Consider the following 72,089-nt stretch of genomic DNA (forward strand, 5'->3'; position numbering starts at 1 on the left):
TATCTGGTTCACATAATTTTGGTGGGGCTGGGTATCATTTTTTTATCGGTATTAGCTTATATGGATTTTTTGGGATGGGTTGAGCTAGTTTGGAGATCTCACTTCTCCTCTTCAATGTAATCGGTCATATTATTTTCCCAATGGGGTTTTTTATGAGCAAGGCCGAATATTTTCTTTGCTTGGTTCTTTCCTACTGGTGCTCTTTGAACCAGGATTGTATAAATTTATAATTATTAAAATTAGTGGTTCTCCACTTTTATTGAAAAAGAAAATTAAAAAATGAGAGATTTATTTTTAACTCCCTTTATTTTTTATTCGTTTGTTTGATTGAGTAGGTAATAAATATATATTTATATTATACCTTTTTCTAACTTTGCAAAGGTAAGTAATGTAGGTCCCAGAGACAACTGAGAGTGGGGGGGAGGGGGGTGAATTAGTTGTCAAATAAATTCAAACCAAAATCTTATTAACCAACTTAATGCTTAATATCGGTAAGACAGTTAAGTATGTCGGTAAACAGTGTTAACAGAAAATTGCTATACTAGTAAGAATTAATACATGAAACATAAGCACAAAGTCATCCACAACACATGACACCAATATTTGTACGTGGAAACCTTGTAAGGGGAAAAACCATGGTGGGAAACCTTACCCACAATTAGATGATACTACTGCAGATAGTAAGTGTACAAAGAGGGGCCTGCACATGCAGAAAGGCCAACAGCCTAGAGCTCACTTCTCAATCACAGATGGGAGTCACATTGACTATAGATGGATGGTTAAATCCAATAAGAATGTATTGCACAAAATAGCATCTTCATATGCTAGATTCAATACCGGTGTAATGCTGATATGCTTCTACAAAAACCTAACTTCACCTACAAATGATGTCTTTGTGTATATCCCTACTTGATCTCGCATATACCCTTCCTTAAATCTTTTCCGCCTTCCACACTTGATCTTACAAATAAGATCTTACATTTATACCATACCCTAAGACCAATTTTAGTAGGTCAACTCTACAAGATATAACAATAAATTTTTTTTACAAATAACACAATATCCGATGCAATAACCATTTGAACATGTCGGCTTAATGCATTTACAACAATAATAAACCATCTCCATAGCGTGCCATGCTGATCTGGAAAAGATAAACCTGCTGGTGTAACCCTAGATAACCTAGACCTATTTGCCGATAAAAGCAAATATGCAAATGAGAATATACCAATGATTATTACTTCAAAGTAAAGTGTCCACATGATGTCTTCGACATTACCAAGTGTCTTCCATGTCATTGCAGGTACTGGTGAACATTATATCCTGTCGGTTAACCATATACCGGTAACTATTTCCGGTGAAAGTTGTTGGATCTCCAAAGTGGGTGTATTTAGCAGGTGTTGACATCAATGACAAAACCATACCAAAATACCAACAATCTCCCCCTTTGGCATTGATGGCAACACAAGATGGAAAAACCATCAAAGTGCCAAAACAAAAATGCCAAGTACAAAAACCAACAATCTCCATTTCTCCCCCTAGGAGTAATATGTGTTTATACCAAACACTCATACCAATCTCTCCTAAAAAAGATAATGCATTTTTCATACATCTCTCCCTAATGTTTTTTCCATATATCTCTCCCCCTTTGACATCAAATGCCAAAGTCACAAAAAGTCAAGTTCATACAAAATACCAATCAATTCAATATACCAACTACTCCCCCTAGGAGGTAGCTTCCTCATCAAATACCGGAATAAAAGATTTGTCCATTTAATTCTGTCGGTTGATGACAATCATCAACTGTCTAAGTCTCTACTGGTGGAGGTAAGACTTCGAGCTGATCTCTGAGATACTCAAAAGTTTCCTTAGGCAAAGGTTTTGTGAAAATATCTGCAAGTTGTTCTTTAGTATTCACATAAACCAGTTTTATCTCCTTTTCTTCAACTTTTTCCCTTAGAAAATTCAGTTTGATAGAAACATGTTTTGTTTTAGAATGTAATACTGGATTCTTAGATATATCAATTGCTGTAGTGTTATCACAATATATAGTGATAGGTTCCTTGCATTTTACCTTTATGTCTTTCAACATTTGCTTAAGCCAAAGTACGTGTGTACAGTTTGTTGTTGCTGCAACATATTCTGATTCTACTGTTGATAAGGATGTACAACTCTATTTCTTACTTAACTAAGAAACTAATCTCTTCCCAAGAAAGAATGCTCCTCCAGTGGTGCTTTTTCTATCATCCACATCTCCTGCCCAATTTGCATTTGTGTATGCATATAAATCAAAATTTTCATCTTTAGGATACCATAATGCAAGATTTGTTGTGCCTTGTAAGTACCAGAAAATCCTTTTTACTGCTCATTCATGATTTTTCCTAGGATTACTCTAAAATCTAGAAACTATACATACTACATTCATAATATCAGGTCTGGTTTGTGTCAAATATAGTAAACCTCCTATCATAGATTTGTATCTAGTTGGATTGACAGGTGTAGATTCATCCCTTTGAGATAATTTGTCATTTGTAGTCATAGGTGTGCTTACCGGTTTAGAGTTTTCCATCCCAATTTTCTTAAGTAGTTCTTTCAAGTACTTAGATTGACTCAAAAATATGCCTTTATCAGTCTGTAAAATCTGCAATCCTAAAAGGAATTTTATTTCTCCAATCATAGACATTTCAAATTCATGCTGCATTTCAAGAGAAAATTCTTTGCATAATCCATCTTCTCCTCCAAAGATTATATCATCAACAAATACTTCCATAATCAAGATGTCATCATTAGTTACTCTGTAATATAAATTGCTATCTACATTTCCTTTAGTAAAACCAATTTTTAAAATATACTTATCCAATCTTGCATACCAGGCTCTTGGAGCTTGTTTTAATCCATACAGAGCTTTTCTTAATCTGCAAACCATATCATTGTCATCTATCAAAGAAAATCCATCAGGTTGTTCAATATAGACTTCCTCTTCAAGATCTCCATTCAAAAATGCACATTTAATATCCATTTGATAAACTTTGTAATCCTTGTGAGCTACAAAGGCCAAGAATAATCTAACTGCCTCAATTCTGGCTATCGGTGCAAAGGTTTCATTGTAATCAAGTCCTTCTTTCTGAGAATATCCCTTACATACTAATCTTGCTTTATTTTTGACAACCTTACCATCTTCATTGAGTTTGTTTCTAAATACCCATTTGGTTCCAATTACATTTTTATTTTTAGGCCGGGGAACTAATGTCCAAGTATTATTTTTCTCAATTTGTCCTAATTCTTCTTCGATAGCTTTAATCCGGAATTTATCTTCACATGCCTCATTGATAGATAATGGTTCAATTTGAGAAATAAGACATACCTCTTCATTTGCCAATCTTCCTCTTGTCAAGACTCCTTTAAATTTGCTTCCAATTATCTGATCTTCAGAATAATTCAGTCTTACATACTGGGGTGTCTTAGTCTGTTGTTGTTCTTCAATTACTGTGGAATCCTCTGATGATACCAGAGTAACTGGATCATCATTCTGTACCAGTGAAAGTTACTGGATCTCCAAAGTGGGTGTATTTAGCAGGTGTTGACATCAATGACCAAACCATACCAAAATACCAACAAGTAAGACATATGGTTTTTTGGAATTTTTCTATTGGTTGAGAAAACCATAGTCTTCAATTTCATTTTTCCTATATATTTTGGCTTGTTGGACTGTGCATGGGTTAATCATCTAGTAGATCATTGCAAGAGAATTTTCAAATTGGATTTGGATTTGGGAAGGCTTGACAATATCAAATTTCTTCTTCAATTTTGGTTTTGCGATTTGCAGGTTGGTGGCTCTACTTTTGCATTTCATTTCTAGAAAATATTTTCTTCTTTGTGTCTACAAGTTTGAATTTTTATTTCTCTCAGGAGATTGATTTATCGTGGGAGGATTTGCCTTGCTGGAGTTTAGTTTTTTGTACAAGTTTGGAAATGGACAATGCAGATTTGTCTCTATGTCTTTGTTGTGTACTATGTAATCTATCTGTGAATACACTATTGGAGTGTGGAATCTTCCTTCCACTTGTTTTTGTTGCATTTAGACTCTACCCATCTTGTTTGAACCTCCTTTGGTTGATTGATACTTTTCTTTCTCTCTCTATCTCTCTCTATTGTGGTTTTGGCTCCTCTCTCTCAGTTTATATTGAGTGGGAGAGGGACTTTCTTCTACAACTTTTTGCCAGTGGCTATGCAGTGAGTATGTTGGTTGTCCTTTATTTTTTCTGGATGTTCCAGACTACCTCTGTGTAGTATGTGGGTTGTTTCATACCCCTAAGTCTTCTGGAGACCCCTCCTAAGCCTTATGCCTTAGTATTGATTTGTTCATTGCACACTTACCAAAAATGCTATGCAATCACCCAGGAACACTATAGGATGCACCAAAAATGCCACCCAACATGCCAAGAATGCCACTGTTCATACCATATGCTCTGATAAACTTACCATGATAGTTGAGGTCCTGATTTGCAGATTCAAGCAAAATGGCCAGAAACACCACTCTAGAGACCAAAAACGCTATCATACTGACTATAAATGCTATCATACATGCAAAAAAGGCCACCATACCTACCAAGAAATCCATCCTAGGTTTCAGGAGCACTGAGTTGTCCCGAGGGTCTCTGAAAGTCAGTTTTTAGCTTGTTTGAATGCATCTTTGGTCCGTGTGAGTACTCCAGAGGCGCTTGCATTATGTATTGGGATTTCCAAATGTGGTTATGATGTATTTTGATCTCGTATGATGCTTCATGTTCTTTGGTAAGAGGGTTGATGCCTTATTCTTGAGGTGTTCCTATGTAATTTGACGCTTTGGTGAGAGGGAGAATGCCTTGCTGATGAGGGATTGTTTAGGTGACTCTAGTGGGATGTGTTATACCTCATTATTGAGGATATGATGCTATTTAGATCTCTTTTTTGGTTTTATTTCCTGATTGGCTTATCTTTTATGTTGCATTTGTGAAGGCCTCCTTCTTTGAGTTTAATTCATGAGCCCTCTTTGCTCAGTTTTCTTAGATTGTTATCATACCTATTGGCATTATGGATGGATTGATTATGTGTTGCATTGATGTTTTGTCATTAATGTCAACACTTGCTGATATGGTTGGTTACTGGCACTGACAGATAGGTTTTGGTTACTAGTAGAAGATCTAGTGTTACTGGTAGATGAGACTATTTGTTGGACACTTCTGGCATGTTTGGATCTATGGAGTATATTTTATTTCATGTCATACGTGCTTCTGGAGCATGTCTTTTTTAGTTGGTATGGACATTGAGCTTAACCAGGACTATAATCAGGCATGGTAGATGCTATCTCTAGTAGTTCACTCTATTGGATTGTTGTCTATTCTTCCTGAGGTGGTTTTAACCTCTATAGTCAATGGGACTCTTTTGTAATGAGCAGTATACTCTAAGTAGTGTGCCTTCTTGCATGTGCAAGCCCCTCATTATAGCACATACTTTTTGTAGAAGTATCATCTGACCATGGGTAGGCTTCCTACTATGGTTTTTCATTTTCCGGGTTTTCCATGTACAAACCATGTTGTTATCAAGTATGGTTGTTCTGCATTGATTATTTGTTTATTTGTTAAGTTGCATTGTTTACCGGTATCTGTTTCTACTATACCGGTACTCAATCTAGTTAAAGGTTATTCAATGGAATAAATGTTATAATCTATTAACAACTGATTCACCCCCTGCTCTCAGTTGTTCACCGATTTTCCTAACAATTGGTATTAGAGCCTTGGTCCTGTTTTGTAGAAGCTTAACTGCTTGAGGTAGATCCTATGACATCTAACACTTCTAGTCCACTAGCAACTATTTTCAGAAGATAAATTCCTAAGCTTGATGGAACAAACTATGGAATATGGAAGATCAAGATGGAGACTCATCTTAGATGTCTTGGAAAGGATATTTGGGAGATCACCAATAAAGGATCTATACCTTTTGATCTGGCATCTGGCAATCCTGCTCCTGCAGACTTGGATAAGAATATTGACAATGATTGCAAAGCTAGAGAAGCCCTCTTGTGTGCACTTACTAATCAACAGATTATGGGATTGATTGAAAAATCATTAGCAAAGGTTATGTGGGATAAATTGCAGACTCTGAATGAAGGTGACCCTACTGTAAAAATTGCTAAACTTGATGGTTACCGGGTAAGGTATGAAAACTTGAAGATGGAAGATAATGAAATAATTGTTGTGTTTATGGAAAGAGTAAATGAGATTGTTATGGGAATTCAATGTTGTGGAGGATCTTTGAGTGAAGATGAAATAGTTTCCAAAGTCTTGAGATCCCTTCCACCAGCTTACAAGATGAAGGCAACTGCAATTAATGAGTTGAGAACAATGACAAACTCTTAAGTTAACAAAGATATTCTGATTGGGAAATTATCTGCTTTTGAACTTGAAGAATTTGGATCTTCTGTAGTTGTAAAGTCTAAACCTTCTTTTCATGCATCATCATCATCATCTATAGGCAAACGTGATTCGAAAGTCCTATATGCAAAATAATAGGAAGACATGAGGAAAGAAGCTGAAGAATTTTAGCAACTTGAAGCCTTATTTTCTAGAAGAGTACCTAAAGGTCCGACAAGAAGTAAGTATGAAGGGAAAGCACCTTTTAAATGTTTTTCATGCAATAAGATTGGTCATTTTTCTTCTAGATGTCCTGAAAGGAATGCAAGATTTGAGGAAAGAGTTAAGAAATCTTTTAAGCCTAACCAGAACAGATATAAATTCAAGAAATATAAACAATGCTACATAGCGGATGAGGAAGGAGTAAGTGATAACTCTGGAGATGAACTTGTAGAAGACTCTGCTAGTGCATCTGGAAATGGAAAGGAATGGGTGTTCTATGCTTTAAAGGAATATGAACTGCTACCGACTATCAAAAATGAAAAAAAGGCTCTGGCAACAAAAGTTGAAGATAAGGATGAATGGGTAATTGATAGTGGATGCTCACACCATATGACTAGAGATAAAAGTAAATTTATGTCACTATAAGAATACAATGGAGGTCAAGTCAGATTTGGAGATGACAAAGCATGTATGATCAGATGTAGAGGCATTTTTTCTTTGGATGGGAACTGTAAAACTGATAATGTCTATTATGTATAAGGTTTAAAGCATAATCTTTTGAGTGTTGGTCAACTGGTTGACAAGAGTTTCCAACTTCAATTTAAAGATAGAAAATGCAAAATCATTAACAAGACTAGTTTGGAGATTGCAACTGGTATTTAGAGCGGGGGTAATATCTTTCAGTTGAACACTGGTAATAAGACATGTTTGATTGCACATATTGATGAGAGTTGGTTATGGCATAAGAGGTTGTGTCATGTCAATTTTGATTGTAAATTTAAGATCAGTTCAACTAAGGCAGTTAGAGATATGCCTAGGATTGTGAAGCCTCATACTTTGATATGTAAAGAATGTCAATTGGGAAAGGGTGAACTCACAATACTGGTTCTCACTTGTTGACCAACTTTGACACTTATATGAATATTTTGAAAAAAAACTTCACTTCCTGACACCTATAACTTTTAAACCGTTAAGAATTTGAAGATGATATAAAATAGTCATTTTTAACATCTTGTTTGCAGATTCTAAATATATTTTTTTCAAATTTGTTTGAATGAAATTTTATTGATTTTTCCATCTCCCTCAAGAAGTAGTTTTTTACAACAAACAACATTTTTTAAGAGTGGGGCAAGTGCAAGGTAATGAGTCACAAATTTGCATAAGTCCACGCGTTGGAAAATGTGCTCTTACAAACGGGGGCCCGTTTTCAAAAAACGGGGGCCCGTTTGTGCTTCGGGCTCCCGAGCTGAAAGGTAATGGGGGTCCGAAGCAAAACAAAACGGGCCCCCGTTTTGTTCTAAAACGGGGGCCCGCTTTTACACAAAATGTGGGCCCGTTTTTTAGAAACGGGGGCCCGTTTTTAAAAACGGGGGCCCGTTTCTAAAAAACGGGCTCCCGTTTTGTTTAAAAGCGGGCCCCCATTTCTAAATGACATTTTTCCTTTTTTTTCCACAAGCCGCCCTTATTTGAAAACGGGGGGCCATTTTGTGGAAGTTGATTCCACAACCCACCACTTGGCTCGGGATTAGGCCCGGGATAGGCCTGGGATGGCCACACCTGAGACATGCACCTACAAATTCAAATCTCCATGAATGAAAGCACAAATATGAACTTCAGAAATAGTTTACGCGCCTCTAATCAGAGAATTTTTATACGAAATTAAAACCCATTTCAGATTATACTGTCTAGATTCTAAATATAAATTTATTTAAAAATTGATTATTTTAACTATTTTTCAGTTAATTTATACTAAATCGGGTCCATAAATTTGAAATATTAACTAATTTTGTTAATTTAATAACTTTTTTATTTTAAAGAATTTTGGAAAAAAAATTATATGTCATCAATCTACACAAAATTCTTTTGTATTTAAAAAAAAATAAAATAAAAAAATGTTAAGTTTACATCAAATTATGTGGGTCGTACACGTCAAATTCTTAAAACGATAATTACAGCCATTAAAAAATTAATTTAAAAAAAAATATTAGAAAAAAAAATACAGAAAAATATGCTCATCAATCTTCAGTGTGTTACAAACCATTTCCCAAAACGGTTTGAGAAAATAATTTTAATTGTGTCAAAAAGTGTGGGTTGTACACATGCATGGTATGGTCCTGAAACAGGCATTTTTAAAACATAGTTTTCAGAACTCCATTTAAAAAGTTATTTTTTATTATGTGGGTATTAAAATAAATTATATATTTGGAAAGTACACTCAGAGGGCTATCTTTTATATTACTGACTTTTTCCAAGATTCAATCTCTAAGTGTTTCAAAATTTAAGCTCAAATGAGACAAAATCTAAAAATTAGGGAAAACACTTCCACTTTTTGGCCAAAAAGTGGACTCATCTTCTTGCACTGACCGAGTGATGTGTATCCCGAAACGCATAATTTTTTTTTTCTATAAATGATAAAAACTTAATTCTTTTGAATTTTGGTTTGTAACATCAATACCCTGGGCATGCAGTTGGTTTGATAGTGATATGTTGAATATTTTTCATTATATTAAGTTTTGAAGTTCGACTAATTATAATTTAGATATAGGTGTATGTTTGAACATATAACTTGTTCTATATATATCAAAGTTCAATTTTCTTTTTTTTGTTAGAAAGAAAACATCAGTACCTAGTGCATAGATATTTTTCAGAATATTTTTGAATTAGTTTACTATTATTTCCAATGCATTGAACAAAGAAGTTTATGTTCGGTGAAAACCCTACATTCATAAGAAATAAAATAAAAATATATTAATGAAATTAAATATATTAAAAGTTATACTATTTGGAAATCTTATAATAAGGACTAAATACTTTAAAAAAAACACTTTTAAATGAATAAATTTGACCCCCCAAAAGCTAATGTAAAATTGGTTTTTTATCAACATTTGATAGATGCAAAGGAGACTCCATTGCAAGTATGATTTAGAAGTAGAGAGGTTCTATCCAGGAAATTTTGATCTAAGAGCCTTTTATTTAACTCTCTTCAATTAATTACTTAAAATGGGACCTCTTAAAGCTTAAATCATTATATTTTTTTAAAAATGTATGATTTCAGGAAAAATCAGGATGTACCAAAAAGTGGGAACCAACTTTGTGAGTTCACCCGAAAGCAAGTTAGAAGTTTTTTTAAGGGCATACATGATAAATCTAATGATGTACTTGATTCGATTCACACTAACTTATGTGCTGCAGCAAGGACTGGTAGTTTTCAAGGTGATAAGTATTTCATGTTGATTATTGATGACTATTATAGAATGATGTGGGTGACTTTTCCTAGGGAAAAGTCTAAAGCCTTTGAGAAATTCAAGATCTTTAAGGCGAAGATTGAAACAAAAACTGGATTGAAAATCAAATGTCTAAGATCAGATCATGACGGTGAATTCACTTCTCATGAGTTTAACAATTACTATAAGACAAATGGCATAAGGAGACTGTTATTTGCACCCTAGACTCCTTAGTAGAATGGAGTAGTGGAAAGAAAGAACAAAACTATTTTGGATACAAAAAGATCTATGATGATGGAAGCTAAATTGCCTCATATCTACTGGAGAGAAGCAGTGAGTACAATAGTCTATACATTTAACAGAGTTCATATCAAAGGTGAAACTAGTAAGACCCCTTATGAATTATGGTTTGGACATAAATCTACTATTAAATATTTTAGAATTTTTGGAATTAAATGTTATATTGAAAAAGATGATTCTATTGGGAAGTTTGATCCTAGATGTGCTGAAGGGATATTTCTTGGTTATTCAATTCAAAGAAAAGCATATAGATGTTATAACAAAAGATTACAAAAAAATGAGGAGAGGTAGTTTCTGGGAGAGATATATTTAGAACCTTACAGAGATATCATTCACTGGGGGAGAGTTACTCAGGAGATTGATGGTTATCTTCCATAGGGGGAGACTTGTTTGGCATTTCATGGTACTTAGATGTTTTTCACATCTAGTGTTGCCATCAATGCCAAAGGGGGAGATTGTTGGCATTATGGATGAATTGATTGTGTGTTTCATTGATGTTTTGTCATTAATGTCAACACTAGTTGATATGGTTGGTTACGGGCACCGACAGACAGGTTTTGGTTACTGGTAGAAGATCTAGTGTTACCGATAGATGAGACTATCTGTTGGACACTTCCAAAATATTTGGATCTATGGAGTATGTTTGATTTCATGTGGTATGTGCTTCTGTAGCATGTCTTGGTCAGTTTGTATGGACTTGGTAATTAGATGCTATCATACACTCTAGTAAACCCACCCTTGCATTGGTTCAACGCTTTACCGGCAAAGCTTTTCCTAAGCAATCTTGATAGTATGCATAAGTGGCATTGGTGTGGCTTTTAGATGAATTTTAGGATGTTGAAGATGTTCTTTGATCATGCATCAACTGCTTGAAGACATTGCTTTGGCATGGTGGACTCAGAATAGGTCTAGTACCTATCTAGGTTAAGGACCGATATCATGCTAACGTGTTCTCTACACGTTATAAGACCTTTTTGGGATGTTCTATGGATTTGCTATTATTTTTTTGGTCTTAATCTGACATGGCATATCATTGTAATATGGATTTGTATTGTAATATTTTTTAGGTGGCTGACCTAGTTGCATTGTTTACCGATATTTGTTTCTTCTTTACCAGTACTTAATCTGGTTAAAGGTTATTCAATGGATTAAATGTTATAATTTGTTAACAACTAATTCACCCCCCGCTCTCAGATGTTCATCGGTTATCCTAAAAGTACCTTCATTGGCCTTCATGATTATTTTAGATGTGTATTTTATATGTATTTCCACCCTATGGTCATGGTTCATGCTAGGGAGAGTGGGCCCTTGCATGTGTGGACCATGGTCTTGAGCATTAGGCCTCTAGGAGGGGGTCTAGACTTATTAGAACCACATGAAGTGCTTGATGTAATTGCAATTGATAACTTAAATAATTGATTAGTGGGTTTTGGGTATTAGGAATTCACTAAAAAGGATAATAATTGATTGGGGGCCCCACCTCATAGCCCTAAAAGCGTGCATGCTCGGGATGAGCTTTGGAAGACTATTGTAGTAGTAAACCAATCTCCCTTGAATGGCTCCAAGGTTGAGATGGTTTCACATGCCTATTAGGGTGAGGCTTGGCCCCTTTTATTGTGAGGATAGCATGTGATTACACTCCTTCCCTACATGAGTCCATTATCCATATGCTTTACTTTATTGGTTTTGCCTCTAGAGCGTCTCTTGATGATTCCAGCCTTGTGTTGCAACTTTGTGTTGTGATCTCTTGATTAGAGTCTTGTTGTGTCTTGATGTATCCTTTGGTTGATAGGTGTCATGTTATGTCTTGAGCATGTGTTGAAAGCTTTATCATATCCTAGCACGGGGGGTGGCTCCTTGATTGGTTCCACATGGTCGGGTGGTTGATTGCCTTCGTCCATTGGGATATTCTCCTTAGTGTTGTGTGTATGGATTGAAGATTGCACTTTGGAATTGGTTTCCTATGTTTTTGAAAACAAGACATTGTATTGTAATGAAACTTGTATGTAAAGAAATGTTGTATTCTTATATTGTACTATCATGTATTAAGAAGAAAGTTGTAATAGGACTAGATTTTAGAATTAGGTACAGATCTATGCTTATTTCATGATGTAGTAGATGCTTGTATGAGTATAAAGTAATCATGTGAATGGATTAGTTTATTTGTACTTAAAATGTATTAAATTAATGTGAGGGATAGTATTATGTTATGCTATAGAATGAATGATAGATAGATGAAATGGATAGCATTGAACTATAATTGAGTAACTAGGTGATCATGGATACTAAAGGTTAAATGATTTGTACAATGCTATGTGTTTGGGACTTTGCATAAGATGATTTAACTATGTAAGGGATTATGCATCTTTGTGTTAGGTATCTATATATAAATGTGGAAAGGACATGATGTAGAGGTTAGGAAGAATGCTTTGATGATTCCTTAATGTATAGAATGTTCAATATGTAAAATGTGTTTATGGATTTTATGTGATTGTGAAATGGAATAGAAATATGGTTACGGGTTTTATTTATATTTATGCATTGAGATTGAGTTATGTTATACCTTAGGACGATTGATGGAAATAATATAATAGTTTCATTTAAGATTTACTTGAGTGGTTAGGAATTTATGAGTATTGAATAGTTAAATATAATCTATGTTGCTTCCTTGATTGATTACAAAGTGAAAGAAAATGCTTATGTAATGGTTATGCTTTAGTTGCATGAAAACTAAATGGTTAGAGGATTGGGAAAATTGATCTTCTTGATAAATAGATGTCATGATAGAATGTTGTTAAGTAGTGATGTTAAGATACCCTAGAGAATAATTGTGTTGCAAGAATGTATTTTGTTATGCGCTTATGTTAGAAGGTGTATTTTGCTTGCGTAGAATGGATTTATGATGTTTATATTCCATGTTTCATGTGTTCTTTCAATTGGGTAATATTGTATTGATGTATGTTAATGTTGGAATAATGTAATGGATGTTTCTTTTTAAAAAAAATAGTAGTTTATTGATTATTTCTCTAGGGTATTTTGATGGGCATTACATTTCGTATCAGAGCCCATTTTCATACACTCGGTACTATAGTTTCATATGAGCCCATTGTGTGAGTTAGCATATGTTAGCCCAATGGTGTATCCATGCTTATTATTCTTTTACTTATTTACCCTATAGTTTAGCTCATAGACTCTTTTGCGTCTTGGATAGACAAGATGCCTACTAGAGGTAGAGGTCATGGCTATGGTCATGGTGATCGCATGGGTACTCATCAAAATCCTTGTGCTGAGGTTTCTAAAGAGTCACACACTAAGGAGAAGCAACAAGATCAACACCATGGGGAGGAGCAGCAACAAGATCAGGGAGGTGGTGATGTAGTTCAACAGCTAGTTACAACACTTCAGAATCTTCTTGATCGTCTAGGTCTAGGACAGTAGGAGAATCATCAAGAGGAGTCTCAACATTCGGGCCATGATGATAGAGATGTGTATAAATAGCATGAGAGGGAGAATTCACATTCACCTTGTAGGAGAGCAGATGTTGTAGAGGATCAGAATGTAGTTGCAGGTGGACATATGAGAGACCTCTTTAGGGCTTGTCCACATACTATTGATGGTTCTCGTGGTGGATTGGAGGCAGAGACTTGGTTTCTTGACTTTGGTGGGTGTTTTACCATGCATATGTATGGTAGTAACACCAAGGCCAGGTGTGTGATTATACATTTTTGAGATTTTTCTTCCACTTGGTGGCATATAGAGGAGAAGAAGCTCCATTTGGATATTGCGATAGTTTTGTTCGAGTTATTTCTTGAGCCTTTCCATGCTCATTTTCTGTCAGATCTTTGGAGACAACATAGGGCTTATGAGTTCAATGATGTGAGGCATCGGGGAACGACAATTGAGCAGTATGAGAAGAAATTCTTTGAGCTTAGAGAGTACTCTGGGATTGTAGATGATGATGCAATGCTTGTGCGATATTTCATTAGGGGTCTTAATGACCGTATTGGTGGTGATTTTTGAGTTCTCAAACCCAATTATATGGAGGAGGTGGTGGAGAAGGGCCAATTTACTGAGGAGAAGTTGTCTTTGGAATTGAGAGGCTTTGTAGGTGTGTAGACTAGTAGTGCTACAACTTCAGGATCAGTTGGGAGAGGTTCTCAGTCATAGTTTTTAGGACAGGCTAGGAGCTATCATTCCTCTTCTCAAGGTGGTCAACAATATTGGAAGAAGAACTTTTAGGATCTAAGATTTACACATGGAGCTATATCACAACAGGACAGGGATCATGGCAAATAATGTAATAGACAACCAGTTTCCTCTCAGCCAGCTTAGAGTGTTCACCGATCTAGTAGAGGCAGTGTGCAACAGTCTAGTGCCCCACCAGTTGCATGAGGTTTCATCAAAGGGAGTCATTTCAATTGTGGCTAGTTGGGTCACTATGTATCCTAGTGTCCTTAGAGGTCCAAACAGATGTTAGGATAGAGACCCATAGCTTTAGAGCCTATAGTTGGTGGTGCAGGTAGATCCCATCATGTGTTTGCGATGGTTGATAACTATCAGGCTGAGCATCAGAGCACTGCTGTTGAGACTATAGGTGAGATAGGTGGTATCCTTTTCTCAATATTGTTTGATTCTTGTTCTACTGGTTCTTTTATTTTGTCTTCTTTAGTAGAGAGATGTGAGCTTCTTGTGGCAAAGCAAGCTGATACGTGGCATTTTGATTTGGCCACAAGATCCAAGGTGGCTATGGATTCCCTTTTGCATGGTTGTGTTTTGGAGTTGGGTGTGCTCTCTACCATGATGGATCTTTGTGTGATATTTTTGAGATCCTATGCAGTGGTGTTAGGTTTGGATTGGCTTGATTCTCCTCAAGCTAGGATTGATTTTTGGGGTAAGAGAGTGCAGTGTTTGGATGGTAGCGAAAAGAGTGTGGAGATAGTAGGCATTCAACAAACTATCTCCCTTCACATGGTTTTTGTGATTTAGATGAAGCACTGTGTGCGTAAGGGTTGTCAACTTTTTGTAGTTAGAGTGGATGAGTTGGATGAGGGTGAGAGTAGGGATGATGTCTTTTCTTATCATCATATTTTACAAGAGTTTGTAGATGTGTTCCTAAGTGAGATTCTAGGTATGTCGCCTAAGCACGACATTGATTTCAGGATTGATTTGATTCCAAGAGAAGAGCCTATATCTAAGGCTCCTTATCTGATGACCACTCTAGAGTTGAGTGAGCTGAGATTGCAAATTGAGAGTTATTGGTGAAGGGATTCATTCAGCCTATTGTTTTGCCTTTGGTTGCGTCGATGTTGTTTATGATGAAGAAGGATGAGTCTCTTTAGTTGTGCATTGATTACAGACAATTGAATAAGGTGACGGTAAAGAACCATTATCCTTTACCAAGGATTGATGATTTGTTTGATTAGATCAAGGATGTGAAGGTCTTCTCTAAGATAGACCTCAATATCTATATCATCAGTTGTGGATTCATGAGGTAAACATTCATCACATAACATTTCACATGATGTATGGCCATTATGAGTTCACAATGGTGCCATTAGGGTTGACGAATGCTTCATTGGTTTTCATGAGCTTGATGAATGTAGTATTTATGACCTATCTTGATATATTTGTTCTTGTGTTCCCAAATGAAATTTTGATCTATTTGGGGACAAAGGGGGAGCATGAGGAGCATATGCAGCTAGTTTTACAGCATCTGTGAGAATCAGTTGTACGCCAATATGGCAAAGTGTGAGTTTTTCCAGACCAATGTTAGATACTTTGGCCATATTATTTCAGGAGAGGGTATCCCAGTGGATCCCTCTAAGATTCAGGTGATTGTGGATTGGCATGCACCCACTAATGTGGGTGAGGTACGTAGTTTTATAGGCTTACAGGCTATTATTGGTGGTTTGTTCATGATTTCTCCAAGATTGTGTATCCTATCACTTCTCTTCAGAGGAAAGAGAAGAAGTTTATTTGGTCAGAGTGATGTTAGGAAAATTTTTGGATTCTAAAGGAGCATTTGACCAATGCACCTATCTTAGAAGTTCCTGATTCTTTGGGTGACTTTGTGGTTTGAACAGACGCGTCTTTGGGAGGCCTTGGAGCAGTTCTCATGCAGGATGGATGTGTGATTTCTTATGACTCACGTAAACTCAAAGATCATGTGTTGAACTACCCTACTCACAATCTAGAGTTAGGAACAGTTATTCATGCATTGGCTAAATGGAGGCATTTCCTTCTTGGGCATCAATTTGTGTTTCACAGTGATCATTACAGTTTGCAATATATCTCCACGCAACCAAATATGAATGTTAAGTAGCAGCATTGGATGGAGTTTTTGTGTGAGTATGACTTTGAGGTGAGGTACATACAGGGTAAGGATAATGTGGTAGAAAATGCATTGAGCCGCAAGAAGCATGAGATATTAGTAATGGTTCTTAGTGTCGATTTGAGGAGTCATATTCTTAGTGCACTTCCAATAGATTCTTGGTATTGGGAGGTTAGAGAGGATATCGCTTCAAGGAGGCCTTTGGATGGCAGGTATGAAGGATATTCACTAGAGTCCGATGGCCTTCTTCATCATTTGGGACGTATCTATGTTCCACCATTGGATGGTCTTCAAGTGTTGATTCTATCAGAGGCTCGTCATGCACCTTACTTTGCACATCCAGCTGTCAAGAAGATGCATGTAGACTTGCAAAAGCTATATCATTGGGTAGGCATGAGGAGTGACATAGTGGATTATGTATCATGTTGCTTAGAGTGTCAATGGGTGAAGACAACGCACCAACATCCAATAGACTTTTTGTAGTTGAACCTGATTCTGGAGTGGAAATGGGACATCATATCTATAGACTTCATCATTAGTTTGCCTATGTCTCATGTCATCGTGATGCTATTATGATCACAATTGATAGGTTGACCAAGATAGCTCATTTCTTGCTAGTTAGATCTTCCTACATAGTAGAGTTAGTGGATCGTATCTTCATGGAGCAATTAGACTACATGGTATAACTCAATGGATCATATCAGATCAAGATCCGATGTTCACTTTAGCATGATTTGGGAGCACAACTAAACTTAAGTTCTTTGTATCATCTAGAGATAGATGGTCAAATAAAGAAGGTTCACCAAGTTTTGGAGGACATATTGAGGATGTATGTCATGGATCACCTGTCTAGATGGGAGTAGTACATTAATTTGGTTGAGTTCACCTACAATAATGGGTATCACAATTTGATTAGTATGTCTCCTTTCTTGACATTATATGGCCACCCATGTCGCACACCCTTGAGTTGGGACAGACTAGAGGACATAGTGCTCCTTATATTAGAAATGTTGTAGGACTTGGAACAACTGGTGCAGTGTATTAGAGATCATATGGCATCAACATAGGATAGACAAAAGAAATATGCAGATGCTCATTGCGTTGATCGTCAATATTTAGTGGGTGACAAGGTAGTTTTGAGAGTGCACCCATGAAAGAGCCCTATCCGATATGAAAAGGCTCTAAGTTGGCACCCTGATTTGTGGGACCTTCCAAGATTTTGGAGCGGATTGGTCCTGTAGCTTATCGCCTAGTCTTGACACCTGGCTTGTCCCCATCCATGATGCATTTCATGTATCGGTTTTGAGACCTTATTATCCTGATGTCACACATGTTTTGGATTGACATTCATTGCAGGTAGAGGATGAACAACTTCCTTTGGAGCCCATACGTATTGTTCAATATCGGGAATTGACCCTCAAGGGTTGGGACATAGACCAAGTAAGGGTCCAATGGGACCCAAATGATGGTTCTTTAGTGACTTGGGAGGATGTTGTGTGGATGAGAGATTTATACCCCTATTTGTTCTCATGCTTCCAGAAGTAAGCCCAAGCAATGGGGGGAGGATGTAGTGACCCCCGTAGACTTGCATTTTGATTTGAGTATTGGTAGACTTATTTAGACTTATGATGGTTGCTTGGATGATTGTTTATGACACTTCTGCTATTTTGGGATAGTATCTATGATACTAGGAATAAATGTGGATTCATGGTATTTGTTATGATGCTTTATGATTGGAGATTTTTATGATTGATGATGCAAGACTTGTTATATGATATTTCATTCTTATGGATGTTGACATATGGTATCTCCTAGGTGATTGGATTTATATCACTCATGGATTTACATATGATTATTGTTTATAGGGATTATGAGATTGATGATGATACTATAGCATCATAAAATTGTGACCTTGCAATTTTCGACTGTCTTTGGGTCTTCACATTGGCAAACAAATCCCTAAGCCTGATTAGAGACCTAAGACATGCTCACACTACCTAAAACATGTATTTCCTTGCACCCTGCACTACCTGTACCTCCTTTCTATCCTAAATTTGGGCAGGATAGGGGTGTGGCACCCTTGTCCTTGCCCTATTTTGGCCCCCCTCCTCTTAAACCCTGCATTGGACTTGTCAATTGTGAAGCAGGAAAAGTTTCCCTATGTCAACCTAAGACGTAAAATTAGTTACAACCCTAATTTGCAAGTATATAAGGAGTGTTTTACCTCATATTCGCATAAGTTAAATCAAGTCAAGAAGCTCGCTAAGTTCAATAAGTGAAATCAAGCATTCAAGCATCCATTGAGCATCTCAAGTATCCTTTCAAGGCTAGGTGTTGTATTCAAGTCAAGGATTCAACCATTGAAGAGGAGATCTCTTTCAACATTCAAATCATTCAACTTCACATATCCTTTCAAACAACTCTATCTATTTCTTAATTGAATCCTCTCTGGAGGTTAATTCTACTTCAAACATTTCCTTTCATTTACTTGCAAGTAGTTTTTATCATTTGGTTAATTCCAAACTGGGGTTTGACCTAAAGGCAAACCCCCAATTGCAACAACATTTAATCTATTTTCTTTGTGTAGGTTGCAGGTGCACATCTGTAATTGTAGGTTTAGACTTCATTTTTAGAGATAGAAAAGCCCTTTTCATTGCATGGATTATTTGGATGACCAGGTACACTTTCAACCCAGTCCCGACAACTTTCACCCAAATTTACAAGGTCGTTTCTTCTTGGTATTTTACTACTAATTCCAGGTGCATATCTTCATCCCACATTTCTATCTCAAGTTATAATCATTTCTTTCCCATATTTATACTTAGTCTCAAATTGCTTAATTCAACTTGTCCATTCTAAAAGATGGGTTACTTTACTTATTAAATTCATTGTCAATTCATTTATCATTCAATCTCCTTCCATTGAGATTGGATCTAGTGAATTCAACCCCCTCTTTTAAATGTAATGTGCGTGAGAGGTTGAAGAGAATCCTTTATGAAACTTCCACTCCTTTCTTGAGGAGGGTAAAGCTTTCCATTCGATCCCCTCATCACCCCTTTTTCACCATTACATTTTGGTGAACCCGATGTCTTACATGCTTTACATTCAAAATTATTGCATATTTTTTATTTACAAGTTTAATTTTCTTGCAAAAATTAGTGGTTAATTCAATCAAACCCTAGTTGTTAAAATTAAAATTGAACTTGTGTTTTGCAAAAAATTGCTACCCATTTTTTAGATTTTAAAATTGCATTGTTTGTCAAATTCAATTTCTTCATTGTTTTGTTCAATTTGTAAATCAAGTTTACAAAATTAAGTGGTTAGTTATCAAAACCCTAATTTTCAAAAATCAACTTCAATTTGTGCAAACATTGGATTTACATTTAATTTTTTAGATTTGGAACTATTTTCAGACTTGTCTTCTTGCCTAAAATTTCAATTTACTGGTCCTAAAACCTAAATTCAGTGGTTAGGTCCTAAAACACTAATTTAAATTTACTTGGATTTTTTGTAAATTTCAATCAATTTCAACCAATTTTAGTTTTCTAAGCATTATTCAAGGTGGCCCTATCCACTAGGTTTGACCCTTTTCAAATTTGCAATTCAATTCCTTATCTTTTTCAAAACCCTAATAGGGTCCTATTTTCACATTCAAACCTTAAATTCTCCTATCTAAACTTCGTAAAATCAAGCAATTTTTTGGGGTTAGCTTTAAAATCATCGTAACTTTTATCCTTGAAAATTTCCAAAAAAATTGGGTGCACCAAGTGCACTTTCAACCTGGTCCTCGATTTTTTTCCCGAAATTTTGAGAGACTTTTATGATTGTATTTAATTGCTTAAATCTAGAAAATTGGTTGATTTTGTCAAACTTTGATCGCTCTAAAATTAAAAAATACTTCCCAATTTCAACATCACAAATTTCAAGGAAACATTTAAAATTAAGTGGTTAATCATAATTTGCCCTAATACTAATTTTGTCAGTTTTAATTTTGAAATTAAGTGGTATCCCATTGACCCTAATTTCAAATTTCAAATTCTTTTTATCATAAATTTTCTTGAAGATTGTGTCATTTTCTTCTTTCCACAAAGTTCAAATTGTATAATCATTATTCCCTTGAATTTTGCATTATTCAATTTTGCAAATTTTGTTCCCAAAATTCAAAATTCAAATTCCAAATTCAAATTTTCTCTCTAGTGCATTAGTTTTACCACTATTAGTCCTACCTATACTATCCTTGTTAGATGAAGCATTAGAATTAAGGCTTTTCAAGGTTTAATTCCCAAAGAGATGGAGCCTAATTTGGGTGACTTCTTCAATGAGGATAATGCTAATTCTTCCCATCCTAATAACATTTCCATCTACCCAATTGATGATTCCAATTATGAATAAGAAGCTTTGAGTAGAGTTTCCATAGATCAAATTTTAAAATTGGACAACCAATCTGATAACTTTCAACCATGGATGTCCCACGAATACCGTAATAGTGAAGCTCTTCCATTAGTTGAAGGTCTAAAGTTCATGACTCAAAGTGATAAGAATGGAATTGATAAATTGCATGTCAATGCTCATATTGTTGATTCTAATGTCATACCTATAAAGAGTTGTCCTGAGAACTTAGGTTATTCACAACCTTCTACACTAATCAGTCATTCTATTTCTTTGACCACTTCAAGGACTAGCATTCCTACTTTCACATCAAACATCATGGCTACATCAACTCAAAATTTCATACCTACAACCATTAGTCATGGGGGAAATCTCTCTTCCTCAATTAATCCTCCATCTTTATCTATGCCTTCAATAAGTATTCCTATTGTTTCTCAACCAATCAATGTGACACAACGGGGCAATTCATCCAATCATTCAATCCTTCCTTTTAGTGTCCCATTTCATACTCAATCATCACCTATGCCTACTTACCATAATGTTCCTCCAACATATTCTCAATCAATGCCTTCTTTCAACAACATCACACGACCTTCTCAATCAAACATGTCTAACATAAATCCCTCAACTGAAGCAACCATTAATAACCTTGCTCAAATTGTATCATCATTACAATAATAAATCGCTTCTATGAGTCAATCCAAGTTTAGTGTGCCCACATTTGATGTTGTGAGCCCACTTTCTCTTTATATTGTTAGAGTTGTCCCTCATAAACATTTTTAAGTCCCTCAATTGGAACTCTATAATGGAAAAGGTGATCTTTAACACATGTCAAGACATTCCAAACTTTGTGTACTGACTTTGCTTATGATCAAAGATTGCTTGCCAAGTTATTTACTAGAACATTAAGAGATAGGCTATACAATGGTATTTCTCTTTGCCTTCCTATTTGATTGATTCTTTCCAACAATAAGCAAATGCTTTTATTCAACAATTTCAAAATAACATAGGTCTTAAAGTTACTTTTATTTATTTAATGCATTGTAAGCAAGGTGTTAAAGAAAAAGTGACTTATTTCATTGGAAGATATAAGAATTTTTGTTCTCAAATTTCTTTTCCAGTTCCTAATAATTACATTCAAAGAATTTTCATTTCAAATTTACAAAAAAATATTAGAGATAAACTTCTCCTTTCCGAATTTACTTACTTTTCGTAGTTATGTGCAACACTTCACAATTATAAACTGACTATGAGTCAACTGCATCAATCCACTCCTATGGCTCCAAGTAATATGGGTGACAGTGGTCAACAACCATTTGCATAGTTCAAACCAAGCAAATGATTCATCAAATTCAATGACACCATCAACAACAACAATGTGAATGCTACAACAAGTGTGCCTCCTATTTCTAAATTTTTCAAAAGAGAAAGATAATTTAATCATTTGAATAAATATTTACATAGCATTATGTCTCAGTTGTTACCAAGAAATGTTATCAAACTTCTTCCAATAAAACCAGTTGACCCTTCTAAGGCAGCCTCACCTTATTTTGATAATAATTCCTTTTGTCAATTTCATAGTGAACCTAGTTATGATACTGAGAAATATTTTGCATTAAAAGGTAAGATTCAAGACCTGATTGATAATAATACTATATTTGTGGCAGGTGTGAGTGATAAATGAAACAAATCAGTAGCTCCTCCTAATCAATATCTTAAGATTTTCACTAATCATTTACCCTCTCATACCTCTAATGTGATTGAGACTGAACATACCTCTTTCTCTCCCTTTGATCTTACTACCATGGCTCCAAATTTGATGAATACGATAGAGAAATAAGAAAAACCTAAGGATTCATGTATCACATTTGATCGTAGTGAGACCATTAGAGAACTTGATGGCCCTTTATACATAGTTGCGAAGATTCAAGATAAACCTTGTCATGGTGTGCTTTTTGATCCCTCTTGCATGGTTAATGTCATCACTGAGGAATACATTTATACTTTACATTTGCATAAACCAATCTATGATGATACAAATGTGGTCATTAAGTTATTTGATGGATTTTCTTGTCCTACCATTGGTTCTATCACACTTCCTAGTGAGGTTCACACTAAATCTATGGATGCCAACTTTGTTATCATTCCTTCATCTGAACAATTCTGTGTGAAGTTAGGCTATCCTTGGCTATCTTCCATGAAGGCTATTGCTTCTCCAATACATAAGTATTTGAAATTTCCCCACAATAGAGAAATCATAACTGTTAACCATAGATTATTTTGAGCAATCGAAAGAAGCCCAGGCATTCCTATTGATTACTTTTGGCCTCAGCAATTTTAATCTCTTCCATCGAGAAGCGATGCTGTTTTTCAATCTTATCAAAAGTTGAATAAAGATATGATCTTATCCTTAAGCCAACCTAGCACTCCAAATCTTGATATTCCAATAATTCTTGAAGATGATGTTCTTCCTCTAATGGATAGAACTAATCTTCCTCCTAAGGAAGATTCCCAACCTATTCTTATGGATGAAACTATACCTTCTCCTAATAAGAACAATAATATTCCTCCTAAGGTTAGACCTGTACCTCCTTAGGTCATGATGGACCTAGTCTCCTTCCTACACCAAACATTCCTCCTTTATATGATGCAGTTCCACCTCCTTGCTCTTATAGATAGAAGAGACCATCCTCTCCTCTTGTTCAACCTAAAAGACCTCAACCTAAACCTCCAACTACCAAAGATGAGAATATTCCTTCACCAACAAATATTTCTCCTTCAACAAATGTTCCTGCTTCACAGCTTTCTGCTAAGACTCGACAAAATCATTGTGCGCAAGAATGCCAACAAAAGAATTGTGCTCGAGCTCGTGAAGTTGTTCCTCAAAGTATTCAATCTCCAAAAACACAAATAATTGACATGATTTCCTTTTCTCCTAAGAAATATGTTGAACGTAAATCTCCAAATCATAAGTTGTAAAAAACATGTGATGGTTTTACTTGTATTCATGTTCGAGCTCCTCTTTCTATAAATCTTGATGAAGAAATTGGTGAAAATGTTATTCATGATGGCAATGTGTTGATGTTGACAAACATTTATCCGTAGAATTTTCAAAAGCCTTAATCCTAGCTCCTAGAAATGAACAAAGTGACTTAGCACATGAGCATAGTCTTTGTTTGGATCTTGTGATAGCTCCATCTATTGTGTTCGATGTCACTCCTCTGGCATGTTTCACATCTTCCCAAAATATTGATCAGCAAAATCAGGAGGTGGATGTCATGCTAAACTAGCTACATTAGCATCATAGATCATCTACCTCTCTCTCTTATTGCTCCTTTTTGACCATTCTTCTTTGTGTATCCATGTTCTTCTATTTTCCCTAGTAATGTCTACTTGAGGATGATGCAAAGCATTGAGATCTCTTTTGGTCTCTTTCATGTTGACTCAAAAGACACCTATGTTCCCTTTCTTCCAAGGTAGTTTCCTTTCTTTGGTGAATGATGACTATTCTATGCATATATATAGATGATAAACATCAATTACCATACTGACCTCGAGGAAAGAAAAACTACCTTGTTCTTTGTATTTTGTGTTAATTATTATTTGGTTTATTCCTCAATTGGGGACTAAATCCTTGCGATAATGTGCTCCCTCTCTTTCTCTCTCTTCAATGTATCCCATCTTAATGCAATCGCTCCCAATAATGCATGTGTGATTGCTTTAATGTTGGGGCATACACTCTGCTCATATTTTCCTTCTCGATACTCAAAGTTACTTGGTAAACTTGGCTTTGCTTTGTAACTTTTGGTATCCTTTCCTTTTCATGACTCATAGTGAGGGGAAACTTCCTACTTGTAGTCATGGTTTTTCCCTCTTCATATTTCCTTTTAATTTTTCAATTAAAATTGTAAGATCCTTATTCCATTCGGGGCTTGGTGTATCTTGCCTCCTTGATGTGGTGAAAGTCTTTGAATCTTGTTTCCTTGTACTTTACCCATAGTATTGGCATATTCTTATACTCCCGCTAAAGTGGGGGATAAATGTAGTGCCATAAAATTGTAACTTTACAATTTTCAAATGCATTTGGGTCTTCAAATTGGCGAACAAATCCATAAGCCTGATTAGACACCCGAGACATGCTCACACCTCCTGAAACATGCATTTCCTTGCACCTCACACTGCTTGTTCTTGCTTTCTATCCTAAATTAGGGTAGGACAAGGGTGTGGCACCCCTATCCTTTCCCTTTTTTCGCCCCCCTCCACTTAAACCCTGCATTAGACTTGTCAATTGTGAAGTGGGAAAAGTTTCCCTATGTCAGCCTCAAATGGAAAATCAGTTACAAACCCTAATTGGCAAGTATATAAGGTGCTTTTTCCCTCCTATTCACATAAGTTCAATCAAGTCAAGAATCTTGCTAAGTTCAATAGGTGAAATCAAGCATTCAAGCATTTAAGCATCCATTGAGAATCTCAAGTCTCCTTTCAAGGATACATGTTGCATTCAAGTGAATGATTCAACCATTGAAGAGGAGATCTCTTTCAACATTCAAATCATTCAACTTCACATATCCTTTCAAACAACTCTATCTATATCTAAATTGCATCCTCTCTTGAGGTTAAATCTACTTCAAACATTTCCTTTCATTTACTTGCAAGTATTTTTCATCATTTGGTTAATTCCAAACCAGGGTTTGACCTAAAGGCAAACCCCCAATCCCAACAACATTTCCTCTCTTTTATGTTTGTAGGTTGTAGGTGTGCAACTATAATTGAAGGTTTAAACTTCATTTTCATAGATGAGAAAACCCTTTTTAGCATGTGGATTTTTTGGAGGACCAAGTACACTTTCAACCCGATCCCGACAACTTTCACCCAAATTTACAGGGGAGCTTCATCTTGACATTTTTCTGCTAATACCAAGTGCACAGGTTCATCCCACATTTTTATCTCAAAGTTATAATCATTTATTTTCCATCTTTACAATTAGTCTCAAATTGCTTAATTCATCTTGTCCATTCTAAAAGAGGGATTACTTTAATTTTCAAATTCATTGTCAATTCACTTAGCTTTCAATCTCTTTCCATTGAGATTGGATCTAGTGAATTCAACCCCCTCTTTTAAATGTAATGTGCATGAGAGGTTGAAGTTAATCCTTTGTGAATATTTCACTCCTTTCTTGAGGAGGGTAAAGTTTTCCATTCGATCTCCTCATCACCCCTTTTTCACCATTACAGATACTAACCCTACTTCATGGTGATGATTCTATGTGTTGTTTTGGTATTATATTGTGTGACTGTCTTCATGAGTAGAGACGATGCCATATCACTCATTGCGAGTGGGATATGTAATCATGATTCTCTATCACTTGTTTTTTTATTGTGAGGTATATGTATTGTATATATCGTATTGGATTTTGATGTAGGTTTGCAAGTACCAGACATTGACTCCACCTAGCTCCACAGGTCTGAGCATGTCTTTATCCCAATGGATAGTTGTCAGAGATGACATAGTTTCCCTCACACACTCTTGGTCTAAGATGTATACCTTTTTAGTTTATCTTGATGTCTTTTCTTGGTTGATATTCCTTTAGGGTCAACTAAGAGATCTAGTGTATTGGTTAAGTCTCTTCCAGCTTGTTTGATAGGCCATGAGGTCAAATCTCTATGGCTTCTTATTTTCATCAGTCGTGACTTGGTTATTGGTTTTATTGAATGATTGGATTATTCATTTTATTTAAGAATCTAATTAAGTAATTAATCTATTTTAATTTATTGAGATTTATTGTTGAGGTTTAATTATTTAATTTGTTTGATTTATTGTTGAGATGAATTTTATTTATTTATTGGTGTTAATATTAATAATGGTAATTAATTATAAATTATTATGTGCGAATTATTTAATAAAGTATGGGTAAAAAATATTATTTTTACCTACCATCTAATTTTGAGGAAATATTTGTATTTCCCAATTAATTGTCATATCTATACTAAAGTAATTGTGTTTGATTTATTTTTACCTACCTTTATTTTTGATTGGTTGGCATGATTGAGTAGGTAAGAAATATATATTTATATTATGCCTTTTTCGAACTTTGTAAAGGTAAGTAAGATAGACGGTTTTTTGGAAATTTTCTATTGGTTGAGAAAACTATCTATCTTCAATTTAATTTTTCCTATTTATTTTGGCTTGCTGGTTTGTGCATGGGTTAATCATCCGATAAATCATTGCAAGAGAATTTTCAAATTAGATTTGGAGTTTGGATTGTGATTTGGATTTGAGAAGGCTTGACAATCTCAAATTTCTTCTTCAATTTTGGTTTTGCGATTTGCAAGTTGGGGGCTCTACTTTTGCATTTCATTTCTAGAAAAGATTGTCTACTGCATGTTTGCAAGTTTGAATTTTAATTTCTCTTGGGAGATTTATTTATTGTGGGATGATTTGCCTTAATGGATTTCAGTTTGTTGTGCAAGTTTGGGAATGGAAAAAGTAAATTTGTCTCTATGTCTTTGTTGTGTACTATGTAATCTTTCTGTGAATGCACTGTGGGAGTGTGGATTCTTCTTTCCACTTGTTTTTGTTGCACTCAAGCTCTACCCAGCTTCCTTCAACCTCCTTTGGTTGATTGATATTTTTCTCTCTCTCTCTCTATTGTAGTTTTGGCTCCTATTTCTTAGTTTATGCTCAGTAGGAGAGGGATTTTCTTCTATTACATTTTGCCAGTGACTATGCAGTGAGTATTTTGTTTATCCTTGATGTTTTTTGGATTTTACAAACCACCCGCATGCAGTGTGTGGGTCATTTCATACCCCTGAGTTTTCCTAAGACCCCTCCTAAGCCTTATGCCTTAGTATTGGGTTGTTCACTGCATACTTTCCAGAAATGCTACATGATGTACTAGAAATGCCACCTTGCATGCCAAGAATGCCACCCTACATGCCAAGAATGCCATTGTTCATACCATATGCTCTGATAAACTTAACATGAGAGTTGACATCCTCATTTATAGATTCAAGTAAAATGACCAGAAACACCACCCTAGAGATGAGAAATACCATCATACTAACCAGAAATGCTATCATACATGCAAAGAAGTCCACCATACCTACCAAGAATACCATCCTAGGTTTTAGAGGCATTGAGCTATCCCGAGGTCTCTGAAAGTCAGTTTTTATCTTGTTTGAGTGCATCTTTGGTTTGTGTTAATACTCCAAAGACTTGTGTAGTATGTATTGGCATTTCCAGATGTGATTATGATGTGTTTTTATCTGTTATGATGTTTCATGTTCTCTGGTAATAGGGTTCATTCCTTACTGTTGAGGTGTTCCTATGCGATTTGATGCTCCGACGAGAAGGAGAATACCTCCATGATGAGGGATTGTTTATGTGACTCCAAAAAGATGTGATATACCTCGTTGTTGAGGATATTATTCTATTTGGATCTCTTTTTTGGTTTTCTTTCATGATCGTGTTATCTTTGATGTTGCATTTGTGAAGGCCTCCTTCTTTAAGTTTGATTCATGAGTCATCTTTGCTCAGTTTGTGCTCAGTTTGTTGAGATTGTTATTATACCTTTGTTGGCCTTAATGATGATGTTATATGTGTATTTGATATGTATTTCCACCCTATGGTTTTGGTTCATGGCAGGGAGAGTGGGCCCTTGCATGTGTGGATCGAGGTCTTGAGCATTAGGCCTCTAGGAGGGGGTATAGACTTATTGGAACCACATGAAGGGTTTGATGTAATTGCAAGTGATAAACTAAATAATTGATTATTGGGTTTTGGGTATTAAAAATTCACTAAACAAGATAATAATTTATCGTGTGCCCCACCTCATAGCCCTAGAAGCGTCCATGCTCATGATGAGCTTGGGAAGACTGTTGTAGCAGTAAACCAATCTTCCTTGAATGGCTCAAAGGATGTGATGGTTCACAATGTCTATCAAGGTGAGGCTTTTCCCCTTCTATTGTGAGGATAGTGTGTGATGAAACACTTGCTCGACATGAGTCCATTGTCCATATGCTTTTCTTCATTGGTTATGTCATAGGAGGGTCTTTTGACGATTTCATCCTTGTGTTGCAGCTTTGTGTTTTGATCTCTATATTGTAGTCTTGTTGAGTCTTGATGCATCTTTTGGTTGATAGGTGTTATCTTAAGTATTGAGTGTGTGTTGGAACCTTTTTCATGTCCTAGCACGGGGGGCGGTTCCTTGATTGGTTCCACATGGGCGAGTGGTTGATTGCCTTCTTCCATTGGGATACTCTCCTTGGTGTTGCATGCGTAGATTGGAGATTGCACTTTGGAATTGGCTCCCTATGTTCGTGAAAAGAAGACATTATATCGTAATGAAAATTGTATATAAATAAATGTTGTATTCTTATATTGTACTATCATATATTAAGAAGAAAGTTGTAATAAGACTAGATTTTAGAATTAGGTATAGCTCTATGGTTATTTCATGATGTAGCAAATGCTTGTATGAGTTTAAAGTAATCATGTGAATGGATTAGTTTATTTGTACTTAAGATGTATTACATTCATGTGAGGGATAGTATTATGTTATGCTATAGAATGAATGATAGATAGATGAAATTGATAGCATTGAACTATAATTGAGTAACTAGGTGATCATGGACACTAAAGGTCAAATGATTTGTACAATGCTATGTGTTTGGGACTTTGCATAAGATGATTTAACTATGTAAGGGATTATGCATCTTTGTGTTAGGTATCTATATGTAAATTTGGAAAGGATATGATGTAGAGGTTAGGAAGAATGCTTTGATGATTCCTTAATGTATAAAATGTTCAATATGTAAAATGTGTTTATGGATTTTATGTCATTGTGAAATGGAATAGACATATGATTTTGGGTTCTATTTATATTTATGCATTGAGATTGAGTTATGTTATGCCTTAGGAAGATTGATGGAAAGATTAGAATAGTTAAATTTAAGGTTTACTTGAGTGGTTAGGAATTTGTGAGTATGGAATGGTTAAATATAATCTGTTTTGCTTCCTTGATAGATTACAAAGTTAAAGAAAATTCTTATGTAATGGTTATGCTTTAGTTGCATTAGAAGTAAATGGTTAGAGGATTGGGAAAATTGATCTTCTTGATAAATAGATGTCATGATAGAATGTTGTTAACTAGCAATGTTAAGATACCCTGGGGAAAAATTGTCTTGCAAGAATGTATTTCGGTATGTACTTATGTTAGAAAGTGTATTCCTCTTATGGAGAATGGATTTATGATGTTTCTATTCAATGTTTCATGTAAGCTTGCAATTGGGTAATATTGTATCGATGTTTGTTAATGTTGGAATAATGTAATGGATGATTTAAAAAAAATATTTTAGTAGTTTATAGATTATTTCTCTAGGGTATTTTGTCGGGCATTACACAAATGGTTAAAGAAACCCTAGCATTGTGTGGGCTCTTTCACCAACATTGGTTAAATTGCTTTACCTCTTATGGTGAAATTACTAATGATATTGGGAAACAATTAAAAAAATAATTTACAAAGTTTGTGCCATGTAAATCCTAACACTTTTTTCCTTGTTCATGTTCTCCCTAATCTCTTCATTTTCTTTTCTCCCAAAAATCATTTTCAAAATTTAAAGGTTTCACAAAATCTCACCTCAATTGTGTAATATATATAAATAAATATTTAATTGACTTATTTTTTAGTTCAAAATTCTCAATCAAACTTCTCAACATTTCCATTTTGATGTTAATTAGTGTGCAAGTGACTACATAGTTTTCCTTCCAATAATTATATAAGTTGAATTTAAATAAAAATAAATACAAATGGGAATGGAAAGGAAAAAAGAGAACACCAAAAGGGAATGTAAGTAACTTGCATCAATCTATTGAGTTACCAAGTTTGTTGGGCCTATACTCGCTTTGTTAAACTAATTCCTACTATAGGTCCAACCTTCTTCCACTTGACCTTGTTATAGGTATTGTTGAATAGTCTAAAATATTGAGAGAGGGGGTGATCAATATTACCATATAAAAAAATAATTTTAGAAACTTATTTTATTCTCAATTAATCTTAGCACAAAAGTAATGCATGCAACATAATTGAAATGCATGAGATGCACAACCACAAGAGAGACCCATATTTTTGTACATGGAAAACACAAATGGGAAAAGCATGGAGAGGGTTAACTCTTAAGATAATATAACTATTTATATGAGATTACAATACTCACAATCGGAGGACTCATTACACGAAGGGCTCACTGCCTAGATTACAATGGCTTACTACCAGAAGGCTCAATGCCAAGAGATGGAAACAAAATATGAATTGTGTTGAATATTCACAATGCTGAGAGGGGAGGGATGACTCAATATTCCCTTGAAATTATTAAAACTTTTAATCAACCAATCACATAACACAATTTAAATGTAGTAAAAGAAAATTGAAACAGACCACAGAACACTGTTGGCATTATAACAAAAAAGGGAAATTGTTGGCATTTCATTAAGGATATTGAGAAGGTTGTTGATGATTATGGATATAACTGATCAAGGATGTTTTACTGTCTTAATATTATTATTTTGTCATTGATGCCAAGAAATTGATTTTCTAATTCAGTATGATGTTGCCATATCTTAAGAAGTATGATTTGATGAGTATAAAGATGTCGGTAAAAGACACAGAAAGAATATGATAAATAAGGGGAGAAATAAGTTAATCAATGGGTAACTATTACCGAGTTAGACAATGATGAGATCATGATGTTTAGATTGTCTTCATATCATACATATGTTATTGATTGTAAGGTTAATACTATACTATGTTACCGAGCAAAGAACCTAGTCGGTAAACCCTAAGGAACCTAGTCGGTAAACCCTAAGGTTATCGCTATCGGTTAATGAAGACAGAATGTCTACCGAGTGAAGTTTAGTATTTACTGAGTTGTAACCGAGCTATTACAAAATGTATTAAATGATTACAAGCGTTATTTAATGAAGGAAGCTGGTGAGCTGGCTATGATTAAATGATTGGTATGTCGTGCATGAAGTTTGTTAAAGAATCTGTGGCAAAGGAAAATCAACAAGAAGATCTACAGCTTAGATTGAACCGCAATACCCTAGCACAAGTTCCAAGAAATGTATGCAAGTTCCAAGGTGGGGTAAAACATTTTTCAGATCAAAAGATACATTGAACCTAGTCAAGTTTTAAGATCTAATGGCTATGATTGATCATGGGAAATGTGATCAAGGAGATTAAGCGGTCAAGTAATTGTTCATAAATAAGGAACTATTGATAAACAATGTATGTGGGCAAGTGTATGCATAGGGATGCTACATAGTGATTACCGAGCACTGAAGCTTGAAGACCTGTTTTGAATAACAGAGTATAGAGCCCAGCAAATGGACAAGATAAGCCCTAGATTGTATTGAGCAAATAAGAATCTGCTTTAGCATTTTAGATGTGAAGTTGCAAATAGATTTTTATTACTATTATTTTGTGAAGCGATAGAAAATCTCTTAACTGTGTGGACTTAACAGTATTATTTGTAAAACCCTCTAGCAAGGTGACATTCTGATTGAGTGTTTGAAATCCTTTAACAAGGTCACCTCTAACAAGGTGAAGATCCTAACACATCTGAGGGAAATCCCTTAACCGGGTCACATCTAGCAATGTTTCTGTAGTCTTTAACAGGATTTTCTTTTAACCAAGCATACTCTAGAAGAGTATATTTCTTAGTGGGTCCGAAATCCCACAGTGGTTTTTTCCTATTTGGGTTTCCACGTTAAATCTGGTGTTATGAGTGTTATGATGTTTATATGCTTTTGAGTTTGCATGTTTAGCAGTTTTGGTTATATTACTGAAGTATATGTTACTGAGGTTGAATTTGATGTTTTTATGGAAGCTTAAGTTTTTATGATTCAGCCCCCCCCTCTCATCTTATTAGCTTGGTATTTGTACTTAACATTAAGTATCAGAACTATCAATTGGTATCAGAGCTTTGGACTCCAGAAGAAAAAGTTTAAAATTACTTGAGGCAAAGATCCAAAGATGTATAAGAGGGATGCACCGAAGCTGAACAAGTCAAGTCTCTCTACATGGCAGAAAAGGATGAAGTTGCACCTATCAAGAGTTGGAGAATATGCTATATATTATCTGGAGAATGATTTCATCACACCGAGCACCTATCCATTGACAATGGAAGAGATAAAGGCAAAGAAAGAACATATCCAAGAAATGATTGAAATAACATCTGCATTGACCAACTCGGAGTTTAATGATCTAGAAGGCTGCAATGATGTGAAGGCAATGTGGGAGAAGCTCATATCTATGTATGGAGGTGATGAACATGTTCAAAGAGAACAAGTGGACAGTCTAAGAGGGCAACTTGAATCTATAAGGATGAATGAAGGTGAGAACATAACCCAATACAATACAAGACTAAAGGAGATTGTCAATCAAATCAAAGGAGCAGGTGGAACCATTGAAGAAAGGATATAACAAGTAAGTTGTTAAGAACTCTTGTACCAGCTTATGCAATCTAGGTCTCTGCAATCAATGAATTGAGGTCTGTACCCAATATGCTAGTTTCTTTAGATGATACTATTAGTAAGCTACGTGCATTTGAGTTAAGTAATTTTGATAACAGTGGATCTTCGGTAAATAAAGTTGAATTTGCATTTAGTTCTTTTCATCTTGATGAATCTAATGATTACAATGAAAGAAAGTATAAGTACTCTGAAGGAGATCACAATGGAGCAAGTGAAATATTTTATAAGAACATGGAAGAAGTACACAAACTGTATGAGGAAATCAGAAAGCAGGAAAAGTTTGAAGCACTATTAGGCAGAAGGTTACCGAAAAGAAAAGGTAAGTATAAAGGAAAACTACCTTTGAAATGTTTCAATTGTGATAAGATAGGACATATGGCTTCTAACTATCCTGACAAAGAATCTACTGAAAAGAGAGATTACCGAGATGACAAACAGAAAGATAATCATTACAGAGGACACCGAGACTTTAGAAGAAGAGATAGAAAGACATCCTTAATAGCTGATGAGGAATCCAATGATGATAAATCAGATGAAACTGATACAGAGGAAGTAGTTTATGTGGCTATCAAAGATGGATCAGATGAAGAAAGGTATGAAGAAAAAGCCCTAATATCTCACATAAATACTAATGATTCTTGGATCATAGATAGTGGATGCTCACATCACATGACAGGTGATAAACACAAGTTTGTTATGTTAGAAGACTATGATGGAGGTTATGTAAGATTTGGTAATGATGCACCATGTCCGGTGAAAGGTAAAGGATCCATAACACTTCTTGACAATGCTAAATGTAATGATGTTTATTGGGTTGAAGGTTTGAAATATAATTTGTTGAGTGTAGCACAACTAAACAACACAAGATACCAAGTAGAATTTCAGAATGGAATTGTCAAAGTTCATACAAAGCCTATCGAGCTTGTATTAGCCAAGTATGTCATAAGTCATCATGCATCAAGTCAGATTATAGGAGATAAAGATGATCCAGTGATGACAAGGAACAAACTGAGACAAAACACATGTCTAATATTTGAATTTGAACCGAGAATAGTAAAAGAGGCATTTAACAGTGAGAATTGGATAAATGCTATGACAGAAGAGATTGATCAAATCAAGAAGAATGACACATGGACACTAATCCCAAGACCAAAGGACAAAAATGTAATTGGTACAAAGTGGATTATCATAAACAAGCTAAATGAAAAAGGTGAGGTCATTAAAAATAAAGAAAGACTAGTATGCAAAGGTTATGCTCAAGAAGAAGGAATTGATTATGGTGAAAATTTTGCACCTGTGGCTAGACTTGAAGGAGTAAGAACATTGTTGGCATATGCTGCTTACAAGAATTTCAAGGTATATCAAATGGATGTCAAATCTGTATTTTTGAATGGTATATTAGAAGAAGAAGTTTTTATTGAACAACCTGAAGGATTTGTTGAAGACAAGAATAAAGATCAGGTATGTAAATTGAACAAAGCTTTATATGGTTTGAAACAAACACCTAGAGCATGATATGAAAGATTGCACTCTTATTTGATCAAGATTGGTTTTATAAGGACAAGTGAGAACAACAATATGTACATGAAGAATGATGAAAATGGAATACTGATCTCAGCCATATTTGTTGATGATATTATCTTTTGTGGAAATGACTCTCTATGCAAGAACTTTGGAAATGAATTGAGAAAAGAATTTGAGATGTCACTAATCAGTGAGATAAAGTATTTTATAGGTTTACAGATACTGCAAATGAAAAATGAGATTTTCATTACTCAATCCAAGTACATAAAGGAAATCTTGAAGAAATTCAGAATGGAGGATTCAAAACCAGTAAGTACTCCTATGACTACCAACTGTAAATTATCAAAGAATGATGAATCTACATCTGTTGATGAGAAACTTTACCGATCCATGATTGGAAAGCTACAATATGTTGTTCACAACAGGGCAGATATAGCACATGTAGTAGGTATAGTTGCAAGATTCTTTGCAGATCCCAAGGAAACACACATGACAACAATCAAAAGAATTTTTAGATACTTGAAAGGCACTGAGACTTATGGCTTAGTATATCAGAAAGGAAATGACTTTGATTTAAAAGTTTATACTAATGCTAATTGGGCAGGCAACATTGATGACAAAAAAAGCACAAGTGGAGGAGCTTTCTTTTTAGGAGAAAGACTAGTGAGTTGGCTTAGCAAGAAATAAGGATGTGTTTCATAGTCAACAACAGAAGCTGAATATGTTGCAGCAGCATTGAGTTGTACCAACATAGCATGGATCAAACAACTGTTGGATGGTATAAATGAGAAAGTTACCAAGCCAGTAACTATATTCTGTGACAATACTAGTGCCATTAACATTTCAAAGAATCCTATTATGCACTCTAAGACAAAGAACATCTTTATCAAATATCATTATCTTAGAGAAGAAGGTCAAGAGAAGAAAGTGGTGTTGGAATATGTTAGCAGAAAGGAACAAATAGCAGATATCTTCAATAAGCCACTGCCAAGGGACATTTTTGAGTATCTCAGAAGTAAGTTAGGGGTCCTACCCCTATCTTCTATTCACTGACCGAGTTCGGTGAAAGCATCAATTCGACGACTCTACAAAATATCTTTTAAGAGTTGATGCTGATTTACACACTTTAGGAGGTTTTCTAAAGGTGTGTAGGAAAAATGCAGGAAACAGGAATTGAAGACATAAATGCTCTGATTGAGACTAAATTGACACACAACAGCAAGAAATCACTTCATACAGGAAGAAATTATGTTTTAGTTCTTTACTTTTTGGCATTGTTGTCAAAGCGGGAGAAGACTAAAGAAAAGAAAGATTGAATGAAAGAGGAGAATATTAATGTATTGGGGAGAAGACTGATGACAGGGGGAGAGTATTTCAACATTTCCGAATCACAACAATCCAAATCTGAATCATTTAGGTCAAATCAATTGGTTTTTCCATCAATGCCAAAGGGGGAGATTGTTGGCATTATAACAGACAAGGGAAATTGTTGGAATTTCATTAAGGATATTGAGAAGGTTGTTGATGATTATGGATATAACTGATCAAGGATGTTTTACTGTCTTAATATTATTATTTTGTCATTGATGTCAACAAATTGATTTTCTAATTCAGTATGATGTTGCCATATCTTAAGAAGTATGATTTGATGAGTATAAAGATGTCGGTAAAAGACACAAAAAGAATATGATAAATAAGGGGAGAAATAAGTTATTCAATGGGCAACTATTACCGAGTTAGACAATGATGAGATCATAATGTTTAGATTATTTTGATATCATACATATGTTATTGATTGTAAGGTTAATACTATACTATGTTACCGAGCAAAGAACCTAGTTGGTAAACCCTAAGGAACCCAGTCGGTAAACCCTAAGGTTATCGCTATCAGTTAATGAAGATAGAATGTCTACCGAGTGAAGATTAGTATTTACCGAGTTGTAACCGAGCTATAACAGAATGCATTAATTGATTACAAGCATTATTTAATGAAGGAAGCTGATGAGATGGCTATGATTAAATGATTGGTATGTCGTGCATGAAGTTTGTTAAAGAATCTGTGGCAAAGGAAAATCAGCAAGAAGATCTATAGCTCAGAGTGAACCACAATACCCTAGCACAAGTTCCAAGAAATGTATGCAAGTTCTAAGGCAGGGTAAACATTTTTCAGATCGAAGGATACATTGAACCTAGTCAAGTTTGAAGATCTTATGGCTATGATTGATTATGGGAAATGTGATCAAGGATATTAAGCGGTCAAGCAATTATTTATAAATAAGAATCTGTTGATAAACAATGTATGTGGGCAAGTGTATGCATAGGGATGCTACATAGTGATTACCAAGCACTGAAGCTTGAAGACCTATTTTGAATAATAGAGTATAGAGCCCAACAGATGGACAAGATAAGTCCTAGATTGTATTGAGCAAATAAGAATCTGCTTTAGCATTTTAGATGTGAAGTTCCAGATAGATTTTTATTATTGTTATTTTGTGAAGTGACAGAAAATCTCTTAACCGAGTGGACTTAACAGTCTTATTTGTAAAACCCTCTAGCAAGGTGACATTCTGATTGAGTGTTTGAAATCCTTTAACAAGGTGAAGATCCTAACAGATCTGAGGGAAATCCCTTAACCGGGTCACATCTAGCAATGTGTTTGTAATCTTTGATAGGATTTTCTTTTAACTGAGCATACTCTAGAAGAGTATATTTCTTAGTGGGTCTGAAATCCCATAGTGGTTTTTCCCTATTTGGGTTTCCACGTTAAACCTGGTGTTATGATGTTTATATGCTTTTGAGTTTGCATGTTCAGTAGTTTTGGTTATATTACTGACGTATATGTTGCTGAGGTTGAATTGGATTTTTTTATGGAAGATTAAGTTTGTATGATTCACCCCCCCCTCTCATCTTATTAGCTTGGCATCTATACTTAACATTAAGTATCAGAACTATCAAAAAATAGATTCTTGGCCTATTTGTTAGTGTTGTCATTAATGTCATGAATGTCATGTTTTATCCAACATTTATGTATGTAGTTCAAGTTCGGATGTTTTCTTCATATATATTTCTTTATAATGAATGCACAACTTTGAGGTTGGGTATTCACCTTTAGCCAAAGTTGTTTATGGGTCCAATCTTATCTAAATGTGATAATAGCACATGTCTCAAGTTACTTTAGATCTAGTCCTATGTAATGCCCAAAATTTTATTTTGAAAATTTAGAGAAATTTTTTTTATTCTATTTGATTAGTATGAATATATCTATATTTAACTATAATCTAGAAAGACCTTGAGTTCCAACCTCACACACATTTCTTAATTAATTGATATTCCAATACTTGTTATCTCGATGTAAACTCCCTAAATTTTGGATTCATCTTCATGCCCCAAAATAATAGGTACTTTAATTTTATCCTCCTTATTATTCAATAAATACACTATAATTTGAAACAATAGTTACTCATGATAAATTTATCTAATATACAAACATGTATATATATTGGCAAAACTCTTGAGCATTAATACAAATAATGGTTTAATTTTATGCTACTAAAGTATTATACTACCCAAGTAGCATACATTTTATTTGATAATGCAAGTCAAATATTCAAGATAAGTTTCACACTTTATCTTCCACTATATGTTGACACATTTTTATTTTTTATTTTTTTAATTTTTTTTTGGAGAATGAATAGGTTAAATAAGTTTTTAGTTTCCATCATCTCTAGATTAAGCATACATTATTAAATTCAATGTATTATACTTAAATATCAAATATGTGTAGAACTATATCTTGTTTGGAAATAGCGTAACCAAATTAACTTCCATCCCCCTGAATAGTAGTATTAATATTAATTTCAATATTGTGTTAAGTCAATATGTATTCACATACTAATAGAGATGAGATTATCATTATTATTGTTAATAGTATTATCAACTATTATTTATCTTTACTTTCACTATTATTACTTAATTTCCACTTTAACACTATTATTGAAGTTTAATTTTAATTCTATTTTAGAGGAAAAAAAAAAGCACTATAATATGAAACAATTTGTGCTATTATTTCCTAACTATTTTAGAGGGTACAATAAAAGAAATCAATCTGATTTGTATTTTTATGAAACAAAAGGCACAACACAATATGGAAATTATTCTTGGTAGATATTGTCCTAATATTATCTACTAACTATTTTATAAGATAAGCTAAAATAAATCTTCATTCTATTTTTTGTGAAATGAAAATCAATTTTGAAAGTAGAAATATATCCATAGAATAGATTTCCATTCCATCTTTATAAAAAAAATCACATTTGAGTTTACAAATAATTCCGGTACCATTTATTATTAATTATTTTACAAAGTAAAATCTACCTGGAATCATCCTGCACTGATAAATATTATAAAACTCAATACCATTTCGTATCACCAAAATTTAGATTATATTACTGCTGTACTTTTATTGTGCCTTTGTTTGAAGGATTTGAGCATGCGATATGATGTAATAACTAAGGTCTTATATGCAATGATAATTAAGAAATTAACGGATTTTATTTCTTTTTACATCCAGAAGAAGTTAATGCATATCAGCGGATGATAATGGTTTTTATTTATTCATAGCAGCATTTTATTATTATTTTGCTGATAGCTAGTATATATATTCTTGAGGACTAATGGAACAAGAAACTGTAGATTGCAACGCCCAACTAATAATACATCTATCTTTAGTAGGTAATGGAACAGGCCTTCTACAGTAACCAGGTACTACTATCAATGGTCAAAGGCTAATCTGTGATTATGCGGTGTCAGAGGTTATTGTCAGTGTTGCAAGTAACATGAATGGTAGATGGCAGATTCTTTTTTGTCTGTGTGTTATAGTACATTTAGCTCTGAGCCTAGCTATAATAGAGGGTTGAGTGAGGCTTCATCTCTGTCAGGAGACCGAGTTAAAAGAGATCATCAAAATGATTTTCAATTGAGCTGCCCATTCATGAGTTGGGAGTTACCATTACTTTTTTTAACTCTTTTATTGTTTTTCACATTTCATTTGTCCTCCATTTATGGTGCATCCCCATTCGTTGAGGATTGTCTGGGTATTATAGTCATTTATGTTTAGTTCTTACAGTCTTCAAGCAACTAGAGGTCAAATGAGGGCTAGTTCTCTATGATTTGTTTTATCTAATATTTATATTATAGGTAAAGTAGATCTATTGACTCCGTAACAGTGGTACGATATCTCCCGTGAGTGTAGTCAAGCTAAAAAATCACGCAATATTGACAGATCACAAAGCAATATTTCAGAACTACAAACTATGGCTGAGGACAACAAACCACATTCATGCCATTTACATGCATGTTGTTGCTTACCCATTCATTAATGTCTGACTCATCCTTATCATTATTATTATTATTATTATTATAGTATTTATTGTATAGTTGATTCCCTTGCCTTTCTGTCGGAAGGAGGTGTTGCAGCTAATTTGTTAGTTGCATGTTATTCTATGATTGAACAAGGCACTGAAAGTACCCACCTCCTTTTCTCTAACAAAAATCATTATTAGTTCCTGTCCGCAGGAAACTCTAGCGGAGGCAGTTTTTCTTAACGCGTTATTAATCCAACCATAGGCAACCAATCATAAATTGTTTTGTTGCAAAAGCTTTCTTATTTTCTTAGTTCCTGCCGGGCAAAGATGCGTATTGTTTACGCAAATTATCACCTTAATTTTTTTTGGCATTTACATAGGGGAAAGGACCCAGTAGTTGAGCATGTTCCAATTGTTGTGAGGGTTGTTGATACCTTTTGTTCCAAAAATTGAACAAATAAAACCTATTGTTTGAAACAAAAAATATCAATTTTTGTTAGGAAATGTACCAACAGTTGTTAGGAAATGTACCAATAGTTGTTAAGAAATGTACTAATATTGTAAAAAGTAACCAATCAGGTGATGCCACATCGGCTGCACAACTATTGGGGTCTCTTTTGCATGCCTATTGGTCTCACTTTTTTTTGGGGCTGTTTTGAACACCTTGGCAAAAAGCATGCTAATGTGGCATCATATTTGATGATGTGGCCCTGAAACCTTAGTTATAAGCAGGGGACTTGCCAAGTACGCTGCTGTAAAAAAATCGGAGTGATTCGAAATTTCCAAGTAGGATTTTGAGAAGCGTGAAGTTAGGGTGCACGACTACTGGGTCCTTTCCCCTATTGGATATGATGACGGTTTGCTGGAGTTTGCAGGGAATCGCACGGTTCTCAACGGGAGAGAACGCACGTCTCCAGAGGCAGCTGCAGAGCGTCAAAGCAGAGTTCCCGACGGTAGCTTGAACCTGGCAAAATGCATTTGGAAAACCATGCATCGCGGTGTCGTGCATGCAAACCTTGTGTGGAAGCAAATACTGTAAACACGTTTTCTGTTGCAGATTTTTAAGGAGGGAAAATACAGTTGTTCAAAACTCCTGAATGATGCGTCCTCTTGCCTGAGTATTCATATCTCCCGGACATATCTGCTCCAGGCTCGATTTCAGGTGATATACAGATCATCCTACTTCAGGATATTCCAGTTCCTCTAGCCAACCGGGATAAGTGTTGAGCCCTTGAATCACCACTACATAAGAGGGCGATTCAAGACATCCTTTTAAGACGAAATTACATTTCGTCTTCAACACCGAAAAAAGTCTAACACCGCGTTTTTATGACCGCCAAATTTGTGGGAAATAAGGTTGAAGAGGGTTTGAAGGCGGTGAATCCATTTTCATAACTACGGCTGATCTACAGAGGGAGCCTCTGTTAATCACTGCAAATATAATTCTTTTTGTATGATATTGGAGGTTTTCGCATTTGCTCACAAGTGGATTCCTTTCTGCAAGTCAATTCTGTCGAACCTCGTTACCCAACTAAATTATTTTCTTCTCACACGACTTCTTCCCTTTCCGAACAGAGAAATGAATTGAAGGTAGCATTTCACACATTTTCTTTTATAGCCTTGTAATACAAGATGATTCATTGTTGTTTCTGTAATGAGGCAAATATGCATTTATTTGTTGAAATCAGGAAGAATATAAACACAGTTGGAGAATTGGGTTAACGATTTAGCACAGAAGCCTAGGAAGCCCTAAAATATTTACGGTGATACACGTCTTGGGATTATGATAATCTTATGGCCACCCACCTATAGTTGAGGTACAGAGAAATTGCTCTTTATGTAGCCTTTTTGTTTCTCTTAGAGCTTTAATTTTTCAATCTATCAGTGTATGTGGTTGTGAATAACATTGGAATTGGTAGATCTGAATAGCTTGCTCCCTTGCTTATGCATGCAACGCCGGAAAAGAGCACCACCAAAATCCTTTGTGATCTGGATGAGAAGTTTTGTCAATATCACACTAGGGTGGGGGGCATTTTAAAGAGTAACACTAGGGTGGGGGGCATTTTTTTCCTCGATAACAAAGAACTGGGGGAGGGTAAATACATAGATTCCAGCCTGCAATCAGCCAGCAAAAATCAAGTAGGTGTTATTTTGCGTGCACATTTATCGAATTAGGTTTTCCCAATTTCCTATCTCTTATCGAAGATGGGTTTTTTATTATAGTAATGGATTTTGTATGTTGAGTGCTGTAATTGATTGTGATGTTCCAGGACAAGGAGGGTATCCCACCAGATCAGCAGCGGTTGATATTTGCTGGGAAACAGTTGGAAGATGGACGAACTCTTGCGGATTATAATATCCAGAAGGAATCAACGCTGCATCTGGTGTTGAGGTTAAGGGGAAGCCTTTCCATCAAGGTGAAAACCCTTACTGGAAAAGAGGTAGAGATCGATATCCAACCCACTGATGCCATCGAGCGGATCAAAGAGCTTGTCGAGGAAAGGGAAGGAATACCACCCCTACAGCAAAAGTAAGTAGTTATTCACAATGTTGTTTAGATTTTATTGTAACCCTAGTTTGTGGCTTGCTTTGATGTGTTGAGATAAAGATCTGTGGTATTCTTAGGGTTGTTTGAAACCTAATTGTTCCAATAATTTTTGTTGAACCATCCTCTTTCCCTATATTTTATTTTTTTCAACAAGAAAGATTCATAATTCCACAAATATAACGCTTATCCAACCTCAAAATCATAAAAGAGTTATCCATCCTGATAATTGCAGCTTCCTGTACTGAGAGAATGGAAAGACGTAAGCCATATATATGCCTGTGTCAAGGTGTTGAAACAACAAAATACTCTTACTGATTTCCATGATTAATATTGTCCTGCAGGCTCATCTATGGGGGAAAACAACTGAACGATGAAAAAACAGTCAAAGATTATGGTTTAGAGGGAGGTTCTGTTCTCCATTTTGTGCTGGCATTGCGTGGCGGCTGTTAATACATTTGTTTAGAGCTAAGCAGCAGTGATAGTTGTCATTCTTCTGTAAGCAGCTGTTATTCTTCTATACTCCTGTTACTTGTTGAAAGAGAGCAAATATGAATAAAGGCATCTATGCCATTTTGCTCCATGATTTTTTCCTGTCAACAATCTTATATCTACAAATTATCCCTCCCGATGTTTGATTTCCATATCTGCTTGGCAATGAAGAAATTGATGAATATAAATACAAACATTCGTTTTGTTCTTTATGATGTTTTATTGAGATAGTACTGCATTATTGTAAATGGAGTTTGATTGTCATGTTTTATATTATTATATGGGTAGGGTAGTTTATGTTGTAAATTTCGAATGGTTTCGATATTAGTTACCAGGGTTAACAGAATACTGTAATTTTTGTTGAGATACTGTTGAAAAAGTTGTGTAGAGAGGCTTTAAAACTGATAATCAGAGACTGGAGTTGATTCTAGGATGCAGGGTAAGCAGAATACTGTAAATTTTTGTTGATATACTGATGAAAATAATTGTAGAGTAGGGTTCAAAGCTGAAAATCAGACTGTAATTGTATCGGTTTTTTCTATAATAATAGAATCTGAAATATTTACCGATAAAAATACCTCTATAGCAATCTTAATTTCACGTTGAATTGAAGTGTGGATCACATAATCTCATGCCCAAATGACTGCAATGCATTGCACAAAATGTTAGCCATCTTAATTTTACGTTGAATTGAAGAGTGGATCATATAATCTCATGCCCAAATGACTGCAATGCATTGCACAAAATGTTATTCACATTTTAGAATCACGACACTTAATTGAGATATTTTAGTAGAGACATCAACTATGAACCACTTTCAATGAGAAACTCCTCACATGAAGTGCAAGAGTAGGGCTCCTTTATAATAGTAGCTGTAGATAGGAATATAGAAATCATCAAAGCAAATAGCAAATTAGACTAGTTCAATTATGAAAACTAAATTGCAATGATAACAATCCTAATTACATTCAATAGAAAACATGAAGACAAGATATTCAAAATTAAATTAAAGCAAACCAAATGCAGATATCTCCTTCATAATTCTCCATTGTCCTTCTTTCTCCTTCAAATTAATGTGTTTGTAGACCTCACCTACAAGTGCATAAGCATGAGATGAAAGCAAGATTGACAAGATACAAGATAGCATAAGGATACTAGAAGCATGATTGATTGATCGGGGGGGCCATGATTGAAGAAATTCATCCAATTTATAGATAAATTGGAAAAAAGACAAGATTAGCATGAAGAGATTTGAAAGGAAATTTCAAATCAAGAATGACAAATATGACAAATTATGACAAAATTGACACTTTCTATGCAAGATTGATTGATTGACAAATTATGACAAAATTGACAAAGTTGCTATGCAAAATTGATTGATTGACAAATTATGACAAAATTGACAAAGTTGCTATGCAAAATTGATTGATTGACAAATTATGACAAAATTGACAAAGATTGCTATGTCATTCCCATGAAATTAGGGGAAATATAGGAGAAAATTGATGAAAATTAGAAAATTAGGAATTAGGAAATTAGAAAATTGGAAAATTAGGTAAATTAATTAATAATTTTTCATTCATTAATTAATTCACAAAAAGAGAGAAGAATTAGTTAGCCAATTAAATAAATATTTAATTGTGACAAGAAGACTTAGGATAAATAAATAATTTATTTAACCTAGAGGGAAAATGACAAACAAGATTTTATGAATAAATCATAAAACCTTAGAAGATGAATTAGAAATGCAAGACGACAATTAGGTCTTGACAAAAGATAATTGATGTCGATTCGATCATGATTCTGATTAACAAAGGACCAATGCTGACAAATGATTGAGATTGGTTGACAAACTGACCAAGATTGATAAAAAGACCAAATTGATAGGCGCCAATTGACGAGGAACAATGACTAATTGATCCAAATTGACACACTTGAAAAGGACAACGATCGACGACAAATCGATCGCAAAATTGATGAGATTGACAAGAACAATGATTGATGACAAATCGATCGCAAAATGATGAGATTTGAAAAGGATGAGGATCAATGACGAATCTATCACAAGATGACAAGATTGACAAGAGGACAAAACCCTAATTCTATCATTGATTAGGATTGACGATGTCTAAAATGAAATCAAATTGACGATGTCAAAATATGCCAAATGAGGATGCACATTGATGCGACAGGAAAAGATCGACCAAAATCATGACTGATGATTATTATCAACAAGACCAAATTCGAAAGTGAGACAAATGAAGAATGTAGAAGAAGGACTTGATGCTCGCAAATGATAAAGACCAAGTGCGCAACATAGAAGAAATGTTAATGCGATGCAAAAACCCTAAAGTAAGGCAATGCGCGAATGTTAAAGTATGACTCTGCAAGCGTTGACCATCTTGAGACGTCTACAGTAGCAATAGACAGACACCTCAATAGAGTTCTTAGATAATTCACCGTTGCCAACACTTCCAACAACCACACCATAGTTATAAGTTTTCTACAAACTAGGACGACTTCAGTACTTCAACTTGTAAGCTTTCATCACAATAAGATAGTATTCCTTTGAAACCCTAGGAGCTGTACCAAGCGTATCAATCAGGGTGAAAGGGATAGTTACCCCTCTCGACATCATATAATTTTTGTGAGAGAAAAGTAGAAATCATTTCTTGAGGACTTGCCCAAGGTCACCCGATTGAGAATCAAATAAGTTTGTCAATGACATTCCTCTACACCTCCATCCACAACTCGAAGAGGAAATTTCCACTTTTCCATAACTCCAAGAGGAAAATTCATTTTTTCTAGAACTAAATGCTTTCCTCTACCCCTCCAGCCATAGTTGCATAAGGAATCATCCTCATCATCCACATACGGGCTACTTCATCGATCAATGGATTCTCCATTGTAATTTTTCCATATCCTTCATTCGTTGTATTCTCCCTCCCACTATATAGAAATTTCACAAACTTTTTATTGACTCTACACATGCTCTCTCTTGTGTTTGCCTCTCCATGATCCTCTGCTCACTGATTCAAATTTGGGGTAATAAATTTCAAATTTTTACATTGTAGAGGGACATCTTGAGGTTATAACAAACAAAAAAGGAATTTAAAGGTTAATTAGAATTTATTTTTCCCCTACTTTTTTGTTATAAATATTTTTAGCTTTTATCTATTATGCTAACCAAGGAGCTAAAGCCAAGATGATAGTAGTTGCAGATAGATATTGAATATCCATCCAACCTTTTCGGCGATTGAATATCCATACAAGTTTCACTATATAGGCTAAAACAACGAGTGTCAAAGACGATGTCTGCATACATTCCTCCCAATCAAACGATTTAAGTCAACAATCTCAATGAGAAGGTTAAAAAAGAAGGTATTTCTTTTCCTATGTAAATTCTAGTGTTATTTGTTTCACTTTGTCTATTTGTCAAGGCATAGCTTGAAGAAGGAGAAAAAATGAAATTTTTTTTCAGACATTATAAACCCTAGCTTGGTGTCTTATGGCTACATTCTTCTCATTGCAGTGAGATTTTTTAATTTCAATCGAGATCTCGATCAACCATATATTAAACTGGCTGAGTTACCTTAGAATTCCACAAACTTTACCAAATGTTTTCATTTGCTTTTTTGATATATTTTATTATTATAAAAAAAACCCAGTGGAAGTGATAGCTTATTACCAAAGTTAATAATGCTTTCCCCCAAAGATTTTACTCTCAATGTGTTTTTTTGCTTACATTTTCATTTTAAAATTAGAAACAATGACGTAGAATCATTGGGAAAGATGTTGATTGGCAAAGTTTATACCTGAATTTATATGGGTTTCAGCACATCAAAAATTATTTTTTCTGATCTTTGTGAACCTGCAGCCAAAATGGGGTAGTTATAGCTGATGACAATGTCGCAGCACAAGCCAATGAGACAACATAAGAAAGTTGCATAAAAATTTGCTTTCCTCAGTCTTGCTGGATTCATCAATTGACAAGGAGTGTCCTTCAATTAGAATGCCATCTATAGGGATGTGAAAGCAAATGATAAATGTCTAAGAATACAGTAATCAAAGTCCTAAAACGTAGTGTCAGATTTGATCTATGCCTTTAGGTGGGCACCAATTTTTGTGATCTTCTAGTTCCTACGTTGTTTTTAACCTTTGCTTGAAAGACTAATTCAAAATTTTTGGTTTCATAGGTTATTTACTTTCTATTTTGGCCGGGCAATTCTGAGTTAATCAATAAGTGGAGGAGAGTCTATCGTTGTTTAGTATGATACTAAACAAGAAGTTAATTGTCTCATGACTAAATCTTTAAAGCTTTTGATTTGTTGGTTACTTTCCTATTTATAGATTAATTTCCTTATATCTTAGGCAGCTTCACAACTGAAATCATTATGACACATAATTTATTTTTTTCAGATTAATTCCTCAACACCTAGAGGGCCATCTGCACAGGTATTTTTCAATTCAAGTAAGTTTTCTCTTAATTGAGTTCTTTACTGCATTTGACTTCAATCTGCATATGGATTTGTATTTGTGTTTGAGGGTTTTATAAATGTAAGTACTGATTGCATTTTGTGTATTTTAGCTGGCCTCAGCAACTGCTCCTACCTGGACACCAATTCCCTTCACAACAGTGAGTGAAGATATCAAAGAGGCATCATCCATTTCAAAAATTAAAGAATTCAAAAGAGCTACAAACATAAAATTGGATGTCGAGTCACGAAGGTTATATGCTTGCTAGACCAAAGCATGTGTAAACAATTGTGTAGTATATGATTATTCACTATGGACAAGACTTTATGAGGTACATTATATTCTTGTTAACTCCATTAGAGTATTTGGATGGGATTGTTTGATACTTATCACCTAAAATTTTGCAATGAAGCTACAAAATTATTAAGGTGCTACTTTGGAGTCCATAATTGAAAACTTTCTTATTGCAAAAATACAAAGATTTGCTTTGTTGTATTTGCTTTAAGATTTAATTCTTCTCTATCTTAAGTTGATGCACTTTGCATACAACACTACATATTGGTCTAACAGACATAGCTCTATCCCATTGCAAACACAACCAAATTCCTAAAATGTACGTACAGATATTAAGAAATACAATGATATTTTATTTCTGTCAATTATTTAATGTTAGCTTGCTATTCATTAGCAAGCAGAATAATACAAAGCAGAATAATACAGAATAATACAGTGTTGTATTGCTATTATACAAACACCAATACTCCAGACTTAGCTACTATATTCATCTATACACAAACACATTATGCAACAACAATACCAGAACTGTTCTTCTAGCCTCTGGCAAGAACTTCGCTGCTGGCAGCTCTTGTTCCTATAGTCACTATCTTCTTCACCGACTCGTATTCTGATTGTGAATGAGCGATATATTTCTTGTTGGAGGATCACCATCTAGTTAGAAAGAATCAAGTTATTCGGCAATCCCTAAAGGGTGTATAACAGGCCAGAGCTAAGAGATGGCTAATTAGGGAATATCAGTTATCTTATTAATATTTATGTACTTAAACCTTAGCAATGATAAAATTTATATATAACATTGTTAACTTGGCTGTTGGTTGTTTTATCGAAAGGAGCACACAGGTCAGACGGTAAGAAGTTTGCAGATGTCCTCTTTGAGCAAGCACATACCGTACTAGATCTCGTCGTACCCGTATGATAGGTGTATGCATATGTGATGGTTGAGCACGAACATGACCCAGAACTCCAGAAGTAATTAGTTTTACTTTATTTACTCGTTTATATAAGACGTTGAATTTGTAATCTTTGAGGACCCCTCTTTTTTTTTCTTTTACAGAAGTTTATTATAGAGTCCCACTCCTACTCATTTAATAATGGAGCAAAAAATTTATATAGTACAAAAACTTATACAAGTGGTAAACTAAAAGCTCATCCCAAGCTACAATCAGACCTCCTCTTGCAGTCCACTACGATAGTAGATAAATGAACTTATAAATTCTCGATACCATGAGGCATTATGGTAAGATACAGAAAGAACATGTCATAAGTCATCTAAAATCAAATACATATGAAATGTATGTCGATAGGAAAGTTTTCCACTTCAAATTACCAATGAATCCTTTAATCCAGCTTCATAAATAATCTCCAACTTTCCAACCACGTATGAAATCCTCAATAAAGATGATCCATGGAAATAGAGCACCGATAGGAGTAAAGTTCTCGATCAACGAAACAGTTTGTCTTTAATCTAATATTATAAGAACAAGGTTACAGGGCAAAAACTAGGCTTCCTCTTAGCACATAATACAAAATGCTCACATAAGTATCTCTTATCAGAAACATAAAAATCTTACTCAGATTACTCCTTCAAAGCCTAAACATCCATGCAAAATTACAAGAAAAGAACATCAATAAGTCTCAATCATTTATACAATAACATTCTTTATAACATAAATTGAAAGGTTCATTAAATTATCATTAACAAAAAAATCATACAACACAATGGGAAAAACACAAAAACCAACTTGCTCTTCTCTTATATCATACATGCATTACCAACACTTAAGAACTACCATTTTGAGACAAATATGTTATTTTTCATTAAAGTTGTAACTATTCTAAACAAGCAAACGAGGTCTTGCTCACCTCCCATCTATAATGGCATCATGAGACCTCACAGGTCCTAGCCATACCCCCAAGCAAGTAAAGTGATTGTCCACCGTTTTGATCTATGGTGAGGACTATCGTTCTTAAATAAATTCACTCTTGTAACAAAAACCTTTCTAGTAACTTCTCCAAACAAATTTCTTTGAGTAATTTGTACATAAACAATAAATATACACTAGATTATGCATGAGAATGATATGAAGACTTATCTCTATACAGGCTCTATCTAGACCTAGCATCTCCTTGTGAAGAATCTCCTTTTCCTTTTTCCTCTACATATTCCACCTTCTTCCATAAGAAAAAGTTCTCCAAGAGGAGAAGTGGGTAATGGCTTTACCTCTGACCATCATAAGATATATAGGAATCTCAACCCTAACACTCTCTCTCAAACCCTAACTCGTCACTTTCAAACACGTGCGCTTTTGAAGGGTCCCATCAAACCCAAAGTAAAATATCACATGTCCTAGAGGTCCCCAACCCCAAGGTATTGACCCTAGGGACCTATTTCTACACAAGAACCCATAAAATTGACCAAACAACACCTTTATTAAATCCACACAAATATCCATATGGGTTTCAACTTAACTAGAGTTATCCATACCCTAACCTACCCTAAGCCTCACTAATCAACTATCCCTAAAAACATATTTAAAGTATACCCACATTATTAGTGCCAAAAAAGAATCCCCTTAACAAGAATATTCTCATTTCCTTAATAAAGCTACACTTGGGATTTCCCACAAGGTATTTAGTTTGGTCTTGATGTCTCTCAATTCTTGATTTTTTTCCTGCACGATACAACCATTGACATAATTAGACCACATTAATAATTGATTCTAATTGTTAGCTAATTCTCACAATCTTATGAACCATTAGTGTGACACACAAATTCCATCTTGTAAATATGATTATATCAACAATTCTAATGTGCATAATTCTCATAACAATCTAATAATATTAATGTAGAAACTATCAATCTTCTTATGCTAATAAATCATAAGTATTGTTCAATTATCATCCTAGATTAAATTAGATTTTCTTCAAAGCACCTCAAGGGAGAGGGAACACACTTAAGAATGTAACCAATGAAAATAATCACATAACCACATATTTAAACCTAATTCATTTAGATGTAATTGGAATTTGTGGTTACATTAATCTTTAATGAGGCGGGGTCTTACATCCCCCTCCCCTTGTCTTTGACTTCCTCCAGGAAGTCACCGAATTTGGAGGCACAATTCTCATTTTAAGATCTTTACTTAAATCGTTGAACATTTTAAAACCAATCTCATTGGTGAGGAACTTAAATTATAAAACCACATGTACATACATAAATCTGTTAGGTAGATATGCTCATTTCTTCTTAAGTTTATGAAATATAAAACTCAAACAATAATACCTATTAAGGATACACTTCTCTTATTTTATGTACATTAAGAATTCAGGAATTACACCTCGTGTTATTAAATAATTTATTTCTAATATTTAGAATGTATCTTATCCTTGCATCATTCAAATAATCCTTCAATTTACAATGTAATCATGTGTAGTAATACCATCCCAAAATGTCTTTGTCTGAAATAAAGTTGCATGAAAGTATACCGATAAATGTCTCATTTTGTTCACAAACATAACTCAATTGTACCCCAAATGTCACTCATGACATTGGTACCTCTAAAATTTCAATTTTGTTATGTATCTGTTCATGATCAAGTTGTATAATATGCATCACTTTTTATATGTCTTAGTTTGTAGTTATATCACATTATATCACAATGTTTATGCATTAATTCAATATAAGATCACATAAGGATTTTTTTTTATATACACTAACACAACACAAGGCTCACATAAGGGATGAGGATGTCTAGTATCAAACATTCTCCTTTGAGAATCTGTATCACATAAAGATTGGCTTTTTTTTTATATGAGATTGGATTTTTTTTTATATACACTAACACAACACAAGGCTCACATAAAGATTGGCATCAGGTCGGTATGTGATGGGATCCTATGCATATAAATATCACATAGTGCTAGGGGAAATGGTCTATAGCTGTCCCATACCGACCTCATTTACCCCTGCCTAATAATTACATAGGCCATCTACTCCCCCCATACAACATGTCAGTGACCCCTCATGAGTATGGCAGTTTATACAATTCACATCACTACACACATGCCAACAACAACAACATTTGATAAAGCCTCAAAAAAAGAATTTCTTAAACTAAAATAACATCAATTAATGGAAACCACCATCAAAGATAAAATGTTAATGATGGCCATAAAAAAAAAATTCAAAAATTGAAATGAAATGTCATAATTGTTCACAACTGACACTCATCTAGATGAATGGTGTTGTCATTGATGGCAACACACATCATTTTTTGGTTGGTTACTTATCCGGTACTCACCGGTATTCATGGTTCCATAACCGGCATTCATACAACCAACATTCTGGGAAACCGGCAAACTAGGAACCGGTACACATAGGCCAACATAGAAGATTGATTCGGCAAGTGTAGCGCGGAGGTGACAACGGTGATATAAATTAATGTTAATATTTTTTCTAGGACGACATGTAATCACCTTTGTAAATATGATTTTAAGCCGACATAAGGCATTTATGTTTGTAAAGGGTATTTAAGATAGTCTGGTTAGGTAATTTTTGTAAGATAGGGTGTGTAATATCATGCAAGCGATTTTGATCGACAAATTGTGAATGTAATGATCTCTAGTCGGTCTTGGTTGGTGATTAAGGAGATTGAGTAGCGAATAAGGTTATCAGTAAAGAAGGGAACAATGTTAATCGGTACATGTAGTACTTAAACCATAACTCCGAGTTCATAATTTTGTTTGTAACTCCATATTTGGTATCTGTAGTCAGTGAGGCTCCTTTTGTGATGAGCATTGTGCTCTACGAAGTATGCCTTCCTACATGTGCAGGCCCCTCATGTAATATTTATTCATTTGGACAATGGATAGAAATTGTGGGTCTCTAATCCCACCTTGGTTTTTCCTCTTTTAGGTTTTCCACGTATAAATCTTTGTGTTATAGTTTTGATTCTTGCAGTTGCATTGTGATTACTTGATGTTACCTTCTTTTATGCTTACCGGTTAATAAGTGGATTTACTAATAAGGCTAAAAATACTATAACCAGAAGAACACTGATTAACACACCCCCCCCTCCTCTTAGTGTTCATGGATTCCAATAATTGGTATCAAAGCCTGGTGCCTTGGAGTAAGTCTTATAGCCTGAGGAAGATCCTAAATCTAGAATCCATGGAGATGAGCATAGAGAGGGAACATGAAGTAGCACTTGAAGACTATGATGTTGAAAGGATGAAGAATTTGAAGCTGCAAGTTAAGTTGAACTCCTCAAAGGAATTCATTCTTACCATGCAAGATAGGTTGTCATCTGTCCAAGCCAAAAGGAAGGAACTTTTATAGAATTAGGATGATGAAGAGAAGAATGCCCTTAAGGAATTATGCCAAAAGCTCTAACTATGGTGTCATAAAGAATGAAATGAAAGCCCTAACTATGAGGATGTCCAAGGAGATTGAAGACCAAAAGAAGAATGAAGAAAATCTTGCCAAATCTCTGAAAAATAGAAATGAAGAATACATTAGGTTGGCACATGAGAATGATATGTTGAAAACTAAATTGGTGCAATCATAGAACAATCCTAAGAGGAGATCTAGATACTACAAATGAGTATAAAGACAAGTTTAAGGCCAATTCTACAAAGCTTGATGAATTATTTAAGGATCAAAGGTGCAAGGGAGACACTAGAAGTTTTTGTTTTGACCATGAAGAAATCTTAGGTACTGCAAATGATGATGCAACAACCAGTTAGAAGAACAATGAGGAGAATCCACCTATCAACCGGAATCAGAAAACACCTGTAAGGCAACCCAATGCAAACAAATTCAATGGTAGATGTTTTGTTTGCAATAAGTATGGTCACAGGGAAAGTCAATTTAGGAATAGTGAAAATAAGAAGAATGATTCAGTTCCTGGTCAATGTTCCAATTGTAAAAAGTATGGTCATAGGACAACAAATTATAGAATGAATGTGAAATATTATGCATGTGAAAAGTTTGGAAATATGGCTAATCAATATAGGCCAAGGAATAATCAAGGATAAAACAAGGCAATTTAGAAGAGCAATGTAACTTTCTATGAATGCAACAAAATAGGACACATTGCTAAATATTGTAGAAGAAAGATCAATCCGGTAGGAAATGATGATAAGGGAAAGGAAAAGGTTGATGATATCTAGAAGGATCATGAGAAGAAATGGGTTAGAAATTCTGAAGATCAATCGACAGAAGCAATTGCAGTGGTTACTCAATCGACAAAGAAAAATGTTCTTGCACCAACAGGAAACTCATCCAGTAACTAAAGCATTTGCCTCAAGTGGAGGAAAATTATTGATAAATCTTGCAATAACCCCTACAGTGGTCTGAAAACCCGTTTCAAACTTTGGTGAAGTGAATTTGAAGGTTCACCAACACAAAGATAATGGATTTTGAATCCGGTATGATATGTCAACATACATTAATGTCAATGAGAAATTAGGGTTCCATAGAATAAAAGGGAAAATTGCTTCATTTTTTATCACACAACATTCAAAGCAAAATAGAGTGAGTCTAAGGTGATCAAAGGAAATTAGAAGCCTTTTCGAGCAATCTCCAGTGATTTGAAAGCGAATTTTTCAAGGGTTTTCACCGGCGAAGGTTGCGAGGTATTTTCTCTATTTTCAAGCTATCTTTCTGTAATCAAAATGGCATTTGGATATTCTCCCGCTTTGGTAGATGTAGCCACCCCAGTTGTGGTGGACATTAAGGACAATCCATGTCCGAAAGTCAAGAAATGCCCTCAAATTGCAAAGGTCGATGACTCAATCGACGCGTTTTCTAGGGTTCCAGATGGAGTTCTTTATTTGGAGGATGTAAGAGCATATGTTCATTACACATTGGAGGATCTGAGTTCGTCAGAGATCAATACAATGTACTTGACTAACTTGCTGAACAAGGATGGATTGATGAAACCAGAATTTTAAATTTTGGAGAATAAGGGTTTCACCGATATTTTGGAGATGCCCAAGTTTGAAGATGAGATGATCCGGTATGTGCTGATCCAAGTCCATGGAGAATTCATATGGCTAGACCAGTCGTAGACAAAATCACCAAAGAGGCTATTCGTGTAATCACTAGTTTGCCCCAGGCAGATTAGACATCGAGAAAGAAGAAGCTTTCGAACAATGAGGTGAACAAGTTAACTAGTGCCACCTTTGATAACCGGTCAATGCAGATTAGTACTATCAGAGACAAATACATTCAATTTGCCAACATGAACTCAATCAATCTGGTTAAACTCTATTGCTAGCTCTTGTATCTATTGTGCATACAAAATGGTCAAGGAGAATGAGAAATATGATCTCTGTCAGTGGATGCACGATGAGTTAATTCTAAATTTGGGAAAGATTAAGTTAGAAAAGAAAGGTACATTCTGGTATGGAAATCTTATTGTATGTTTGATGCTTTTATTCTTGAATGAGTTACTAGGATCCGATAAGAGACATTGGTGTTGGCCATTTGGTGAAATTTATTGTGTTGCATTGATGTTTTGTCATTGATGCCAACACTAGATGTTTGGATGCTTTATCGACAACCTTTTGGTCCCAGTTGATTGAGTAGTTTTTGGTTAACTTAGATCCTGCATGACCTAGTTGACTCCGATATAATCTGGTTATGGAATTGGCTTGTTCATAATGCTTATACTCATATTTGGTTAGCTAGATTTGGTTTGGTGATTGGATGCTATCCTTCTTACTTAGAAGATTGGTTTCAGGTTCCAGCGAGGGTTTCACCGGCAGAGATCTTTTGGTGGAGATCTTGATGCATTGCATATTGGTTTTGGTGCAACTTCTGATGGATTTTCAGGATGTTGTTGGTAATGTTGTTCGAGACTTAACGATTGAAGATCATTGCTGAAGTGTGTGAACCTATACTTGGTCCCAGTTGATCTAGGTAATGGACCGACATTTATGTAACTCGTGGACAAGAATTATTGTTGTATTTTCAGGATATCTTATGTGTTGGATATTATTTGTTTTGGTCTAAGGATGACATGGTTTATAATGATGTAAGTGGTTTATTGTCTGGTATTCGGCCTGATTGTTTATGGTTGAAGGTTTCTATAAATAAGATATAAGATCTCATTATAGATCATCATGGTTATTGTAAGAGGTAATGGTCAAGGAATGTAATGTGTGAATATTGTAATATCATTCAAGAAGAGGAGTTGGTCGATCAATAGAGATTGAATTGGGTTTGTAAGAGGATTTAGTCCTCCGGTATTGAGCTTAACCGGAATTGTACTCAACCATAGGAGATGTTATCTTTGCAGTTCAATAATTCTGTGGATTGTAATCTTGATTTTTATGTAGTGAGTGAGACTCTTTTTGTGATGAACAGTGTGCTCTAGGTTGTTGACCTTCCTGGAAGTGCAGGCCCCTTCATTGTAAATTCACATACTTACTGCAGAAGTATTATCTGACTGTGGGTAGGCTTCCCGCCATGGTTTTTCCCTTTATCGAGTTTTCCACATACAAATCTTGGTGTTGTGTGGATGGATTTTATTATGTGATTATTGTTTATGCTTAATTGGATTAACTATTATTACGGTATTGTTGTTTTAAATTGGTAATACTTCTGGTAATCTGTGACAACTGATTCACCTCCCCCACCTCCTAGTTGTCTTATGATTATCTGAAATGTCTAACAATTGGTATCAGAGCTTTGGTCCTCTCTTCAGAAAGCTTAACTACTTGAGGAAGATCCTATGGCGACTAATAGTTCAAGTTCATCCTATCCTTCTAGAGCTATTTTTCAAAGGGATATACTGAGGCTTGAAGGAACAAATTATACAATATGGAAGATTTGGATGGAGACTCATCTGATATGTCTTGGAAATGAGATTTGGGAGATCACACAGAATGGTGTCATACCCTTTAATTTTGGATCTATGAATCCTCCTCTGCAAAACCTGGACAAGGATCTTGAGAGTGATTGTAGAGCAAGAGAAACCCTCTTGTGTGCACTTTCTGATCATCAAATTATGGGATTAATAGATAAATCATCTAGAAAGGATACATGGGATAAATTGCAGACCCTTAATGAAGGTGACCCTACAGTGAAGATTGCTACACTTGATGGTTATTGAGTGAGATATGAAAATATGAAGATAGAAGAAGATGAAAGGGTTACTGCATTCATGGAAAGAGTAAATGAGATTGTTATGGGAATTCAATATTGTGGTGGAACTCTGAGCGAAGATGAGATTGTTTCTAAAGTCCCAAGAACCCTACCATCAACTTACAAAATGAAGGTTGCTGCTATTAATGAGTTGAGAACAATGGCTAATACATCTGTCAACAAAGATACTTTGGTTGGGAAACTATCTGCTTTTGAGCTTGAGGGATTTGGACCTTATGGAGCTGTGAAAACTAAACCTACTTTTCATGCATCTACATCTACAATCGGTAACCAAGATTGGAGAGTTTTATATTGAAACTAATTAGAAGATATGAAGAGAAAAGATGATGAGTTTGAGAAACTTGAAGCACTATTTGCTTGAAGAGTACCGAAAGGACCCATAGGAAGTATGTATGAAGGAAAAGCATGTCTTAAGTGTTTTGCATGTAATAAGATTGGTCATTTTGCATCTAGATGTCCTAAAAGGAATTCAAGATTTGAAGAAGGAGTTAAGAGATCATTTAAGCCTAATCAGAACAATTATATATTCAAGAAAAACATAGACAAATCATGCTACATAGAGGATTAGGAAGGCATTACTGATTCAGATGATGAACTGACAAAAGACTCTTCTAGTGGATCCAGTAATGTGAAAGAATGGGTATTCTTGGCTATCAAGGAAGATGATCTAGCACTAGAAGAGAATGTACCTGAGGAGAAGGCACTTGCTGCTAAAATTAAGGATAAGGATAAATGGGTAATTGACAGTGGTTGTTCACATCATATGATTAGAGATAAAGGGAAGTTTCTGTCTTTCCAAGAAATTGATGGTGAATTAGTGAGATTTGGAGATGACAAGGCATGTATGATTAAAGGAAAAAGAACTATATCATTGGATGGTAAGAACAATACTGACAATGTTTATTATGTTGAAGGTTTGAAGCATAATCTTTTGAGCGTAGGACAATTGGTAGGTAAGGGATTTCAATTACAGTTCAAGGATGGAAAATGCAAAATCATTAATAGATCTGGCCTGGAGATTGCAACCGATACGTAGACAAAAGATAACATATTTCATTTGAACTTCGGTGAGAAGACATGTTTGATTACATAGATTGATGAAAGTTGGTTATGTCATAAAAGGCCGTGTCATGTAAATTTTGATTGCATTGTGAAGATCAGTTCAACTAAGGTTGTTAGAGATATACCTAAGATTATGAAGCTCTATAATTTAGGAGTATAGAAGATAAATCAAATGATGTTCTTGATCTTATTCACACTGATTTGTGTGGCCCTACTAGAGTTAAAAGTTTTCATGGTGATAGATATTTCATGATAATCATTGATTATTATTCTAGAATAATGTGGGTTACTTTTTTGAGAGAATGATCTGAAGCATTTGAAAAGTTTAAAATATTTAAGGCTAAAATGGAAACTGAGAGAAGATTAAAGATAAAAATTTTGAGATCAAATCATGGAGGAAAATTCACATCTGGTGAGTTTAATAACTTTTGTGACAAGCATGGTATCAGAAGACAATTTTCTTCTCCTCGGACACCTCAGCAGAATGGAGTTGTGGAAAGGAAAAATAGAACTATATTGGATGCTCCTAGAACAATAATGATGGAAGCTAATCTACCTCATATCTATTCGACAGAAGCAATTAGTACAGTGGTTTATACATTCAACAGAGTACATATCAAAGGAAAAACCGGTAAGACACCTTATGAATTATGGTTTGACAATACACCTACAGTTAAGTATTTCAAAATATTTGGTAGTAAATGTTATATCAGGAGAGATGATACTATTGGTAAATTTGATCCTAGAATTGATGAAGGCATATTTCTGTTGGCATTTTTGTTGTTTATGTTGTGATTGTCATTGATGGACACACACTTGTATTGAGATCCCCTTTATATGTATGAGCTCATGCTCAACCGGTATTTGTTCCAACTGGTATGTTGTATACTAGTCTTTAGACTAGTCATGATTTTGCAGAATGTGTTTCCTGGTCTGAAGCGGCATGTCGACCCCAAGCGGTTCGTAGATCCCAAGCGGTACGAGGGAGCAAAGCAGCAGAACACATTCTTACTAGTCTTCATTTTTGTCAAACCGGCAACCGGTATATTGTATGAACCAGTAATACTCTGTGATGAGTTACCAACGGACATTTTGTGATGAGTTACCAATCCATTGATTGTTTGACGGTGCCGACACATTGACGGTGCTTCTTGTGTCGTGTTACTGAGTATGTCTACATTCAGTAAACCTAGGAAATTGTAATGTAATCCTATTAGACCGACATGAAATCAGATTCCTTTAAAAGGATATCATGTCTAGGGTTTTAAGTTGTTGCTGAAAGGGTTAATGTCGAGCTAGGGTTTCAGGTGGAGGTTGAAAATGATCTTATCTTAGAAGATCAAGTTGTAACTGAGAGAGAGAGAGAGAAGACTGAAGTAATATTGGAATGCATTAGCTGTGAGCAATACTGGATCTAACCAAGCAGTTTGTGCTATTAGATAGATCAAACACTTGTTGATTACTCACATCTTTGACAAGTCTGTAGCCCTTAACTGGGTAGGCCTCAAAGCCTTTGTAAAATCCTCTAACAAGGTGGTTCACACATGTGAATCTAAAATCCTCTAACAAGGTAGTCTTTAATCGAACTTATCTCCTAACAGAGATTGAGATTCCTAACAGGATCTATTCTAGTGAAGAACATTGTAAGACCTTAACCGGTCTGGTTTCTACTCTGCAAATAGTGACTTGTGAGTCCCATCTCACCATGGTTTTTCCTAGTTGGGTTTCCACGTCAAATATCTTGTGTTATGGTTGTATTGCTTTTGTGGGTGAATGCTTTATTCGCATTTTGGTTTACATGTGTGGTAACTGGTTTGACTGTTAAACTGCTTTACCTGTTTATCTTTAGACTATGTAAGAGTTTTAGTGCAATGATTTTTGGCATACTAATTCACCCCCCCCTCTTAGTATTCATCAATTAGTATCAGAGCCTACCTTTCTATAAGTTTAACCACTTAGAAAGAGATATGGGGGAATACACCATGAGGGAACTTACTCAACGACTCACTAAGTCTGAGCAAGCCTATGATGATCTTATGGTCAAATACAAGGCATCTCAAGAAAAAAGGAGAGAACATGCAGAAAAGCTGATGGAACTATCTGAAAGTAGTTCTGAAGATGAAGCTAACATGGAAGCCATGATTGCTGAAGTAAATAAACTGAATGATTCAAACTCCAATCTGAGAAAGGAGTTGGAAGGATTGACTATTAGGTTTAGTCAAGAGCTTGAGAACCAGAGAAAAGCTAAAGATCAGATAAAGGATAGAGATCATGAGATCTCCAAGTTGAAACAAGAGATTAGTGCATTGACTGCTCACCTTCATGAGAGCAGAATGGAAAAAGAAGACATGCAAGGAGAACTGAACATAGCCATCTCAGAAAATGCAAGTCTAATGGAGACAAATGCTGCTATTTCCAAAGAACTCTTTGAGTCAAAGGAAATACTTGCTAAGTTTGGCAAAAATACTGTCAAGCTAGAGCAAAAGTTTGAGTCATCTAGACTGGCAAAGAATACCAATGGTCTTGGTTTCTCTGGACATGAGGAGGGAGAATCCTCAGGAACAAATGTTGAAGCATCAAAGAAGCAACCGACACTCAAAGGTAAAGGTAAGAAAAAATTCAAACCTGTTTGCTTTAACTGTCTTAAAGAAGGACACACTGCCAATGTATGTAGGAGAAAAGCCTACAATAATTTTCCTTATTTTATCAACAATGTACCTAGAACCAATAAGTTCAATGGTCATTGTTATGCATGCAACAAGTTTGGGCATAGAGAATTTGAATGCAGGTCTGTAATGGATGACACTGGAAGATATCCTCAGAGGACCCAAGGAACTGGTCCTGAACCTTTTATGAACCGGAACCACAACAAGTTTAATGTCTTCAATCATCAGTCGAGAAGCGGTGGTCATCAAGCAACAACCGGATGGAGAGAAAGTTGAATGATCTGTCATGGTCATGGTCACACTGCTGCAACATGTAGAAGGAAGAATGGAAACATGTACAATGGACCTTCGAGAGCACCTGGACTTGTTTGCTTTCACTGCAACAAACCGGATCACATTGCAAGATTCTACAAAAGTAGAAAAAGTATATTTGATGATATATCGGTCACTCAAGAAGGAGAAATCGATGTTGTAAAAGTTCAAGGGGACATGAAGAAAACATGGAAGAAGAAACCAATAATGTCAGATGAGGAACCGGTTTCTGCACCTAGTGTGGAGATATCGGAACTGACAAACTTAGCCTTAAAGGATTAGGGGGAGTAAATGGAAAAATGCTTTCGAACCCCAGTTGACACCGGTAAAAGACCTTAACTGGTATGCGATACCTGTTGCTTGGCAGAAGACCAGAAATGGTAAAAAGTCAAATTAGGGTTTACGCCCTAATAGAGGAGCATTAATGATGGTAGGTGAGAGACATGTATAAATGAATTTTTCAAATCATTTCTCACTATCTGTTTTTGAGCGAAGAAAAGTTTTCAAGTACAGAGTGAAGAAAAGGCGATTTGAGCTCAAATTTCAAGAAATTGAATAACCTTGAAAGAGAACACAAAGCGGTGATTTGGCATCCGATGAAGAGTGAAGTGAAGCAGAATCAGGAAGCCCTAAATTCATATCTGAAAGGTATTTTTCTTGTTCTTGAAATACTCTTCAATGGCTTCCGCATCTCATACTAGTTCGAGTACATCAATTGAGTCAGAATGTTTTATTCAGAGGAAGTCTAAATATAATGCTTTGTCACAAGTTCCAGCTGGAGTCATAGTTGAAGAAGGAATTTTTGATTATATTGATTGCAAAATAGAAGACCTAGGGTCTTTAGCTATTCATACTCAGTTAGGTCTATTTTATGGCAAGGACAAAAAGATCAAATCGGAGTTCAGTATCTTAGAGAAGAAGAAACTCCATAATGCAGTATATTTTCTGGAAGACTTCACAGAGGATCACATAAGGATCATCTTGAGCAGAGTCCATGGTGACAAGATGTACCTGGAGGGGACGCATGATATCACACCTTAGGCAATTCATGTAGTCACCGATTTCTGCAACACAAGGGAAGTACCAGCCCTAAGAACAGTAAGCAAAATGGAAATGACCAAGCTCACCAGTTCAACAAGTGATTCACGAGGTATGATAGTTAATCCTATCAAGGATGATCTGGTGAAATACGCCTACATGGTGATAGGCTATAGAACATTCTCATCCAGTACGATTACATCTGTATCTACTGCAGCAGTAAATGCTGCTTACCGGATGATTAAAGAGGATAAATCATTTGACCTATGCATCGGTATGCAGAGGCAACTCCTGTTAAATCTTAAGGCAATCAAAAAGGACAATTCACTGAGGTTTAAGTTTGGACAACTACTGGTAGGGTTTTTTTTCTATTTCCAAGGCTACTTTCTTGGTGTAGGAGATGTCCAGTGGTCCCCTAACCAACCGGTAACCAAGCAGATAAAGGAAAGTGTACGAGCCATTGGAACTGGCTACCTTGAGGTACTGAACAAATATTTTGATGAATTTAGAAGAAAGATGAGTCAGAGGGTAATAATCTTAGGTGACATTGTCAAGAAATACGAAGATGACATCTGTTTCACTATTCAGGTGGACAAATGTTTAATGGAGGCTGTTGAGCCTAGAATGGAGGAAGTGGAGCCAATGGGCTATGAGGTCATGTTTGACATGCTAGAAGGGTATGCCTCAACCCTTATTTCCTCGCCTCTTGATCCAAAGGCTAAGAGGACCAGAACCTACTTGGAGAGGATTGCACAGGTTGAAGAACCATCAGTGAAGAAGGGAAAAGAATCGGCAGCTAAGAAAGCCAAGGCAGTGCCTACAGCATCGGCATCGGCTACCACTGTAGCTCCAAGTGTGACCAAGAGGTCACCGGAAAAGAAGAAACCGGAGGTAACACTAGCAAAAGTCTTCGAAAGAAAGAGGAAGAATAAGGTAAATGAACCAGACTCCGAAGAAACTGAGTCTGATGAATAGCCAAAGAAGGCAAGATAGACAAAGAAGATGAAGAAGAATCCGCACTAGTAAATATAGACATCTCCTCATACAAACCTTTGACACATTGTCAAAGAACAGTAAAAAATATTAGGAGAAAGTTACTTCATGATTTAGTAGACTATTATGATGATTTTAACAGTGAGGAAAAAGATGAAGTACTATAGGAAATCATTTTTTATTTGTGTAAAAATGACTGGTCACCATCAGAGATTAAATCTTAGACACCAGATTCATTATTTAAAGCATTGGATAATAAATGGTGCATTTTCATTGAAAAGGAATAGGAGATTAGGGAGAAAGTATTTGCACAGTACTTCCCCGAACTCTCAAATTCAGAATTATTTGATGCCTTGGATCAAAATAAAGGTCTCTTCTTCACAAGGAGAAGAAGACTCTGGTTGTTGGAGGGGAGAGTTGATGATGTTGAAAAATATAATCATCAGCATATGGCTCATGCTATCAGCTCTCACAAAGCACGAATGGCCAACCTCCAAGCGGAAAAGGAACCGGTTATTTCCAAACTAGATGAGGTCTTTGATGAGGAAGGAAACCTAGTGGAAGAACCAATCGACACCATCAATGTCGATTCCCTGGATGTAGAAGATGTCACTCAGGACATACCTTCTAAGGGAACTGAATAGGGGCAACAAGCTGATCAGGGTGGTGAACAAGCTAAGGACACACAGCAAGTGGAAAAGGAATAGGAAGAGAAAAAGAAGAGGGATGGAGATGAGAAAAAGAAGAAAGAGGAAGAGGAGAAACGTAGAGATGAAGAAAAGAAGAAGCAAGAAGATGATAAGAAAAAGAAAAAAGAAGAGGATAAGGAAGAAAAGAGAAAGAAGGAAGAAGAAGAGAAGAAAAAGAAGGAAGAGGAAGAGAAAGAGAAGAAGAAGAAGGAAGAGGAAGAACAAAAGAAGAAGGAAGAGAAAAACAAGAAGAAAAAGGAAGAGGAAGCAAAGAAGAAGGTAGAAGTAGAGTAGAAGCAGAAAGAAGAGGAAGACAAGAAGAAGATGGAAGAGGAAGAGAAGAAAAAGAGAGAAGAGAAAGAGAAAGAAGAGAAGGAAAGGAAAAAGAAGGAAGAAGCAGACAAGACAATTGAAGCAATGAAGAGCACATAGATGGAGACTCCTAAGGCAACTGGGAGCCAAGCCAAACCGGCTGCTATCTCAAGTCTTATTGATCTCCAATCTACAAGTGAGTATGAGCTTATGCAGAGCATCAAGGTTGCCAAAGAGCATCTTGAAGGCATTCACAAGAAAAGGGAACAAGATATTATTCAGGCGGCTGTAGACACACTTACCGGTTTAATCCCTGGTACTAATCTTCCTGACACTGAATCATCACTAGCACAACTCAAACTTATGTGTATTGTAGTGGATGATTAGGTGCAGAGTCTGGAAGAAGCATCAGAGGCCAATGAAAAGAAAGAGCACCAAAAGGCTCTTAATGTTACTCTAGTGAAGAAGTTGAATGAGCTTAGGACTGAACTGCTGAAAGATCAAAAGGACATAAGGAATGTCCTAGATGAGGGACACTTGCTACTCAGCAAAATCTATCAACCTCATCTATTCTATGATGATGTGCTAGCCAAGAAGCAATAGCTTCAAACGGACTTATAGTCCTACTTGGGCACATTCAAGACTCCTTATGACTCATTTGCAACATATGGGCAAACCGTTCACTGGTTCCAGATCCAGTCAGCCAAGATGGAGCAAGAGATCAACACATGGTCTAGGGATTTGTAGGAGCTTCAACTGGTATTACTTCCATGACTGCAAATTCTTCAGAAATGTTATCTGAACCTGGATGCCTTGACAGTCACACAAGAGCTGAGCACAGTAGATGCCATGGAGGAATAGGTATGCTAGATGCAGACAGAGAAGGAAGTGGCAACCTCCCTACTTGAGTCCTAGTCCTTATCCATGAAACAATTTTTGCAGGACTATAAATCAGTTTTTGACAAGTATTATTCATTATTGTCATAAACTTTTATATATATATATATATATGGAAATAGGGTTTTTCAAGCGGTACTTTGTCATTGTTGGCAAAGGAGGAGAAGTATATTTGGTTTTTGGTTTTAAAATTTTGATCTTCTGACATAGAGGGAGAAGTATCTATTTTGAAATTTTGATATATGCTATGATATATGCTATATGCTCTGATGATTATGCTCTGTATGCAAAATTGCTATACACTGTGTTGTTTAAGGGATAGTGTATATGCTTAGGGGGAGCAATTTTGTTAATAGCAAGTTTTTGTTGTAAAACACTTAGATGTCAAAATTTTATTTTCCTAAGTGTTGCCATCAATGCCAAAGGGGGAGATTGTTGGCATTTTTGTTGTTTATGTTGTGATTGTCACTGATGGACACACACTTGTATTGAGATCCCCTTTATATGTATGAGCTCATGATCAACCGGTATTTGTTCAAACCGGTATGTTGTATACTAGTCTTTAGACTAGTGGTGATTTTGCAGAATGTGTTTCCCAGTCTAAAGCGGCATGTCGACCCCAAGCGATTCATAGATCCCAAGCGGTATGAGGGAGCAAAGCAGCACAACACATTCTTACCAATCTTCATTTTTGGCAAACCGGCAACCGGTATATTGTATGAACCGGTAATACTCTGTGATGAGTTACCAGCCGACATTTTGTGATGAGTTACCAATCCACTGATTGTTTGACGGTGCCGACACATTGACGGTGCTTCTTGTGTCGTGTTACTAAGTATGTCTAGATTAATTGAACCTAGGAAATTGTAATGTAATCCTATTAGACCGACATGAAATCAGATTCCTTTAAAAGGATATCATGTCTAGGGTTTTAAGTTGTTGCTGAAAGGGTTAATGTTGAGCTAGGGTTTAAGCTGGAGGTTGAGAACGATTTTATCTGAGAAGATCAAGTTGTAACTGAGAGAGAGAGAGAGAGAAGACTGAAGTAATGCTGGAATGCAATAGTTGTGAGCAATACTGGATCTAACCAAGGAGTTTGTGCTATTAGATAGATCAAACACTTGTTGATTACTCACATCTTTGACAAGTCTGTAGCCCTTAACTGGGTAGGCTTCAAATCCTTTGTAAAATCCTCTAACAAGGTGGTTCACACATGTGAATCTAAAATCCTCTAACAAGGTAGTCTTTAATCGGACTTATCTCCTAATAGAGATTGAGATTCCTAACAGGATCTGCTATGGTGAGGAACATTGTAAGACCTTAACCTGTCTGACCTTAAGCAGCCTGGTTTCTACTCTGCAGATAGTGACTTGTGAGTTCCATCTCACCATGATTTTTCCCAGTTGGGTTTCCACGTCAAATATCTTGTGTTATGGTTGTATTTCTTTTGTGGGTGAATGCTTTATTTGCATTTTGGTTTGCATGTGTGGCAACCAGTTTGACTGTTAGATTGCTTTACCGGTTTATCTTTAGACTATGTAAGTGTTTTAGTGCAGTGATTTTTGGCATACTAATTGACCCCCCCTCTTAGTATTCCTCAATTTCTTGGTTATTCTAATGAAAGCAAAGCATATAGATGTTATAACAAGAGATTGCAAAAAATAGTGGAGAGTGCTAATGTCAAAGTAGATGAGCTCAGAAAAAGTCAAATCAGAAATTTTGAGAAGGAACCAGCAGTGAAAATGATTATATCTAACAGCATCAAAAAATTCAACAGTAACTAAACAACAAGGAAGAGGAACATAGATTCAGAAGACTCCTAGGTATGTGAGATTGAATCATTCTGAAGATCAAATCATTGGGGATAACAACAATGGAGTGATGACAAGAAGAAGACTAGAAACTAATGAGGTATATTTAATTTCACAAGTTGAACCGGTATCAGTAATTGAGGCATGTAAAGATGAAATTTGGTTAAAAGATATGGAAGAAGAATTAGATTAGATTGAGAAAAATGACACATGGACTTTGGTTCCCAGCCTAAAAATAAGATTATTATTGGAACTAAATGGGTTCTTAGGAATAAATTGAATGAGGATGGTAAAGTTATAAGGAATAAGGCTAGATTGGTTTTTAAAGGATATTCTCCGAAGGAAGGAATTGATTATGGAGAAACTTTAAGATTATTTCTTGCCTATGTTTCTTATAAAAAGTACAAGGTTTATCAGATGGATGTTAAATGTGCATTCTTGAATGGGGATCTTGATGAGAAAGTTTATATTGAGCAACCTGATGGATTTTTATTATCAGATGATACTGATATGGTTTGCAGGTTAAGGAAAGCTTTATACGGATTGAAACAAGCACCTAGAGCCTGGTATGCAAGGTTGGATAAATTTATTTTCAAGCTTGGTTTTACTAAGGGAAGTGCTAACAATAATTTATATTATAAAATCATTGATGATGATATACTGATTGTTGAAGTATTTGTTGATGAAATTATTATTGGAGGTGAAGATAAATTATGCATAGAATTTTTTAAGAACATGGAGAAATAATTTGAGATATCTATGATTGGTGAGATGAAAATTTTCTTAGGTTTTTAGATTACTCAGACTGACAAAGGTATTTTTATCTATCAAACTAAATATGCTAAGGAATTATTGAAGAAATTTGGTATGGGAGATTCTAAACCGGTAAGTACACCTATGGTTAGAAGTGAGAAATTGACAAGGAAAGATGTTTCTGCACCGATAAATCCTACAAGATACAAATCTATGACAGGAGGTCTACTTTATTTAACTCAAACTAGACTTGACACTATGAATGTTGTTTGTATTGTTTCAAGATTTCAGAGTGATCCTAGAGAAAATCATGAGATGGCGGTGAAAAGGATTTTTAGATACTTGCAAGGTAGATCAGAATATGGTTTGTGGTATCCTAAGTATGATAACTTCACTTTATGTGCAAATACAAATGTCGACTGGGCTAGAGATGTTGATGACCGGAAAAGTACTTCCGATGGAGCTTTCTTTCTTGGAAAGAAGTTGGTTTCATGGATCAGCAAGAAACAGTCATGCACTTCTTTATCTACTGCTGAGTATGTTGTTGTTGCTACTAATTGTACATAAGTTTTATGGATGAAGCAAATGTTTAAGGATATAAAGGTGGATTTTGATGCACCGGTAGTTATTTAGTGTGATAACTCTACTGCTATTGATATATCAAAGAATCCAATATTTCACTCTAAGACAAAGAACATATCTATCAAGTATAACTTTTTGAAGGAGAAGGTGGAAGCAAATGAAGTTAAATTGGTTTATGTGAACACTAAAGAACAAATTGCAGACATTTTGACTAAACCCTTATCCAAGGAATCTTTCGAGTACTTGAGAAACAAATTGGGGGTTTTTGCCCCTATGACAAAGACATGATTGATGCGGCTTGGCATCAGTCTGGTATGCATTATTAGAGATACTATTCATTTCAGCATTGATGTGGGATGCTACTACTCAAGGAAAGTAGTCAGCTTTGAGATTCAGAGGCTTATGTTTTTGCTTTGATATTTCTGTTAGATTTCTGGAATTCATGTCAAAGGGGGAGAGATAGCGATGTGAAAAAATAATTTCATAACTTTACTAAGATATTAGTCACAGGGGGAGAGACATTGATATTCAGAGCTATATGCAAGAGATTGTTGGATGTCTTCCACAGGGGGAGACTTGTTTGGCATTTCTTGGTACTTAGATGTTTTTCACATCTAGTGTTGCCATCAATGGCAAAGGGGGAGATTCTTGGCCATTTGGTGAAATTGATTATCTATTACATTGACGTTTTGTCATTGATGTCAACACTAGCTATTTGGATTCTTTAACGACACCCTTCTAGTCCCGATAGGTTGAGTAGTTTTTGGTTAACATAGATCCAACATGATCTAGTTGACTCTAGTATAATCTGGTGATGAAATTGGCTTGTTCATAATTCTTATACTCATATTTGGTCAGTTGGATTTGGTTTGGTGATTGGATGCTATCCTTCTTACTCAAAAGATTGGTTTCTGGTTCCAGCGAGGGTTTCACCGACAAAGATCTTTTGGTCGAGATCTTTGGTGTATTACATATTGGTGTTGGTGCAGCTTCTAATGGAGTTTCAGGATGTTGTTGGTAATTTTGTTCCAAGCTTGGTGATTGGAGATCATTGTTGAAGCATGTGAACCTATACTTGGTCCCTATTGATCTAGGTTTTGGAATGATATTTATGTAATGTGTGGACATGAATTATTGTTGTATTTATGGGATGTCTTATTTGTTGATATTATTTGTTTGGGTCTAAGGCCGACATGGTTTATAATGATGTAATTGGTTTATTATCTGGTAGCCGACCTGATTGTTTATGGTCGAAGGTTTGTATAAATAAGATGTAAGATCTCATTGTAGATCATCATGGTTATTAAGAGAGGTCATTGTCAAGGAATGTGATGTGTGAATATTATAATATCATTTAGGCAGAGTAGTTGGTCGATCAATGGAGATCAAATTGGGTTTGTAAGGGGATTTAGTCCTCCGATATTGAGCTTAGCCGCAACTTTACTCAGGCATAGGAGATGCTATCTTTTGTAGTTTAACACTTCTTCGGATTGTAGTCTGGATTTGTATGTTGTTAGTGAGACTCTTTTTGTGATGAGCAGTGTGCTCTAGGTTGTTTGCCTTCCTGCAAGTGCAGGTCCCTTCATTGTAAATTTGCATACTTACTGTAGAAGTATTATCTGATTGTGGGTAAACTTCCCACCGTGGTTTTTTCCTTTACTAGGTTTTCCACATACAAATCTTGGTGTTGTGTGGATGGCATTTTTTTTGTGATTATTGTTTATGTTTAATTGGATTAACTATTATTCTAGTATTGTTATTTTAAATTGGTAATGCTTTCGGTAATCTGTGATAACTAATTCACCTCCCCCCCTCTTAGTTGTCTTTTGATTATCTGAACTATCTAACAAATGGGTCTTTGATATATCGGTATGGAAGCAAATTAAGGATTCTTTGAGGAATTTAGATTAGGATAGAGACTCCATTGTGTGTGGTTATTTAAAATCATTTCAAAAGACAATGAAGCAGAGAGTAAGAATTCCTAAGCATATAGTTGATAAATACTCTTATGACATATGTTTTATGGTCTAAAAAGGATGAAACTTTGATGGAGGCAGTGCAGCCCAGAAAAATCTGGGTAACTGAAGTGGGGTATGAAGTGGATGAACAGATCTTGGAATTGTATGCCAAGATTCTTATTGATGCCTCGATAGATGAAAAGGAGAAAACCTTTGGGACAACAAAACAGAAGGAATCTGAAGTTCAAATAGGTTTCTACAAGAAGAAAAGGGAAGGGAAAATCAAGAAGGTCGAAGAAGCTATATAAAAGATGTCCTTTGAAATCTAACAAATCATTGGATTAACATAAGGATCTTCTTTGACAACAGTTTAGCCCTAACCGGCAACAAGAATCGATAAGGGTGAAACGAAAAGGAAGAAACCAAAGACTTATATTGCCCCTATTGCATCTAGTTTTGAGACTAAAGATGAGCCCCCCAAGATCCCCAAAACTTACATACGAATCTAGAGGAAGAAGCCTAAGGAAGGAAAGCAAAATAAATCAAACGTCACCCCTCTAGCAGCCCTAAAGAAAATTTTAAAGGAGAGAAATTAGCCTACTGAGAAGAGGAAATCAGTTAAGGAGTCTACTTCTACTCTCGATAAGAAGAAGAAGAAATCAAATCTAGATGTAGCTATCAAATCTAGTAAGAGTATTAAGCTCATTGCTCCCCACTTAGTTGCTTAATTGATTGATCAAGTAACCAAAGATGGAATTTTGAGTAATATACAACATTATTATGTACACATGGATGATAAGGAACAAATGGAGGTTGAGGAATCAATTTTTTTATACTTAGACATATATAAGAAAGTTGTTATTGAGATAGAGAAACAAATACCAACAAAATTATATAATAAATTGGATGCTAGGAGATTGTCTACAGTTGAAGAGGATAAACATATAAGGATGTAGGAATTGTTAACTATTTTGTGGAGCTATCAAAGATGAGAATATGGAACAGTGTCTGGAATATGCACATAAAACTATTTTTTTCGAGCAAACACTGACATGTGAGTCTTATGGTAGGTAGAGTAAATGAAATAGTTAAGAAGACCCATGAGGCATGGGTAAAATTCTTTATAAATAAACCTGATTTCTTTACTCCACTGAAATTCCCTCCTAAGTCTGGTATTCAAGACATCTTAGTTGATGGTAAGGGAAAGGGAATATTAGGTATGGATCCACTGATTTTGGAACAAAAAATAACTAAGGACATTCCTCTGGTTGAACCACTTCTACTGGATGTTGAGGCTGGTTTATTGACAATTGATGTTGAATAGGATAAGAAGTTCACACTGAAACAAATCACTCTGAATGTTGAGGTCATTAATAAGAAAGTTGAGGACATTGAACCTCCGGTAACAAATGTGCATACGGAAGAGCTCAAGGTTGAGCAGGTTATTGCAGCTAGTGGCAAAGCCACTAGTGCAAGTCATAAGGTTGAGTCCTCCGACAAAATTTTGGATAGTCATTCATTCTTGGCACTTGACTCATCCGGTCAAGTAGGTCTTGTGAAGAAGAATATTGAACAACTGAGTAGTTTTGAACTAATGTTTGTTGCAGCTCAGAAATTAATGAAGGAAGGGTCTAAAGATAAATAGGTCATTGAGCAAGAAATCCTAGTTTTATAGCAACTTGCACCAGATTGTAAGATAGATCAGGTTGGAAGTCCATCTCGTAAGTTGAGAGGTTTGATAGAACATACTGCTAAAGA

General features: G+C 35.4%; 1 protein-coding gene across 2 annotated transcripts; it reads left to right on the top strand.

Annotated features, from left to right (window-relative positions):
* Positions 1-41,322: 41,322 nt before the first annotated feature.
* Positions 41,323-43,521, top strand: LOC131072259 (ubiquitin-NEDD8-like protein RUB2). 2 transcript variants are annotated; one of them, XM_059218682.1, is made up of 5 exons: positions 41,323-41,866; positions 41,965-42,093; positions 42,206-42,415; positions 42,547-42,806; positions 43,166-43,521. In XM_059218682.1, the coding sequence occupies exons 3-5, from the start codon at positions 42,221-42,223 to the stop codon at positions 43,272-43,274; spliced, it is 564 nt and encodes a 187-aa protein (XP_059074665.1). In that variant the 5' UTR covers positions 41,323-41,866; positions 41,965-42,093; positions 42,206-42,220; the 3' UTR covers positions 43,275-43,521. The 2 variants fall into 2 exon arrangements, with proteins under 2 accessions (XP_059074665.1, XP_059074664.1); XM_059218681.1 differs by having other exon boundaries at positions 41,325-41,866; positions 42,196-42,415.
* The last annotated feature ends 28,568 nt before the right edge of the window (positions 43,522-72,089 follow it).

The sequence above is a fragment of the Cryptomeria japonica genome, chromosome 4, assembly GCF_030272615.1.
Source record: "Cryptomeria japonica chromosome 4, Sugi_1.0, whole genome shotgun sequence".
Classification (NCBI taxonomy): domain Eukaryota; kingdom Viridiplantae; phylum Streptophyta; class Pinopsida; order Cupressales; family Cupressaceae; genus Cryptomeria; species Cryptomeria japonica.

Bases quoted from the DNA above. Each gene is read 5' to 3' on its own strand.
- LOC131072259 (XM_059218682.1), top strand. From the start codon at position 42,221: ATGCATGCAACGCCGGAAAAGAGCACCACCAAAATCCTTTGTGATCTG. The intron at 42,416-42,546 runs GTAGGTGTTATT...GTGATGTTCCAG, and splicing joins AATCAGCCAGCAAAAATCAA to GACAAGGAGGGTATCCCACC. The intron at 42,807-43,165 runs GTAAGTAGTTAT...ATTGTCCTGCAG, and splicing joins ATACCACCCCTACAGCAAAA to GCTCATCTATGGGGGAAAAC.